Source organism: Eptatretus burgeri, chromosome 7 (assembly GCF_056783735.1).
Source record: "Eptatretus burgeri isolate ZD-2024b chromosome 7, Ebu_testis_v1, whole genome shotgun sequence".
In the NCBI taxonomy this organism is placed as follows: Eukaryota; Metazoa; Chordata; class Myxini; order Myxiniformes; family Myxinidae; genus Eptatretus; species Eptatretus burgeri.
In genome coordinates this window covers 45,502,451-45,574,332 of record NC_140967.1, presented here as the reverse complement: position 1 = coordinate 45,574,332, position 71,882 = coordinate 45,502,451, and the positions used below count along the sequence as shown (strand labels likewise).

Genomic DNA, 71,882 nt, shown 5'->3' with positions numbered 1-71,882 from the left:
ACTTCGAACCGCTGACCTCCTCGACTCGGACCGGACGCTCTAACCATTACGCCACCGAGGTCGGTAAATAATAACAATACAACAATAGCAAACTGACCTGAGCTGCGTATGCAGCTTGGATGCCTTGCTGATGAAGTCCTCCCAAACAGGGTAGCTCACCTGTAAGAAGCAACACTTGTTAAGATTTGAACCCACATGAGTAAAGGTTATAAAGTTTGAAATTAGAGAATCATCTATAAATGCATGCATGAGCTCCTCAATTTAATCGACAGACATCAATATATTATTCATTCAGTGAAATTTCATCACAATCTGGATGGATTCAAAAACTTCTTTTATTTTTCTTCCAGTTTTCTTGCAGCAACAACCATTGTGACAACCGGGATTGGTTATCATGGCATATATAATTTGAGAAGGGTGTTTGTTTGACTTTCAAGCAGTAAGCCCTCCTGAGCACCTGGAGAGGATGAGCTGAAAACTGCTGGTTGTGCTCAGGGTGATTTGTGGGGGGTAAAGAATTTCGTGTTGAGAGTTGAGAATGGGGGTCGGACCCCAATTCTGTCTCCATACATGTGTATGTCATAAGGGCCACAACGGTGGGAGGGGGTATCACAAGATATACGTCTTTCCTGGGGAAAATAAACACTCATGTGCAGCCTTGAGGCTGCTGGTTGGATCATCTGTGAGGGATGTGGCTGTGCTGCTTCTTCTTCGTCTTCTTCTTCTTCTTCTTCTTGTGTATGGCACCTTAGCTGCAGGGGTAGCTATCATTTCTTGAAACCGTGACTGTGTCGCTGATGCAGTGCCCCTCTACCAGTACACACTGGCACTCATTTCGCCAACCTTGGAAGGATGACAGGCTGAGTCAAACCCCAGGTGTTTTAATTCAGCAGCCAACGGGACTTGAGCTCAGGACCCTAGAATTCCAAGCCACCACCCTAACCACGAAGCCAACACCAGGCTCTGCTGTGCCGCTGATAGTGCCCCACCACCTGTACATCCATTGGGACCATACTCTGTGCAGAGTGTTGGTGCTGCCGAAGCAGAGTCTCCTTGACTATTGGATACAATCCTGGATGGATCGCAACTCCGACACAGTGTACCAGCAAGCTGGAACTCATTTTGCCGACCTCAGAAGGATGACGGGCAGAGTCAACCCCACCTGGTATTACTTCAACAGCCAAGTGGGATTTGAACTTGGGATCCTAGGATCCCAAGCCAAACACCCTAACCATTAAGCCAACACCAGGCATTCTACCAGTACACTAGTACTCATTTTGTCGACCTCGGAAGGATGACAGGCTGAGTCAACCCCACCTGGTGTTAATTAGGCAGCCAATGGGGCTCAAATTCAGGACCCTTGGATCCCAAGACAGCCACCCATACCACGAAGCCAACACCAGGCTTCTGGGGGGGACGGGGGGGGGGAATGATAAAAGTTAATAAAAAAGTTACTAAAAGGTAATCCAACTGAGCAGGCGGAGTAATATGCAACAGCGAACAGCCTATTCACCGCCCCAAGAGTTTACGTCTCCCCTTCAAAAGACAACAATGTCCGAAACGATAATAATTTTTTTTATTTTTTAAAGCATCGTTTTTGTAAAATACAAATCCCGTGGGTTCGAGTTGGACAATTACTTGGACTCAGCACGTTCGTCTCACAAGCTCGAAATGTTTTCATCACGTGGACCTGAACACAGCACACGGAGACTGGGAGAGGTTTCCCATGGCGGAGCATGACCGTAAAAGGTGAAACTGTCCACAAGACAAAACAATCATCGGTTACGGTGAAGGATCCCGGCGGGCGGCACCATCATCGTTATTATTATTTAAATAAAGCACGAAAACCGTACGGGGAAACGTACTGAGAGACGCCACGACGTGAAGAGCAAGGAAAACGCTCCTGATCAAATCACACAGTTACTAAGTGTTGTTACAAATCACACAGTTACTAAGTGTTGTTAACGAACCTTCGGTTATAAACAAAACGATAACATCGACAGGGAAAATTACTCCACATTACACTTCATATCTCTCCTCAGGGACTCGATATCATCTTCACGCAAATCTCCTTCAGGTCCGTTACCATCTCCGTCTCCTTCAGGTCCGTTACCATCTCCTTCTCCTTCAGGTCCGTTACCATCTCCGTCCCCTTCAGGTCCGTTACCATCTCCGTCCCCTTCAGGTCCGTTACCATCTCCGTCCCCTTCAGGTCCGTTACCATCTCCGTCCCCTTCAGGTCCGTTACCATCTCCGAACCCTTCAGGTCCGTTACCATCTCCGTCCCCTTCAGGTCCGTTACCATCTCCGTCCCCTTCAGGTCCGTTACCGTCTCCTTCCCCTTCAGGTCCGTTACCGTCTCCTTCTCCTTCAGGTCCGTTACCATCTCCTTCTCCTTCAGGTCCGTTACCATCTCCTTCCCCTTCAGGTCCTTACCGTCTCAGTCTCCTTCAGGTCCGTTACCGTCTCCTTCCCCTTCACGTCCGTCTCCGTCTCCGTCTCCTTCAGGTCCGTTTTGTTTTACTTGTGGCGCGACTCGTCTACCTTCATGTCGCTCATGACGGCCTGGAAAAGAGAACCCAGAGCTCCGCACTCCCGCTCCATCATGCCCTCCATCACCGCACCCAAGACGCTCCAAGCGGTTCACGACTCGTCCACGAGTCGCCGTTTCAAACGAGTCTGCTCTGAAACACCCTGAGGGAGTCACGAAACACCCTGAGGGAGTCACGAAACACCCTGAGGGAGTCACGAAAGGAAAGAGAGGACGCGTCGCTTCACCGGACGATCCCACCCGGTTTCGCTCCGGCCGCAGTTAAACCCGAGAGGAACCGCCCCGCCGCTACCAACCGGATCAAGGCACGAGGGGCGAAACGATGGGATGGGGCACTGCAGGATAAACGTGGAGGGGAGGGGGATTTAGTATAGAAAACGGGGAGGGGAAGTTAGTATAGAAAACGGGGAGGGGACGGGGAGTTAGTATGGAAAACGGGGAGGGGACGGGGAGTTAGTATGGAAAACGGGGAGGGGAGGGGGATTTAGTATAGAAAACGGGGAGGGGACGGGGAGTTAGTATGGAAAACGGGGAGGGGACGGGGAGTTAGTATGGAAAACGGGGAGGGGACGGGGAGTTAGTATGGAAAACGGGGAGGGGAGGGAAGTTAGTATGGAAAACGGGGAGGGGACGGGGAGTTAGTATGGAAAACGGGGAGGGGACGGGGAGTTAGTATGGAAAACGGGGAGGGGACGGGGAGTTAGTATGGAAAACGGGGAGGGGACGGGGAGTTAGTATGGAAAACGGGGAGGGGAGGGGATTTAGTATAGAAAACGGGGAGGGGAGGGGAAGTTAGTATAGAAAACGGGGAGGGGACGGGGAGTTAGTATGGAAAACGGGGAGGGGACGGGGAGTTAGTATGGAAAACGGGGAGGGAACGGGGAGTTAGTATGGAAAACGGGGAGGGGACGGGGATTTAGTATGGAAAACGGGGAGGGGACGGGGAGTTAGTATGGAAAACGGGGAGGGGAGGGGGATTTAGTATAGAAAACGGGGAGGGAGGGGGATTTAGTATAGAAAACGGGGAGGGGAGGGGATTTAGTATAGAAAACGGGGAGGGGACGGGGAGTTAGTATGGAAAATGGGGAGGGGAGGGGGAGTTAGTATGGAAAATGGGGAGGGGAGGGGGATTTAGTATAGAAAACGGGGAGGGGACGGGGAGTTGGTATGGAAAACGGGGAGGGCAAGGGGGTTAGTGTGAAACGGGGAGGACAAGGGGGGTAGTGTGGAAAACAGACAGTGGAGGAGTGGGCATGTTAGTGTAGAAAGCAGGGAGGGAGGGAGGGGAGTGTAAACAGGGAAGGAGGGGGAGTGTAAACAGGGAGGGAGGGGAGTGTAAACAGGGAAGGAGGGAGAGTGTAAACATGGATGGAGGGGAGTGTAAACAGGGAAGGAGGGGTGTAAACATGGAGAGAGGGAGTGTAAGCAGGGAAGGAGGGGTAGTGCAAACACGGAAGGAGGGGAGTGTAAACAGGGAAGGAGGGGAGTGTAAACAGGGAAGGGGGAGTGTAAACAGGGAAGGAGGAGAGTGTAAACAGTGGAGGGGTAGTGTAAACAGGGAGGGAGGGGGAGTGTAAACAGGGAGGGAGGGGAGTGTAAACAGGGAAGGAGGGAGAGTGTAAACAGTGGAGGGAGGGTAGTGTAAACAGGGAGGGAGGGGAGTGTAAACAGGGAGGGAGGGGAGTGTAAACAGGGAGGGAGGGGAGTGTAAACAGGGAGGGAGGGGAGTGTAAACAGGGAGGGAGGGGAGTGTAAACAGGGAGGGAGGGGGAGTGTAGACAGGGAAGGAGGGGGAGTGTAAACAGGAAGGAAGGGGAGCGTAGACAGGGAAGGAGGGGTGAGTGTAGCAAACAGGGAGGGAGGAGGAGTGCATAAAATAGGGAGAGGGAGGTGAGTGTAGCAAACAGGGAGGAAGTATGGAAAACGGAGGGAGGGGGTATGGAAAATGGTAAAGGATGCTGGGGGAGTGTGGAACGATTAGGGGAAAAGGAGGGAGTGAGGGATGAGCAGAGGAAGGGGATGGGGAAGTGAGGGACAAGCAGGGGCAGTGGGGAGTGAGGAACGAGCAAGGGTAGGGAGGCAGTGAGGAGCGAGCAGGGGAAGGGGGAGAGTGAGGGACGAGCAGGGGAACGGAGAGGGAGTTAGGACGAGCAGGGGTAGGGGGAGTGAGAAACGAGCAGGGGAAGGGGGAGAGTGAGGGACTAGCAAGGGAAGGGAAGTGAGGGACGAGCAGGAGAAGGGGGGAGAGAGTGTTGAAAACGGAGAGCGGAGGAGAGGGGGTGTTCGTGTAGAAAATGGGGAGGAGAGGAGAAGGGTTAGTTTGGAAAACGGGGGAAGGAAGGGGCAAGGGGGACTATGGAAAACAAGGAAGAAAGGAGGGGGAGCGCAGAAAGCAGAGAGAGCAATGGGGGTTGCAAAACGGGGAGGGAGGGAAGGGTGTATAAAAAAAAGTTAGGGAGGGGGGAATGTGGAAAACAAGAAGAGAGAGGCGGGTGTGGAACTGGTTGTGGGGAGGGGGTGGGGGGTGTAACGAGTAGGGAATGAAGTGAGAGGTGAGGGGAATGAGTATGTGAAAACCTGCTCTCAGGATGTTCGGTACACGCTTTTAGTTTTCTTCTCGGTGACCCTGGGGTTATGATCAATGCGCTGATACAGACAAGCTCGTTAACGGTTAACACAGCGCCAAACAATGTTGCTTTGTGGGCATCGAGCAGGCCAAAACCTCTAACCCTAACCCTCCAAAAATGAAACCTAATTGCACAAATCAACCTTTAAAACAAAATCCATTTTGGTTTATTTTGGTCATTCGAAAAAAATACAAGGACCCCCATCATGCCTGCCCTGCACCAATCCCAGAAATGATCACCCATCCACACAAGCTACCCTTTCCCAACCTGTGATCTCAGGATTGAACTTGAACATCCCTTTGGTTTGGGTAAAACCCCAAACCGTTGGAAGCCAAACTGCCATCTCTTCCTCTTGGATCAGGTGCAGTTGCTTTCAGGACCCAGTTCCATTTACAGCGACGTGGTCCATATATTACACATGCTAATGATGGAATTCCTGACCCCCAACCACCCCTACTCCCTCCCAACCCTTTTATTTCCTCATTTTAGTCCCACGACGTTCACAATGTACGTAATAAGTAAATGGCCCCTTCGATTCATTATCAGACTGTCTTTCCACTCCAAGCGTCATTGAAAGCATTTTACATACCATGATCGTTTTGCTTGGTCGAGGGAAAAATATTTTTTAAATCCAGGAGTAAGTTTCCCTGTAAATGCTACTCGTGAACTTCGTCCTGTGGGGGGGTGGGGGGGGGTGACAGATTTAGGCTTATTTATTTAAGTACTAAACGTTTTTGAATTATTACATCACAAGCAGCTGAGTTTCATCACAAAACAAGACCAAGTAACAGGAATGACAAATAATGACAGACAAGGTTTGGGGTATGAATGAGTGTGCAAGTAGCTTAACCCCTCTTGTCGAACGTGGCAAGTTTTGACATATGTATGTTCACGATGTCATTCGATGTCCAAGGTGGACGCAGGTTATGTTTCAACCCGTTTGTTTGTCCGTGAGTCGATATCTCAAAGAGTTGGACGGATTCTGACGAAACCTGGTGGAAGAATTGGTTCGGTGACAAGAACAAGCGGATTAGATTTTGGTTCAAGTCCAAAAACAGATCTGGCCTATCAGTGGGCTACAAAACGTAAACTGTTCAGTCATGGTGGGCAGAATCGATTCCAAAGTACTCGATTCTCGATTCCAACCTTGGAATCGGGTAGTGAGCCGGAATCGATGCCGTGTCCGAGTCCAGTGGGCTACAAAACGTAAATTGTTCAGTCGTGGTGGGCAGAATCGATTCCAAAGTACTCGATTCCAAACACCAGAGAGAAGACCTATTGGTGATGGTCGGGAAGAAACCAAAGTCTGCAACAGCAACAAGTTCTATTTCACAATCGATGATTGAAAGGACTTTTTGTAAAAGGTCCAAGTACAGCTCTGATTCCACCAGGCAAAATCACGTTGACAAGATGCTGATGGATATGATCGTTGGAAGCATGCAGCCTGTATCTGTTGTTGAAGACTCTGGCTTCAAAGACTTTGGACTGTAAATATGACCTCCCAAGTCGTGGCAAAATCATGCTTCCTAGAGTGCATCAAGAAACCAGGGCAAAGCTTGCCAGGATGATCGATGCTGCTACTTCCATTGCCCTCACAATTACAGACATCTGGACATCTTGTCAAACTCGGGCATACATCACAATCACGGCCCACTTCCTTGACAGTGATTGGAATGTCCATGCTATTGTTCTTGGCACATTGCATATGACCCAAGAGCACACAGCAAACAACATATCAAAGCAGCCGAGGATTGGAATATTACCAGAAGAATATCTGTCATAATGACACACAATGCTGCAAATATGGTAGCTGCTGTTGCGATCCTCAAATGGCGTCATCTCTTATTATGCTCATCCTCTTGTTTTTTTGTGTACCTTGTCGAGGCTCGTATGAGAGCTGACACAACACACAGCAAGAGGGGCATGAGACAAGAAGGGTGGGAGTGGGAAGGACAAAACAGTGGGGAACAGAGACATTAGGAGATCTGTGGAAGGGAGAGGGATGGGGCGGGGAACATGGAGTATACAATATGGACATTACAGGGACTTTCAGGAAGGAAAGCAGGGAATTTGAAGGTGGGTTTAGGGTGGATTAACGGGGGTAGAAAAGATCGAGGTTTTGGATGGGGGAAGATAAGAGGTGGTGATGAACAGCTGTTTTGAAGACCTGGAGAGAAGAACACGATTGAAGAGAGTGTGGGAGTTTGTTCCAAAGGCGGGAAAAAAGAGGAATGAAAGAATGAAGGTGAGCAGTGTTTCGTGATTTTGGTAGTTTTACCAGAAGGGGGTTGCTGGTGGACCTTGAGTGTACTTGAGACACAGGTGGGTGGGGGGGGGAGGGGGTGGTAAGACCAGAGAGCGGAGATGGTAGAAGACAAAGACCACCGACCTGCCTGCGGTGAGAGAGTGAGAGGCCCAAATACAGCCTCATCGCGGGAGATGCCAATGATTAGAAATGTCTTGGTTTCCACAGAGTGAAGCCAAGAAAGGTGAGAGGCAGGAGCACCAGCCCAGAGGAGGGAGCAGTACTCCATCAGGGTGCAGACGAAAACTCTGTATGTGGTCAGGAGCTCAGGTAGGCCGAGGAAGGACTTTGCATGACGGAGGATTCCCAGTCGGCAACTGGCTTTGGAGGTCAGGTTGTCAATGTGGCTTTCCCAGGAAAGATCATGGCAGATAGTGAGACCCATAAGCTTGAAAGAAAGGACTTCTTCACGAGGATTGTTGAGAAAGTGGAGGATTTTCCAGAGTCAGAGAGATCATTGATGAAAACCAGAAAAAGAACAGGGCCCAGAACACTGCCTTGAGGAACTCCAGCCTGGACAGGAAGAGGGGATGAAAGAACTCCATTTAGGGCCACACGTTGGCTGAGACAGGAAAGGACGTCTGTGAGCCATGAGTGGAGATTGCCTTGGATACCATAGGAAGAGAGTTTGGTGAGTAGGGCAGGGTGCCAGACCGTGTCAAAAGTACGCAATATGTCTAGGGATATGGCTCTGATTTTATGTCCGGCATTGAGGATCTCCATCCATTATTGGGAGAGCAGAAGCAGCATATCCAGGGTAGAGTGACCTGGTCTGAAACCAAATTGATGATCGGAAATCAAGTCATTGGAGAAGAGGAAGGACTTGATGTCTGAAGCGATGATGGATTCCATAACCTTGCTGATGATTGGGAGAAGGCCGATTGGTCTGTAGTTGCAGGGATCTATTTTTGCACCTTTTTATGCAGGGCAGTAATGTTTGTTGATTTCCAAGCAGATGGCAGATGACCTTGAGCAAATGAGAGGGTAAATAGAACAGAGAGAGGGTGAGCAAGAGCAGAGGAGCAGGTTTTTAGGACACGTGGGCTGATGCCGTCTGGACCGGTTGCAGAATCTGAGTCAAGGTTTGACAGCAATCTCTCCACCTTGTCAGGAAAAAAGGACACAGAGTCCAGGAACAGTTGGGTGCGACTGGGTAAGGTGGGTACAGAAAGCGATGGGTTTTGGACACATGAAAAGCTCTGACCTTAATTGTAAAGGATGGAATGAAGGGAAGCGAAACTCTCAAAAATCTGCAGCTAAAAGTCAGAATTCTGGTAAGCCACTTTCACCACAGCGTGAAAGCCACGCACAGATTGACTGCAATCCAACATCAAAACTCAATGGCTTCAACAAAGCTGATCCAGGACATTGAAACTCGATGGAATTCTACATAATACATGTTAAAACGTATCATCGAACAAAATATCCCTGTTTCAACAACACTTGGTCTACTTGGTAAAATGCATTTGGCCTTGAGTGATGAAGATGTGGAAATTTTGAAGGATACCATTAAAGTTCTGGAGCCTTTTGAGGCTGCAACAGTGCAAATGTCAGCAGAAAAGCACACAACTCTATCAAAGATCATATCCATGATGAAGGCAATGCATGAAATGATGTTCCACAGTCAGTTGAACAAAGTCCGTTTGCTACGGATCTTCAGAAGAAAGTGAGATGTTTCACTTCACTGGAAGACAATTTTATTATTGCAGCAGCCACACTGCTTGACCCCAGATTCAAGAGGCACGGTGGATTCTCGGATGCCGAGGCCATTGATAAGACAAAGGACAGACTAATCAATGAAATGGCACAGACAAAAGAAGCACATATTAGTGAAGAACCTCACTTTGAACAGATCCACCAACAACTACCAACAAGTAGCTGGGCCCCTGTGAGGATGAACCTTTGGGGTCGTTTTGATGACATCACACAAGCAAAAGCTTCACCATCGGTGTGAGCAGATGCCATTGTTGAAATGTGGAGATACTTGGAGGAAGACAACATCCCGTGGGCTGGTGATCCTCTGCTCTGGTGGAGAGTGAATGAATCATCATTTCCCAAGCTTCACAAACTGACCAGTAAATACCTTTGTGATCCTGCAACTTCTGTTCCTGCTGATGTTTTCCAAAGCAGGAGAGTCTATATCAGCAGAAAGGAACAGGATAAAACCCATAAATGTGGATATGGTGTTGTTCTTGAACAAGAACAATGATTTATAATCGTTTGCAAACCACTTCTGTTGCAATTCACTTTATCATTTAGATACAATTGATTTTTTTTTGAATCATTGTTTTCTGTAAAAAGAGAGATAATTCCAAATGAGCCTCAACCCGACTCTTTACTGCTCTTTCCAATTAAAAACAAAGATTGATGATTCAAAGAAAACACTCCCACCCATCCACCATCCCTTCTCAGCATCAGTCATATGTAATAGCTCCCACTCCCCAACCAAACCCTCAAAAAATAAAATAAAAAAAGGAAAAAAGTACTTGATTCCATCGATTCCGAGAAAAAAAAAGTAATCGGAATCGAATCGATTCCAAAATTTCAGGAATCGCCCATCACTACTGTTGAGCCTGGTGGAGGGATGCGAGTGCCGTTCTCACCTTTCTCCGTACGTTGGGAAGTATATTGGTAGAGTGTGAGGTTAACTCTTGTACGTATAAGATGAGATGCAAAACATATTGGTTGTTATACAATACATGACCGTAATATTTGTGGAGGTGACTCGGTGAGATGTTCATTCCAAAAATTGATTTCCACGAAAGGGAAACAAGAAAAAGAGCAATTAGAGATTGCAGACGCAGACCCTCGCAAGGACTTGTTTTGTGTGGTGTTTGTGTTGTTTGGTGTGGTGTACTTTGTGTGTTGTTTGTGTACTGGTGTTTTGTAGTTAATAAGTGACATAATAAGAACTGCCACTTTCGAACTGCTGACAGTGATGACCGGGTACCAAGACGTCCCACTTTGATCGGACACCAGACCCTGACCCATGACGTTTTTATTAATATTCAATTTAATCAATAATGGGATGAAAGCAAGTTCAATTCAAATCAAATGGAAGACCAAATCGCTACAGTCCTGTGTTGGAGTAATCAGAAGGAACCCAAACAAGGAAAAACAAAAGCTGAAGTCATCAGGAGGAACCTGGATAGGGTTTACATTTCAGCTGCTACTCCTCTACCCTCAAACCCATCCAGGCACGGCTAAGTTAGTGAGCCTTATTCAAAAAAAAAATAATAATAAAAAAGAACCCAGATCAAAAAATGAAATTATTCTGGCTACCAGACCATCTGTCCGATTAAGTTGAAATATAAAACAAGTATTCCCCATCACTACGAGATCAAAATTGTGAAGTTTAATATTGATTGATTAGGCAGTTCCAGAGTGTTTTTTTTAATCTGTCCTGCCGTTCTGGAGAAGATTTTTTTTTATCGGTTTTAGGGTACATCCAATATGGCTGCCAAACCATGTGACCTATGATGTCATGTGCGAACCTTTTGTTCCTCATGGATAGGTGGTAATGCTTGTAAAGTTTCTCCTCAATCTGTTTAACCACTTCAGAGAAGAAGATTTTTGAAGGTTAAAAAAAAAAACAATATGGCGGCCGAATCACGTGACCGATGACGTCATCAAATTTTTTTCTGCAGACCATTTTATCCTTAAATGAACCTCAAAAATTTTCATCCTGATCAAATGTAGTATTCTACATATGCAATTATGACGTCATAAAAAAATCACTTATTCCCCACGAGGAGTACTTGCTGTGTACCAAGTTTCAATTTTTTTTCCTTGGTGCGGTTTCAGAGATACAGTGGTCCAAAGTTTTTCTATTTTTCCAACATTGCTGCCACACCACGTGACCTATAACGTCATAATTATGATTAAATCATTCTACATGAGTAGTCACACCTTTGGGAAAAAAATTTCATCTCAATCTGACAAGCGGTTGCAGAGAAAAACACGAAAGTTCTGTGCGGACAAACAAACAAACGCAATACCCTCTCCTTCAGCGAGGGTAACAAGTAATGTTGTCTTTAACCTGTGTTGAAAGATCGATAGGGTGCGAGAGATTTCCGGTTACTTCCCCATGTAGAATAGTCCAGCAAGTACAAGTGGTTTGTAAAGAGAGGGGGATTTGTGAATGTTTAGTCTCCAAAGCTATATAAATAAGAAGGAGAGTTAAAGAGGGGAGGAAACAATTAATCCAGAATTACTTTGTTGCATACATTGGTGTTTTGTGTTGATGCTTTTCGTCGTCTTGGAATAAACTCAGGTTTGGAGTTAATCCAGTGACTTGGCCTCTCTGATTGAGTAAAGAACCTGGGAGTCTTGTAACACACCTTATCCGATTACAAACTTGTTGATAAATGAGAATAACTCCACTAACCAATCTACTACCCAGGAGAGGTAGAATAAGTGAAGTCTGCATCAACACATCTATAGTTGCACCTGTTTGTAAAAGTCTGACGGGATGGCACAGCGAAAGTGCACTTATCTTTGTACGATTCCCAACCCGACTATATAACTGTCGGATTGGTGCTTCGCGTCTTTAACGTTACATCAGAAAATGTGACGTCCATCCTGCGGACATTAAAGCTGGTGAATGTTACAACTCTCACAATGTCTTTCACAAAGAGGTGAGTTATCACTGGCTCCCTGAATAAATTAAACTCCAGTGCTGACCCTGTCACCAACCCACACTCAGCATGTTTGCAGAGTATGCTTAAAAAAAAAAATCCCCACCTCAAGTTCAATGAGTTATTCGTCCTGCAGTGAAATGAAAATAGGCCGATGTAAATTAATGGATGTGAATATCGGGAAATATCACACGGAAAACTGCAGTTTCAACGTGAACATGGCAATGGAGACCCTGCTGTGGTCAACCTGACCATGGCTTTCAAAAGAACATCCGGTTAGCGAAACTGAGAACAAGAATAATATGGTTTTAATGACAATCTGAAACAGTTCCCATAGCACAACCACGTGGGTGGTGGCTGAAAGGAGGAAATTAAAAACCTAATGAACACACACAATTCCAAAACCAGAGATGTTAGCATGTAGTCTGTGGCAACATCTATACATCAAGTAAGGCGAGTAGATGGAGCGTGTTCTCTGCGTACTCTTGGAGCTGTGCGGAGCCGGCAAACTTTGGCGTATTAAGGCTTTTGTGTGGGATCTTAAGGGTCTCTGGACAATAGAGATCATTCAACATTAACCACATCAGATCGGGTTCCAACTTCATGAGGTCTTGAAAAAGCCTGCCAAAGGGATAAAAACCAGATGGATCAATGAACAGAATATGGGAATACAGACCTGTGTGCCATAAATTTCATCAGGTGTTACAAATATCTATGATATGGAGATACATATTGTTGTTGTCATGCAGTCTATTCTAGTTGCCTGGTTCAAATACAGCAAGTCGCCTCAATATGACCGCAACGGTCAACCGATTCGAAACTCCCTGTCAGATCACAGGTTGAAAAGTCATGACACTGTGCAGATTGGAGCACCAAATCCGTCGAGCACTATGCTAATTAGCACCGCCATCTCATGTCCAATTATGCTGCGCAAGCCTGAGATGAGTGGCACTGTCTTTATATGCCGCTTTGACTGCCGCAGTCGATTAATCCCTCAACGGGATTTTCTTAATAACCAAAGGGAGGACCACGGCAACCAGGATTCACCCCAAGACCAGGTATCTATACTAATAAATGTCAGTGTGTGTGACAGTGTGTCTCCTCCATAACTATAAAACCATGAAACCTAGCAGCCTGAAACTGCATGCGTACTAAGGGAACTCCAAGGGAGTGCATGAATGCAAAATTGGGTGTTTGGGTTAATGTAAACACCCCTTTTGAAGATAATTTTTTTTTTTAAAAGGCCTTTTTACAGCCATTTTTCGCTTTTTGCAGGCTCCATGCAATCATGGTTCCCCTCTTGAGGCAATGCTTTTTTTATGGCCGGATGCCCTTCCTGACGCCAACCCTGGTCACCTCGTACAACACACAGGAATATGGTACACCTAATCTAACCGGGGCATACACCGGGAACAGTACACTGGTACTCATTTCATCGACCTCGGAAGGATGACAAGCTGAGTCAACCCCCTGGTGATAATTCAGTGGCAAACGGGACTCAAACTCAGGACTCTAGGATCCCAAGCCAGCTACGCAAACCACCAAGCCAACACCAGGCTCTTTTGAAGATAATTAATGGCCTTATGTAATTATCCTTGGTCAGCCCTCTGTCAGCTTCCTGGGGTCTGAATTTGCCATTTTGTCTGACCGATTCAAACATGCCTCGATTTGGAAACACGATCTACTTTCACGTACTAATTAAAGTATAGAAAGAAAATATTATATCCGATTTAAGAATAGGATCTCGTGGACTAAACAAGTGGTGAAACCTGAAAACTTTAACAAATTAGCCATTCTTTTTAGTAATTATTTAAGCAAAGCATGAATCTTTTTTTTTTCCTACTGTTTGGATTATTATATTTGATGAAGAAAAAATTAAGGAATGTGCAGAAAGAGTAACTTCACCAAGCACAACGCCATGCTCCGTAATCTGTTTTTGCAAGCCATGGTGATGCAGTCCACATGGTGTCCTTTTTTCGGCAATTACATACACAGTTTTCTTTTTCACCATTTTGTGCGATCTGCTTTCATTCCAAAATATTAATATAAATATATACTAATAGTTGCTGCAATATATTAAGTTGGCAGTTGCTGAAAACGATGTGGTACAAATGACTCCATGGGGGTGTGTGCGTGCCTGCATGCTTGGTTACATGTGTGCAGTGCACAGGTTTCGCAGGCATGCGATCCGAATTCAAACTCGCATCTGGGCTTGTGGTGTGTGGTGCTGTGGAGGAGGTTATGCAGCCGTCTCACGAATTATGTGCTTCAGCACGTGGGGAGCAGATGTGCTGCAGTGCCAAAGCCACACAGGACGTTCCAGCATACAGTGTGTGTGTGGGGAAATCTGTGCATGTGTGCAAGTGAAAGTACGAGTATATCACCGGTGCATGTGCATGGTCAGCATGGACCGAACGGAGGTTGGAGGAACACGAATTGGGGGAATGCATGCAGGCAGGCCTTTGCCAGATAGATCGTATGGGTTTTAAATATTAAATGCTCCCACCTGGTTTTATATAGAACATGGCGATTAAAAAGAAAACGCTGCTGTCGGGGGTGCATTTTATCACCACAGTAAAGCACAAGTATGCTGCCTCCCCTTCTCCCCCCCTCCCCTCACCTCACACTGCCTCCCCCCACCCTCCACTTATGCTTACCTCCTCCCAAAGCCCCTCCACCCCCCACAGATATCTCTGGGTGGTATCTGGGCGTTGTTTAGTACGACCCGTTTGAATGTGCAGTTTTAACATACCCTATTTCGTTCAATCCTGTACTCATGCCAGCAGAAGGGAACCATTCCCCCTCCTCCCCCCCCCACTTTCCCTCAAGTCTCCCTATGAAATGCATATCCAGAACACCCCCTCCCCCCTACTCCCGTCTCTCCCCCATCATCCTCGCTCCCTCCCCCTCTCGCAGTGTATAGTGATGTGTGGTGAGGCCTCACTCTCCCCCTCTCTTCCTCACCCCCCTCCCATCCTCCCCACACCCCCCTCTCCATCTCAATATTCGCGCAAGCGAAGTGACGGTCGTATTTGCTAGTGTTTAATAACAAACCGAATGGCACAGGGAGGGGAATACAAGGAAGCAATGACAATAAATAAATGAATCAAGCACAACCCCTTACTCAACTACCATATGCAGTTATGACAACAAATATTGGCACCCTTGCACTGTTTTAAAATAATGCACAATTTCTTTAAGAAAATTGTTGAAATAAAAAAATATTTTGGTATCCACAAATGTATTTCTTTGGTTTGCAGTGGAACAAAACAAAACAAAACAAAAAAAGCTGAAAAATTACTAAATCTTAGCTTATTCCACACAGCAATCCTAAAATTGTCTGGACGATATTATTGGCACCTTTTAGAAGTTGTTAGAAATGATTAGATTTCAAACGGGTGATTCTCCTTTACTTTGGAATTGAACTCACTTGTGGTGAGTTGCAGGTGCCTGCAATATAAAATCACTCATTCAACCAGTTTGAATAGAGAAAAGGAGTCATTCTGCTGTTTTGTGTCATTGTGTGTACTGCAATGAGCATGGAGAAAAGAAAGAAAACCAGAGAATTGTCTGAGGAGGTCAGACACAAGATTGTAGCCAAGCATGCACAATCTCAGGGCTACAAGTCCATCTCCAGAGACCTTGATGTTCCTGTGTCCACCTTCAAAGAAAAGAACACCTTCCCTGCAGTCAAACATGGAGGAGGTTCAGTGATGGTTAGAGGTTGCTGTGCTGCCTCTGGCACTGGGTGCCTCGAATGTGTGCATGACATCATGAAATCAGGAGATTACCAAGGCATATTGGAGCGCAATGTTCAACCCGGTGTCAGAAAGCTGGGTCTCTGTCGAAGGACGTGGGTCTTGCAGCAGCAGGACAATGACCCCAAATACACTTCAAAAAGCACCCAGGAATGGTTCAAGACAAAACGCTGGACTGTTCTGAAGTGGCCAGCAATGAGTCCAGATCTAAATCCTATTGAACACCTGTGGGGAGATCTGAAAACAGCAGTTGGGAGAAGGTATCCTTCAAATCTGGGAGAACTGGAGCAGTTTGAAGAAGAGCATTTGGCCAAACTGTCAGGAGAAGTGCAGGAAGCTCGTACATGGCTATAGGAAGCGCTTGACTGCAGTTATTTTGTCCAGAGGATGTGCTACCAAATATTAATTCTCGAGGGTGTCAATAATTTTGTCAATGCCATATATTTTTATTCTCTGATTTAAAAGCATGTGTTAAGTTTTGAATCAAAAACAAAGGTTCTGTAATATTAACAGTGAAATAAAAAATTGTGGAGACCAAATACTTTTGTCAATTTCATCTTATTTTTCGAGAAAATTGTGAGTTATTTGAAAAAAGTGCAAGGATGCCAATATTTTTGGTCACGACTGCACGTGCCCACAAAACCAACGACCGATCAGGAGATTCTTTAATTATATAAGCACCATCTGGGCCCTCAGACATTCCAAAGGAGGAAGACCAGATAAATTGACAAGGCTGATATACCACAGCTTGACCCAAGCAGGGAAGTCACAGATTGAGCCGCAGATCAATCTTGGCACGGAGTGGAGAGTGGGCACGAATTGCGGGGTGCGGCATGGCGAAGACTGCAGTGGCAAAAAGGTGCCGTTTCAAGGGGAAATCCCATGGCAGCTCGCGTGTAGGCTCCCGGGCATCTGCTACTCCCCCTCCACCCCAGCTATAACGTCCCACACCTATCCCCTAACCATTGGTCTGAAGGTCCATTTGATGGGTGGAGTACTGCCCATCTAGTTGTTACCCGGGTAGTCCACCCCCCCCCCCCCAATCACCGAGGTGCCCAAAGCACCGCTTTTCTGTCTATACTGAAGAGTGAAGGCTGATGGCCCACCCAGCCACTAAAAAGGACATTGAAGGAGAGGAGATTGCGACCATACTCTGTGCAGAGTGTTGGTGTTGCTTAAGCAGTCTCCTTGGCTATTGGGCACAATCCTGGACGGGTCACCACTCCGATACAGTATACCAGCATGCTGGCGCTCATTTTGCCGACCTTGGAAGGATGACAGGTCGAGTTAACCCCACCTGGTATTAATTCAACAGCTGAGCGGGATTTCAACTCAGGACCCTCGGATCCAAAGCCCGCCACCCTAACCATCAAGCCAAACCAGGCATAAGCCATAATTAAGCCAACACATTGAAGGGCAGAGTCCAAAGGGTAGAAAATTAAATACAAAGTTCAAAGGGATGGTGGTTTTTAGACTCAGACACTGGGAAGGGTTGAAATCGTCTGTCTACATATTTAATATCACGCATTAATTACCTCACGCTTACCCAAAGACATTCATTAAGGAAATAACTGAACTATACTAAGCAATGTTACCCTCTAAGAGTCATTTCGGCAATATGTACAATTAACACAAAGGCAAGATGAAGTGTTTGTGACAAGAGAGACAGCTAATTTAATTACAACAAAACAATACAGCGAGTTAGAACCTTTGCAGTATAAAAATGCATATCCATACCCGATCGCAGACTCCTGTAGATGTTCTGGCTGCCGATTGCTCAGGTAGGGAAGTGCTGCTGCAGCTACTTTTTCAATATCCTCTGTAGCTGAGTAGAAACACATCAGTGGAACTCAAAAAAATACGATACAGACCTTTCTCTATGAAAATAAACAAATTACCTCATGCTCACCCAACTACTCCACACACCTCCTTAAAAAGCCTCAATTTGTAAAAAGTTAATTGTTCAAAATAAACCTTAAGCGATTATAATAAGACCAAAAAGAAGGTAGAAACCATACCTAGACCGAGGGCGAGGCACATTGGACCAACGCTCTTCAATGCAGCATACTGCAGGCGTGAGGCTTGAGTGTACGAATACAGGGCACCTGCACGGGCACTGATCATTGCCTGATTCAACAAGGAGCTCGATAGACGAGGTAGCACTTCCGAGACGACACGGTGGCGGAGAAAATCACCGCAACACTGCGCCAATATACCCAACAGCTGCAGCACAAAATGATCAGAAAATGAGCATCACTGTATGAATGTCAACTCATCAAAATAATTGACATGTGGACAAATAATCTTGTATAGAAAGGAAAGACGGCTTAAAATGGCCACCAATGACAAGCGTACGCCCCACAGTTTTGTCCCATGAAGGTTAGAGCAGCTGATTCAAAAAAGACCCACAACAATCAATTACTGTCCAAAAACTTTGCTCCATTAAGGAAACTGGCCTCGAAGGCAGCAAGAACCACACGTGGATCATCTCCAAGTAGACGAGGAACCAGTGCAAACCAGAGCTGGTGAGCTGCGGGGAGCAAGTCCTCCTTGTGGGAACGCAGCACTCGCACGCAACAACCTGCCACTTCGAGCATCTGCACCGTTCAGAGAACATAAATGCAAAGCGACAAGAATGAGCCATATGGGATGAAGGCCAATTCGCAGTTGAGTTACCACAGAATTCTCCTTACAACATGACATGTGTGCTCGTTTCCAAGTTCCCACCTGAAGTCTAATGGTCAGATTGTGGTGTGCTAAAAGGTGTGTACTTCTCTCCAGTAGTTCTTTGCACAAACACACGTGCAGCGGGAGTTTCGAGCACCCTTCTGGACCGGAATCTGATAACTCACCAATACCCGAGCCCAGGTCCCCTGCCATTGGTGTTGCTACACCTTGCACCCCACCCTCTGCTTCTGCCACACAGCAGGAATAAGTTACTCACATCATGCAAACATCTCTCTCCTTGCAACAAAACGGTGCAAGACAAAGAAAGGTCATTATGGCAGCAAAGTGTGAAGAACTTGCAGTACAGGAATAAGATAAGTTAGACATTGGATGGAACTTGGCATTGTGGAAAACATTCAATTAGCAAGTGTCTGTTAGGACCTGCAATGGTTGATGGACCTCCTGACTCAGGTTCTCCTTGAGCTAGCCAACGATCCCGATGATACTGCAGGAAGAAACGCTCCACATCCTCCGCCGAAACAGGCACAGTTGACCTATAATCCTCCATGCATCCAGTGACGTCGTCAATTGGACTGGATAGTACGGGAGAAACGCTTTGATCTGAGCAACTGGTGGAAGGATTCTGTGAAGCTTCTGAAGCCTCTGCTGGAGCTGAAAACCACCTCTCTGGCAGAAGGAATGAGGAATGTGAAGATGAAATCGAAATGATCTGTCAATTTAACTACGCTAATATCAACTTAATATTGTTGCGGTTCTGCAAAACCACATGTCGCTAAGGCAATGGCACCCAACATAGTGATCCCCAGACAGTTATTTCATTAGTCTTCATGCAGTCAGACCTTCCCCTCATGTCTAATGGGTTAATGGGACGCAGTGCGTTGCGTGGGTCTAATGATTATATCTCTATCTTCTTTTCAATCCTGATTTCCATTTCAACCCTTTCCTTTTATCCATGATACAAACCCAACCAAGCAATCAAGCACATATACACAATGTGAATAACAGACACCCACGCAGCCCTGTGAGGGACTCACCACCAACACTGGACAGGGAGTGCACGGCACGCCCTTTCATTCAAGTCTGCATGCCAATTTACAACGGCATCTCACCTCGCTCATCACCTCAACCACGGGAAAGGTCATCCCGCACTTCCTCACACCTTCGCATCAATACAGTTCGCCACCAAGCAGAGGCGTGCTGCACGGCCCAGGCCACTTAAGCCGCGTGGACGGGCCAGACGCGTTGACAGCACTGGCTGTGTTTCGCCGGGATGCCCCGGATAAGCACGTGGGACTGACGTGACCCTCGTCCAGTCACCAAAACATGACAGGACGAGTGGCGAGGGACGGGGGTCACCGGGAGGGGAGGGGGGGGCAGCGCCGGAGTTCGGTGCGAGGCTCCGGGCCGTGTCGTGACGGATGTGCGAATGAGACCGCTTCCGGCCCCAGGAGCCTGGCAGGGCAGGGCCAGGACCGCCGTGACCCAAGAAGGAAGCGTGATTCGGGTCATGGTGCATCGCTTCGGATAGTCACCCCACCCTTCACCCGGGGTTTATAAAAGGCAGATCGTGAAGCTGTCCACTCTCTCTCTGCTTTTCTCCACCTGCTTGCTTCGCCTCTCTGCTCCACCCTCTCTTCACTACACCTCGTCTGCTGTCGCTGCATCGACACTCGGGGTTGGTCTGAGTGAATCTGAATGTAAATTGGTGTATTGCCATAGGGAATGTCGGAAACCCATTGTTAACAAGAGCATGATCGAATGACTCCGGGGTAAGCGCGAACAGTCGGATTCCCCTGCATGCCCTGTGCGAGGGCCTGGTCGCCCTTCCACTGCCATTGACTCTTCCCGGCCTAAAAGGACAAAAACCATCCCAAAAGCAGAGGTATGTTTGTTCTCAACCTGCAGCTTCTGTCCTAACGACACTACAGTACCTCTCCACTGTGTTTTTAGATCCTCGTGGAGGATCTCTAAGTCTTACTCACGTTGTTGTTCTTATTGACTTTTTTGTTTCACAGCCTACAGTTTTCATCGAAGCTTCCTGAAACTTGGCGTATATATGTAAAAATACCCTGCGCAAACAGTAACCATCTCCGAATTTGAAAATTCCTCCGAGAAAAAAAAAGTTATGACGTCAAAATATCTCCGCTAATGGAAATCGCCTAAAAAATTATCTCCGAAACTAGGCAAGCTTTTTGAAATCTGTTTGCGGGAATCGAACAGGGCATATGATACATCACCATGACGTCATATCAATTTTTATGATGTCATTCCTATTTTTTCGACATTTTTTGTTTCACAACCCAGAGTTTTCATCGGATCTTCGTGAAACTTGCCATGTATATGCAGAAAGCCCACGCGCAGGCAGTAACCATCTCCGATTTTGGAAATTCTTCCTAGAAAAAAAGTTGACGTCATAATATCGCCGCTAATGGAAATCGCCAATACCATTATCTCCGAAACTAGGCAAGCTGTTTGAATTTTGTTTGTGGGAATCAAGCCGGGCATTAACACAGATAATTTATCGCAAACCTGATACATTACAATGACGTCATATTCGTTTTTATAACGTCATCATTAAGAGGACGAGGATCTTAGCTCATTCGAGCTTGTTTCTGACAGGATGGGTGACAATTTCCTCGAGATGAAGCTCAAGACTCAGGATGACCATGTCCGAACTTGCCTGTCAGAGCTTGAGGACGCTGGGGATGCTTCTGCTTTTGAAAAGTACTATCATAGACAATGCTTGCGGTCTGCTCAGCGCACCTTTACTCCTGTAGAGCATAGTAATGTTGAGCTCATCCACTCTGCATGTGATGAACAGTTGCTTCTCTCCGTTCAAAACACACTTACTGATGATGAGGTTACCCTCAGTATGGCTGAGATGAACTATGCATACTTGTCAATTTTGAAAATATATCAGGTGGAAGTAAATGAGACGGGGAAACTACCACAAGCACCTGAAAAAGCTTATTTCTGAGGGCCTTCCAAATGTTCAGTTTTTTAAGTCTTTGCGGAAAAATGAGCCTGACAACCTCATCTTCCCAACAGCAGTTAGCAAGGCGATGGACCTTCGGTCTGCACTGCTCGATGATGGCGAAGCAATTGGCTACTTGAGGAAAATGGCTAATATGTTACGAGAAGAAATGATGCAGCACCGAAAATGGTCATTCAATGGCAGCTTTGAAAATCCTCCACTATTTCAGTTCTTCTTAACCCATCTCCTCTTTGACCCTCATGTTCTCAAAGTTTCCAGAATGCACAATGATGAAGTGGCCAAATCTGTTGATGCTGCTTGCCAGTTTCTAATCCAAAATACTCGGAGCGATCGACAGATGAAGCATCAATCAAAGAAGAATGATGGGTTTCAGCAGACCGTCCAGACGCCCCTCTCAATCGGCATACCTCTCACCATTCATTCCAGAGTACATGACAAGAGCCTCGTCAATAACCTCACAGAAGTGTACATTGGGAGTGACTACCGGAGGATCCTTGACTTTGAAATTCACGTGCAACAAGGTGTTCTTCAGCAGATGAATGAAAATGGTGGATTTTGTCCCCCAGATTTTGTGAAGAAAGGAGTGAACATCTGGTTTGCTGTGGATAACATTGACCTCTTAGAAGTCACACCAACTGGACAGAACACATTCCATGGTACAGTGGTCGTGACTAACCAGCGAGCAGAAGATGGAGAACCCGTCAACCAACCACTTGTGCTCCCAGAAAAGCTCGTTTCTCCTGCACCACCAGCCTTTAAAGTCAAATACCTGCAAGAGCCAATCATCAAAACCAAGCCGATACGTTTTGCGGTCAACTAACTGGGAAACGAAAGTCTCATTTCAACAGAATTCACTCACACCTGGGCCCTTGCTAATTACTTCGGTACAGATGACCAACACGTAGAGCCTGAAAACCAACAGGAAACAGATAAACAGTAAAATCAAGCCGAGACTCAAAATGTCCGAAATACTGCTGATTCTATTATTTCGCTGAAAGAACATACACCGAAGAGTGAGAAGTTGGCAAAGGACAGAGTGATGCCAACTTGGGCTGCTACTATCCAGCTCCTCACAGAATCATGGACTGACTAACACAGAGGTTATTGCTCCACTATTCAGGACCTCGCCCACGGACTATGGAACCCTATTTTACTGTTCTGATGTTGACTCAGGGCATATCTGCTTTTGTGCTCGATCCTGAGAGAAGAGTCCTCATAACGCTCGATCTGGATCTTTACAGCCGTGCCCTCAAGATTCAGCAGTCAGTTGGTAACAAACACTGGCTCCTCCTACCAGGTGTTCTGCATATTGGATTTATTTGCCTGCATACTCTTGGCAAAACGATTGACGGAAGTGGAATAGATAGATACGTGTGCCATTGAAAGTGGCGCATACACTTCTGAAGCTCTTCGTGGAATCTATGGCAGCAAGGCATACAAGCGAGGCGTTGAGTATCACATCACAACCAGCCTGGCGATCATGATGATTAGGTTTGAAGCCATTTCTGCCGCCCTTTCACCTGGACCTCTCCGTGTCCAATGCAGCGCTCTCAAGAAGGCTCTCCACGAGCGCAGTCCAGATATGGTTGAGATCTACACAATCTCCAGTCCTCATACTCAGAGAATGTCAAGCCGCTTGAAGACAAAAAAGACATAGGAGAGCTCACACAGTTTTCATGCAGTACCTCGAGCAGGTAGAGAGCCTTCTGCATCTTATCGGTGCATGTCGCTCGGGTGACTGGGAAGGTTATTTGGCTGCACTAGAGAACGTCAAATATTTATTCGCACACGATCACCTGAATTATGCACGCCTCATGCCTGCCCATCTTGCTCAAATGAACACTCTGGAACAGGATGACCCTGCTGCATGGGAAGCACTGAAGTCAGGTGACTTCGTTGTGACAAAATCAGAGGTTCCCTTCACTCACCTTTTTACTGACCAAACTCTGGAGCAAGAAATCAAGTTGTTGAAGCGTCATGGCCGGATGGTTGGATTGAGTCAAGATGAAGCCGCTCTGGACAGACTTCTTACCATCACACTCATATAGTAAAGCAGTTCCTCCACAGCTTCCCTCGAGCCTCCAGGTCATCTGAACGAAGTGAACACTACCATCTTTCCAGTGCTGTTGCTGTCAGGTCAAGAGAAAATGCTCTGAAGCTCCGTCACTCCATCGAGCTGCATTGTGGTGGCAATCCATTCACAGAAAAGTCTCCTCTGAAGAGCCTGGTATCCTCCGCTCTTGTACCAGATGTTGCAAAAAATGACATTCTGCACTTTGCAGAGAAGGGACAGCAGCGCTTTGAGGAGTTAGTCCATGACATTGTTGCCCACATCAATACTCTCAGTTTGGGACCCAATGAAGAAGTTCAAGCTAAAGACCTTCTCAAACTGTATGGAGAAAACTCGAGTCCACGTGGGTGACAAGGTCATCAAGTTGCGTGAACTTCTGGGCAGATTCCTTATTATTCAAGAAAGTCACCCTGAGCTGGTACCAAAACTGGAGGAGACTGTTGGGGAATACGAGATGTCTGTGGTGCCACGCTCTCTTTGCTCTGTTGACGGCTCTCTTTATATCCCAGCTGACAAGGCCAGTCTGATGCACGCCGTTGAAGGAGCTAAGGCTCAACCACTTCAATCTACCACTCTTCTCAATACAGCACCAACGAGTCCACCACCTAAAGTTCTCATTGTTGATGCCATGGCTGTGCTTCAGAGCATGAAGAAAACGCCGACCATGCAGAAGCTCTCTGACCTTCAAGTGGCATTCATCAAGCGCAATGAGTTCATGATGGTCGGCTACAACGAGGGTCGAGTGGTCTTTGACCGTTACCAGGATCAGTCTCTGAAAAACAAGACTCGCCAAAAGAGAGCCATGACGTCCACAGAATTACAAATTAATCCAGAAATGAAACTTACCATGTCTCTCAAGGAGATTTTATCTGCTTCAAGGACCAAAAGTAGCCTCACATGTATGTTCGCTGAGGGTTTGATGCAACATTTCTCCAGCAGCAACAACGTCAAGTTGATCGTCGTGTACGACACCAAGATCAAGGGCTGTGATTTTGAGGAAGATCATTCACACGAAGAGGCTGATACAGTGATTCCTCATAAAGTCCTTGCCTCTGTAGCTGAGAGTGATTGGCGGGAAGTATGTGTTTGGTCACCTGACACTGATGTCCTTACGCTTCTCCTCGACCCGGTCTCTTGTGGTCGTCTTGGAACTCACACTCGTCTCAAGTTTTTAACTGGCAAGGGCACGAAATAGAGAAATTGAAGTGGTGGAGCGAGTTCAAGTGATTGGACGTCATAAGTGTCAAGACCTGATTGAACTCCACAACTTCTCTGGTGCTGACTAGGGTGGGAAATTTGTGGGTATCACCAATAAAACCTGGGTTGGTGCATACATAAAGCTTGATGAAGATGACTCAGCTACCAACTGCTTCCGGGAGCTCCTTAAAGGTCCTATTCAAACTGAGCTGGTCAATGGGGAACTGCCACCACAAGTCAAGGGTTTGGAGAATAGTCAAAGCAATCTAGCCCATTTTTCCACTTGATCGGGAAAAATTTGCAACAAAATTTTTTTTAGCGCAATGCATTTCTATGAGGTCCCCATAACACCATACTAAAAGTCCTAAGAAATCCCTGTTGCGGAAATACGTCTAATTTGCATAAATCCAATATGGCGGCCAATTATAATCAATATTGTGCCATATCTTTGCTCACAGATGACATATTTGAGTGATTTCAACTTCTCGAATGGGTATTTTGTATACAAGGATGCATTTTGCATACTTTTAAACTTCCCTGGAACAAAATCTCATTTGCATAAATCCAATATGGCCACCAAATATCAATATCTTGCCAAATCTTTGCTCTCAGATGATGTATTTCAGTGATTTAAATTTCTATAATGAGATCTTTGGATCCACGGATGCATTTGTAATACTTAATTTCATTGGATGCATCTGGGACACATGTTATATGCAAAGTCTGCATATGTATACCTGCAAATGATGCTTAATCTGCCGGAAAGTCATCCAGATGTCCATCAGCAATTTAAGAAAGGATACCATGTGGTGAGGCGCAATGATAGGTACTGGGCAGGACTATCCACGGATATCACAATTGAGCAAGTGCTGATGAGAAGTATAAAGACACATGGAGGCCTGACAAGAGGAAAAGGAATGACAGAAACTCAGCGTTTGGCGTGGGTCCTTTCCATGCCAGCATGTGCAAATATCAACGAGGCCATGCAGAAGCTCGGTGGCATCTCATTTGAAACCAGTGACCAGCACAAAGACCTGTCAAAAGCTAGACAAGCTAGAGATGTCAATGACACCCTTGATCTTATCAGCTATCTCAGGGAGAGAGATCCATTCGCACGGGATCAGTCCCCGTTTAACATTGCAAATGGCATGACAGCCCAGGAAGGAGTCAATGTTGAAAGATCAAGAACAGTTGGAGAAAAGATTCTAGCATCCATGGTTGGGAAATCTGTAGAAGAGTTCACCTTCCGGAAATGTGATCGAGCAGTGACACTTAATTCAAGATCAACTGTCAAGATCAAAGGAGAATCTGTGAAGGTAGATCCACAGTTGATCTTCCAGAGACTGTTAACCATTGGGGAGCGCTGTGAAGATCCACAGTCACTCTTCAAATATGAACTGTCTCGTTACCCCCCAGCATTGTTTGAATCTTCCTTCCTTCACCTGCAGGCCAATAAGGCTGTCCTTGCCGATGTTCTCTGGAAGACCATGCAAGGGGAGCAACGAGAACCAATTGGAAATGTCCAGTATATTCTCGATGGTGGTGCGCTACTTCATCGTCTTTCATGGCCAAGAGGTTCCACATATGAGAGTGTCAGTCAGCTTTATGTCACATATGTTACACATAAATATGGGGCTGCTACCATTATCTTTGATGGATACCAAGACGGTCCAACAACAAAAGATGCCACGCACATGAGAAGGACAGGGGCTTGTTCAGGCATGACAGTAAACTTCACTGGTGGAATGGTTATAACAGTCTAAGAAGGAGGAATTCTTGAAAAATGTGACAAACAAACAGCGATTTATTGTTTATCTTGGTAACAAACTAGAGCGGGCTGGGTGTAATATAGATCATGCAAAGCATGATGCCGATTTGCTTTTTGTCCAAACAGCTGTTGCATCTGCTAGAATCAATGACACTGTCCTGATGGGGGATGACACGGACTTGCTCATCCTCCTACTGCATCATGCTGAACTGGATGCACATGACTTGTTCCTGGCCCCAGAGCCCAGGCAATCAGCAAAAAAGACCAGGATATGGTGCATAAAGCAGTCAAAGGAATTTATTGGTCCTGATGTTTGTGACCATGTGTTATTTATCCATGCAATCATTGGCTGCGATACAACTTCTCGCCTGTTTGGATTGGGAAAGAGTTTAGCAGTAAGGAAGATCAAGAGTGTTGCCCTGTTCCGTCAGCAAGCTAAGGTGTTCAGCCAAGAAGGACATGTGGCAAAACAGGACATTATTGCAGCAGGAGAAAAAGCACTTGTGTCATTATATGGTGGTGCCAAAGAACAAGAACAAGGACTGGACACTTTACGATACAGGCGATTTTGTGAGAAGGTTTCCAAGAGCACATCTCATGTAGAACCTCAAACTCTACCCCCAACCTCAGCAGCAGCAAAGTATCACAGCCTCCATGTATATTATCAGATGATGGAGTGGAAAGGAAGAAGCATCAATATGAGGCCGGAAGAGTGGGGATGGCACATGGTGGATGGACAATGTTTGCCAATACAAACTGACCAGCTTGCAGCCCCATCAAAACTACTGGATGTCATCTGCTGTAGCTGTAAAACAGACTGTAATACAAAGAGGTGAACATGCAGAAAGTATAATCTGCATTGCAGTGCTGTTTGTGGAGAATGCCGTGGGACAAGTTGTGCCAACTCACAGCTACCAGATTTCACTGATGACTATAATGATGACCTTGATGGGCATCTTCAGTAGGGTATTGATATGCCTGCAATGAAACACTAGCCAAAGAAGTGACTGTCATAAATTTGATCACAAAATATCGATATTTGGTGGACATATTGGATTTTATTAAATTCATCCATGATTTTATTTAAACCCATCCAATCAAAATATTAAACTATCCCAAATTTAGCCTTTGATCCCCTCAAATATTCGAGAAATATAAACCGCTCAAACCTGTTGTCTGAGAGTAAATATATGGCAAAATATTGATATTTGGCAGCCATATTGGATTTATGCAAATGAGATGTGCATCAAAATACATCCAAGAAAGTTGTTAAATACTCTAAATGCATTCTTGTATGCAAAAGATATATACTAGAAGTTGAAATGGCTCAAATATATCATCCAAGAGCAAAGATGTGGCAAAATATTGATATTTGGAGGCCATATTGGATTTGTTTGAGGAGGCCAAAAAATGAGATTTTGTTCCAGGGAAGTTTAAAAGTATTCTAAATGCATCCTTGTATACAAAATACCCATTCTAGAAGTTGAAATCACCCAAATATGTCATCTGTGAGCAAAGATATGGCACAATATTGATAATTGGCCACCATATTGGATTTATGCAAATTAGACATATTTCCGCAACAGGGATTTCTTAGGGCTTTTAGTTTGGTGTTGTGGGGACCTCATAGAAATGCATTGTGCTAAAAAAAATTCTGTTGCAATTTGTTCCCGATCAAACCTTATTTTGCCTGGACTCATAAGTCTGCTCAGTGTCTGCTTTTGTATATTGCTTGCCTTTTGTCGCACTCCACAAATTCCTTGCTATCTCTGCTGTACATACCAACAAACCCGATTCACTGTGCCACATACCTTTCCTCGCTTGATTGTAATTAAATGCTTTGTATAGAAATGTTCCCAGCTCGTTTTCGTCTTTTCCTTCATTGGTCCTGCATGGTCCATATCCTAGATTAACCAGGACGTTATCCCCCAACGATCTGTTTTCTAGCCGGTACGTCCTTGGTAGTTATGCTCAGCTGCATCTGATCCGGTATGAACAAGGCGTAACGAAGGCGTTCCCTTGTAATTAGATCACGTGACTATTAGGTAACCAGCATCCAGCCGACGGAGGACCCTAAGTCACGTGGTTGAGTTATTGGCGTTTGTGGTTGTTATTGGCGTTAACGGTCGACTAGCGACCCGCCGCGTCACGGAGTTGCCCGTGTGCGACGGCCTACGATTCCGGAGAGTCTGGTGGGAACCTGAGGTAGCTTCCCCCCCCTCCCTCGTGGTCTTCTCGCCCCGACCCCAGGTGCGCAACAATATTAACCAGAGTTGGTGTCAAAGCCACTCAATGCTCGCCTGTTTATACATTTATCGTTTTTAAAAGACAAGTCCAATAATATTTTTTATAAAGCATTGCAGTGAAGTCTGATCCAAATAATTTTAAAGCAATATATGTATTTGTATATTGTAATCAGTAAAAAATAGTGTGGTAGATAAAAACATTAGAAAGGAAATAACTTGCACCAAAAACTTTAACATTTTCACGCTCACGCTGACGCTGATGCTCACACCGGGGGTATCGCTATAGCCTGTATCTCACTGGGCTGCGACAGCTCGCGACTAGTTAGACACAAAATTGCGATAATTTTCACTTGGAATCACACTGAATTTATTTTTGCGTATGTCTCACATCATTGAGAACAAATTGCGATATAATTACGAAACTCTGAGGGGTCCCAGGACAGATTATCATTTTTTTCTCCAATCAGTCACAATTTAGTTTCATAGGTCACCAATCCCTCACAAAGTTGTCTCACATTTGTCGCACCTTCTGACTCACGGAAACTAAATTGAGAAGGGTTCGAGACCAGGTCGAGACAACCGTGACGACTCTGCGACTATTTTGACGCACGAATTTTTTGAACATGTTCAAAATTTAAGCGACACCGGAGCGACGTCCTGCGACTCGCGCGAGGAAATTGAGAACCACCGCGAACATTGAGACATTTTGGAGAATCCCGTTCACATTTTGTCGTGAGCTGTCGCAGCCCAGTGAGATACAGGCTTATAGCTCTCTGTTCTTCGAACAGGCGAGCTAAAAACCTTCCTTTTACAAAGTCTGCCACCATTCGACAAGTTATCTTCATGCAAATTTTAATAGACAAGAACAGGGCTGTTCTTCCATCAATTTCTTATCAGAAAAAAAAAAAGCAAATGAGTCCTTTCAGAGCACATTGAGAGCAAAACAATCATTTCAAGTGCTGAATGTCAAATGTGTGTTTTCTGCATCACTATGAGAAACATTCTATAAACAATGACAAGGACTTGTGGTGAAACAAAAAACTTTTACTTTTAGAGTGACTTTTCTTACGTTTAATATAGAATGATGTGCAGCAAATGGGTGTGATTACCAAGTGCTTGGGCTAGAGCATGAAGTGCAGAACAATAGAGAGCAGCTCGAGTCGAGTGGTGCACATCAAGTGCAGAGAGTAGGTCGAGTGCTGCATGTCGCAGAATGGGCAGGGACTTGCGGTTGCTGCGCTGCAAAGTGGCACGTAGAACTCTCAGGGCTGCCTGGCCTTGAACCCCTGTTCCTCCAAAGCGCAGTCCCGTGGAGACAGCATCGAGCAAATAGTCCACATTGTCCGAAACCAGATGCCGCGGTGAGGGCAGCCCGAGAGCACGGGCAATGGCTCGAAGGGCGAGTCTTGCTGTGTGGCTGATTGCTAGGCTACTCTCACCAGCTTTTTCTATCAGAGGGAAAAGACAAGGCTGCAGCAGTGGTTGGAATTGTGGGCCAAGTACACCTGCGAGTGCAGCCAAACCCTCGATCTGAACTCTTAACCGCCAGGCTACAGTATGAAGCACTTGGCTGAAATGTCCTTTGCACAAAACACACACACACACACACACACACACACACAAAATAAAGTTTTACTCATGTTGCCCCTCACCCCCCCCACCCACCCCAAAAAAGAAAACATTCAAGCACCAAATTTGTCACGTGGAAAGGTTCAGTTCTGATGTTCGCACTACAGAGTTGTCTTTAACTTGGGCTATACATGACATTCACCAAGCCTCAACATGCTACCTCTCTCCTTGCAGTCCTCCTTGTGTGTACCAAAAGGGGAAAGAAGGGTAGAGGATGAGAGACAGAAGATAGGTGAGGAGTGTGAGGAGGGAGAGGGAATTCAAAATGGAGAAAGGAAGTGAGGGGGAGGGGTCTGAGGGAAGTGTGTACAGCTGAGGCAAGTTTTCTGATTTGAAGAACCACATACAGTATTGCCAGGCGCTATAGCAATTTAAACCAAAATCCTGGGGGCAGAGATCTCAAGGCTTTGATTACCTACTGAACCCAAATGCTTTGCTGGCTTGGCAGCGATGGCATTTAATCTTCGTCCATTCCATGCATGATCATCACATTTCAGATGTCCCATCTCTCGGTCAACATCCAGCTGCCAGTGCTGAGGACTGGTGAACTCTTCAACAAGAGCTTTGGACAATTGTTTGAGCTCTTCTTCAGATATTCTTGTCTCATGACGATTCCATAGAACATGGCTTAAACCATACCCTGCTGCACCCACCACAACCTCCACAAGCACCATTGTAGCTGCCACTCTACAAAGAAAAATTGCAATCAATTGAACAACCACATTCTTCCAATGCCAAATTCAGCACAATTACACAAATAATAAAAAAACAATAATAATTTTTATCTCAACATAATTAAATAATATAACCTATTCAACATCAGACTTACTAAATGATGCCAATAATAATAATTATCAATCCAGTCAATTGGGACCATACTCTGTGCAGAACATCAGTGCTGCCCAAGCAATCTCCTGGGATATTGGGCACAATTTTTTCCTGTACATTATCGAGGCTCGTATGAGAGCCAACACACAACGCACAGCAAGGGGGGCATGAGACAAGAGGAGCGGGAGAGAGAAGGACAAAACAGTGGGGAACAGAGACATTCGGAGATCTGTGGAAGGGAGAGGGATGGGGGCAGGGAACACGGGGTATAAAAGATGGACATTTCAGAGACTTTCAGGAAAGAGAGCAGGGAGTTTGAAGGAGGTGGGTTTGGCGTGGATTAACGGGGTAGAAAAGATCGAGGTTTTGCATGGAGGAAGATAAGAGGTGGTGGTGAACAGCTGTTTTGAAGGCCTGGAGGTAAGAATGGGATTGAAGAGAGCATGGGAGTTTATTCGAAAGGCAAGAAAAAAAGAGGAATGAAAGCGTGAAGGTGAGCAGTGATTTTGGTAGTTTTATCAGAAGGGGGTTGTTGGCGGACGTTGAGCACCCTGCGGCAATATGGTAGGACAGAGCAGGGGGGGGGGTGGGGGGCGAGACCAGAGAGGAGACGGAAGAAGACAGAAAGACCACCGACCTACCTGTGGTGAGAGAGTGAGAGACCCAAAGACTCAGCCTCATCACGAGAAATACCAATGATCCCAAATGCCTTGGTTTCCACAGCATGAAACCAAGAAATGTGAGGCAGAAGCACGAGCCCAGAGAGAAGAGCAGTACTCCATCAGGCTGCGGACGAAAGCTTTGTAAGTGGTCAGAAGCTTAGGTGGGCCGAGGAAGTACTTTGCACGACTGAGGATTCCCAGTCGGCGACTGGCTTTGGAAGCCAGGTTGGACATGTGTCTTCCCCAGGAAAGATCATGGCAGATAGTGAGACCCAGAAGCTTCAATGAAAGAACTTCTTCCAGAAGATTGTTGAGAAAGTGGATGGGGTGGGGGGGGGGGGGTTCCAAACGGTCCTTTCGAAGAGACAGTGAAAGTGTGAGATTTGTCAGGATTGAAAGACATGTTCCACGTGTTGGACTAGTTTGAGATTTTATCCAGATCTACATAGAGTGAAGAAGCTGCGGCTTACCGGTCTGAGGGATGACTGATGGTACGACAGAGGGTGGAGTCGTCAGCAAAGAGATAAAGAGGATTTTTCAGAGAGTCGGAGAGATCATTGATGAAAAACAGAAAAAGAACAGGGCCCAGAATGCTACCATGAGGAACTCCAGCCTGGACAGGAGGAGGGGATGAGAGAACTCCATTTCGGGCCACACGTTGGCTGTGACAGGAGAGGAAGTCTGTGAGCCATGAGTGGAGATTGTCTTCGATATTGTTGTAGATTCTCGCCTGCCGGCGTGTGAGCGACCGCGTTTAGCCAATGGCGGCCGCCTCGCCCACCGAACGGACAATCCAGTCGCGGCTTTCCGGATCAACGCCGAAAACCAGTCACGGGTGTGTTTCAAGCACACCACAGCCTCGTCAACACTCTACCCACGCGCTACAGGGTCAATCGCCGAATTGTCGATATACCTAATTAATCGCGCGGACAGACTACCGAGAGACTGTACCTCAACGGGGCCGCTTTGAAACGAGCCGCTTGAGCAGCTCGCTTCGTTCAGGGATAACCGAGCGGGGTATTTATCGCGCAGCCCCGTTGGACCCGATCACTTTATTGGCTATTTAAAAACCAACAATATTCCGAACGCAGAACGGCAGTTCAATTATGGAAAAGGACGCAACGAGTGGGTTAACATTTAAACAAGCACATTTATTGAATAAGCGGCACATATGCAGTCAAGCAGTCATGTATCAAGCAAGGCAAGACACGCATGCAGTTTGCAATCGATAAAGGCAAAACAAAAGCACGCATGCAATTATACAACCAACAAAAGCAATGCAAAAGAGCGACCGTCTATCTATTATGTACACACTTAACAGTCCTACTTAAAGACATGGCACCACAACGTTCATGCAAAGAAAAACAAGGAAAAACCCCAGGACAGACGAGGGGGAGACTGGACCCCTTGGGGTCTTTATAAACACGGAGCCGTGTAGACCGCAAAGGCTCCGAGAGACCGAGCTGGCTACCTTGTCCCTCATGGTGACTTGCTAGGGCGCACTCGATGTCCCCTCTCCAGTGACCCACGGTTAGGCATGGTCCGGCAGGCCGCGCACCTTAGCTCCGCTGCGCTCCTCTCTCTCCAGCTCCTCACCGACTGCAGAGACTCCCGACTCCAGGCTGATTCAGCTCACAGCGCGGCTCCACACAACTGCCCACAACTCCGACACGACACTCTTTCCTCTCCTCCTCACACCTCTACAGCCTCCAGCAGCTCAGACCTTGCGTCCAGCGCGCCCTTTTATCTCCATGGCGCCTCACCCCTCGCTTCTGCCCCCCTCTTCCAGCAGAAGGGCGTTTTCCTCGCCGAATCGGGGCCTTTCTCATTCTTCTTCTTTTTTATAGTTAGTGTCGCTTTATAATCCTTGGTGTTGGGTTATTCTCCTGCTGCGTTGGCCAGCGCAGATGTTATTCGTTGGGGGGTGGGGCCGTCTGCTTTCCCCCGATGAATGCCAGGCTTCTCGCAAACGTGTGCCGAGGTGGAAATGCGGTTGTGGTTGTGGTGAAGGCGGTTACGGTGGTTGTCGTAATGGTGGCGTGGCTGGCATTTTGTGGTGGTCGTGAGGGTGGTGTGGTTGGGCGGTGGTGGTTAAGGCGGTTGTTGTAGTTGGTGGCGCTTTGTGGTGGTAGCAATGGCGGTTGGTCCAAAATAACGATAGTAAAAGTAAAACGGCTAACTCAAAGATCACAGCCCTGCACACGAATAATTGCCCGTTAAACATCGGTGGGGAAATCTACCTGAACACAGACTTGTCGACATAACTGATCTAAGGACCTATATGGTGCTCTGCGAATTTCCACAGCCGTAACAATATTAAAAAAAATTTAAGAACTTATAAAATCATTTATTTAATGTGTTTCAATTTAACACAGTTATCTGAGTTGTGACCATATGTTGTCCTCCTTGTCAAACAGACCAGAATACACAACTTTGATTGGAGATTAGTGACATATTGTTACGGATTTGGAAACGTTTTGCACACAAACAGCCAGAGTCCCCGTAGTTGAGTTATTTTGATAAGTATGTGTATAGTTAGAATCCATCCCCTATGTCTAATGGGAATTTTGTTGTTTCCGCTGCAAGTTATTTTATAGTCAGGTTTTATACATCTACTACAACAACAACATGAGCGGCACCGTCCCTCACTCAACCCGGTCGCCATTGCCCACGTGTTTTTGGCTGAAGGCGTGGGTGGAGCTTCCATCACCTCAGATCGAGGCTCCGCCCTGAGGAAGGGCATGGAACGTTTCCTCCAGCCAATGAGTGAAGGGGGAGCATCGCACACGCGCCACAGCCAATGGGAGGCCAGCGTGCTGAAAGCTACTACGGAGCCTCTTCAGGGAGTGGGCCTCCAAGACACCTCGACACACCCCCCGAGATGCCTCGTCCAATCAGGAGGCTGACCACCTCAGGGGCGGCCCCGCCCAGCCAGATGGGATGTTCGCCCCTCATCCAATCTGGAGGTGAGTCCCTCAGAGCGGTTCCCTCGACCCGTGGGGGAGGGGATAGATAAGAGTAGGTGGCGAGCCGTCAAGGAAGAAAGAAGGAGAAAGAGAAGAAGCCTCGTCTTGCCTGCTGGCGTTCTCGTCAACCCGCGGGTGCTCGTCTTGTCTGGTCCATTCCCGTGCTGGCTGGCGTCCGTTACGTCATTCCTGGTCCTTGGTGCTGCGTTGTTGGCGGTGGGTTCGAGTCCCACCATCGGACAAGCTTGACCAGACCGCACGAGGCGGGCAGGTGCAAGAATAGGCCCCTGCCCTCAGCTCGCCTTTCCCTCCCGAGCTGAAGAGCCACCATTTCTTTGGGTGTGCGTGTGTGTGTGGCACCAGTCTGTTAAGTAGAACCGTTAAGTGCTTTTCGCTCACTGTACATTGCCTGCATTTCTTTTATTCGGATAACTCTGCTCTTTGTGTGCTCCCCTCCCCATTGTTTATAAATAACCCCCCCCCCCCACCCCCGTGTTAAATGTTCCAGTTCATTGTCCGTGTTTCCTTCCATTGGCCTAGCATGGTTCGGGCTTGAGAAATAGTAAGGCCGTTGGTGCCGTAAGTCGTTATTGGGACTGGCGCGGCTCTGGTAACTCCGCTCGGTTATGCCGGATCCGAGGCGGTACCTGCGACTCGGTTCGAACAGAGTCGGCCGAGGGTGTGACTACCCCGGTAATTTGACGACGTGGGTACTTAGGTATATTGAAATTTGTCTACGACCCTACCCCACGCCGTCAGAGAATTGGCGATCATGGTCTTTAAGTGACCAGTGACTTTTCGGAGTTGTCCGAGAGTCACGACCTAAATTCCGGGTGTTCGGTGGGAGACAACTCTACTGCTCCACCTAGTGGTCATTCATCGCCACCGAACCCCGATCCACAACAATATATCGTACCTGGGTCAAGTAGGTTGATAAAATGAGTGTGACTTTTGGTGGCCAATTTGGAAGTGGCTGCCATAGCAGCTGTGTAATGATGATGACAAATGATAAATATTTAAATATGCCCAGCAAACCTTCCAGCAAGAGACAGAACATGAGCTACCATGCATAAAATATTACAGACCAACTACATATTACGTATGCAAAAATGATTGAATAATCGGCTCTGTAGAATTTAAGGTTCGATTCCCGGTTCCGATGGAGGGAATAGATTCTAACCGGGTAATCGATTCTTTCGCCCAAGCCAAGGGCATATAATGTTTTTCCTTTTGCCAAGAACTCCAAATTGTAGTTAATGACAGCACGTGACAAAGTGCATCGAGATTGACACGAGCCTTCACCAGCAAGACGAGTTCTTCAATCTGCATCGAGATCCCCACACATATTTATCAACTATAATTATACTCAAATTATTAATGAGTCTCAAAAATGCCTGTTAAATGCATTAGGCAATATATACATAAATGTATATTTCTTTTTCAACCAACATATAACTTGTACATTATATTAGACAAGAGGGCCGACAGAGGTGCCACCTTCACGACGGTCTTCTTCCCCCATTGGACTGTATTTTATATGCAGTCAGAGATGCCCCAACGACAGTGCTACGTGTTGTAAAATCATTGCAAGCGTTACATCGCCCATGGATACTATAACTACAAGTCTGGTCATTAAACCTTGGAGTCACTGACATTAGAAACTGCATGGACTGCACTTTGTTAACTTCTTCAATATTCGTATATATATATATATATATATATATATATATATATATATATATATATATATATATATATATATACATATATAAATATATATATATATATATATATATATACATATATACATATATATATAAATATATATATACATATATATATACATATATACATATATATATATATATATATATATATATATATATATATATATATATATATATATATATATATATATATATATATATATATATGCGAAAAAAAGATTAAAATTGTTTCTTTTAGGTCAAAATGTTGCTCTATCACAAAATTATTCTTTAGCAACAGAGAAGCGAATTTTCTTTATTATCCCCACGCTTTTGGAAAAAATATATATATGGGGGATATTGTAATCGGCTGTGTCTGTTGGGTAGTCAATATAGTTTACCCTTATCAGTATTTCCGTCGATATGTTTGTCTGTCTGTCTGTCTGTCTGTTGGGTAGTCGATCTAGTCGAAAAAAAAAATTCCAAAAATGTTTTTTTTCAGATTTGTTCTACCCTTATTATCAGTATTTAAAATGGCGATTTCAGTTAATACAATGGCAATTTTGATGAAACTTGGTTGGTAGGTTCATACCATGACCAAGTTGTGTGCAAATGAGAACCGTTGCTATGGACACCACCGTTGCCGAGCAACGGGACTTTGAGATTTTTGAGAAATCATAAAAAAAATATTTTTTCGAAAATCAAAAATCGCGCCCTGAGCGACTGTGGGCAGTACATTCAGCCATATTGTCAAAAATTTCCAGCCGGATCCTATGAAAACTGTCGGAGAAGATAGACTTTGAATGAACCCTGGTCGAAAACAATAAAAAAAAACGAAGTTCGTTATATCTCAGAGACTATGAGTCAGATATACATGAAACTGGTATGGTAGGATTATGGTATGTCCTAGTTATGTGTGAGAGAACCGTTGCTATGGACCCCTCCGTTGCCGAGCAACGGCCGAAAAACCTCTAAATGTGGGGGTATTTTCACGAAAAAACAATCTGCAGCATTAACCCTTGAAGCTCGCATCATTAATTTTCTTGTGTTTAATCCTCAGGTCATTCCCCATCGAACGGGCCCATCGCGTCAGGTTCTATTGGGTAGGTGACTACCCATGTCCGCCTACCGGCTTGTCTGTATGTATGTCTGTTCGGTCCAGTGCTCCGTTAATACAATGGTGATTTCGATGAAACTTGGTTGGTAGGTTCATACCATGACCTAGTTGTGTGCAAATGAGAACTGTTGCTATGGACCCATCCATTGCCGAGCAACGGACCTTTGAAATTTTCAAAAAAAAATCTCAAAAATTAATTTTTTCGAAAATCAAAAATCGGGCCACGAGTGACTGTGGGCAGTACATTTAGTCATATTGTCAAAATTTTCCAGCCAGATCCTATGAAAACTGTCAGAGAAGATAGACTTTGAATGAACCCTGGTCGAAAACAATAAAAAAACGAAGTTCGTTATATCTCAGAGACTACGAGTCAGATATACATGAAACTGGTATGGTAGGTTCATGGTATGTCCTAGTTATGTGCGAGAAAGAACAGTTGCTATGGACGCTTTTGTTGGCTAGTAACGGCTGAAAAACGACTAAATTCGACATGATCGACTACCCATGTCCGCCTATTTGTCTGTCTGTCTGTCACGCCATCTCATCCTAAACGGTCAGGCAGAAATTTACCAAACTTGGTAGTTAAGATCACCATGTGGCACGAAGGTGCGAGAGCATTATCATTTTTGCCCAGCCCTCTGGGGTGGGGTCAAAAAAACAAAAAATACAATTACGGGAATGTTTAAAAAAAAAATACAATTACGGGAATGTTCATTGTTTCATGAAACTTTGTAAAAAGAATCAACATGAAGGATGCCGCATAAAATTTGCAACGATTTTTTTTGTATTTGACCCTCGGTTCATTCCGCAGGTGGAGACTTTGCGTCATGGGGGTCAAAATGGGGGCGGGGGGGGGGAATTGAAACTCAAAAGGTGATATTGGATCATTCCTGGTGGAACTTTTTGCCATCTTTCAATTTTGCTTCAAGTGGGAAGCGTGGGGATTCGCAATGACACGATAACGACTTCACTCTAATCATCTGTTTGTTGACCAATAAATCTCTGCTAAGCTTCTGTTTTGTGCTCTAAATGCAATCAAATCAGTCACAGATAAGTTTACTTTTCTTCTTTCCCATTTTCTCAATGCCCTCGTAACTGTGCCCCTTTTTGGTCCTCTACCTCGAGAAGTTGCCCTTATCACATCAGAAATGCAGCTTCTGATTAATTTGGTCTTTTCTGTGGATACATGGCCCGAAAGAAAATACTGTATCAATTTTTAATCTGAAAAAGACAAAAAATATAATGTTGATCAGTGAATCAATGATGAAATGTTTTTGAAATTGCGATCGCATGTCACAGTTGCCAATGACGGGGTGAACAGTGCTTAAAAATCGTATCGGCACGGCATAATGTTCACGTGACTAGCACGATAAAAAGTAGTGCGATAGCATTTTAGTTATACGACGTGAAAAATTTAGCACCTGAACCCTCTTGCATTCCAGAAACTCATCTATTCGTGTTTTCTTGCATCCAAGCAAAATATTTGAACAGTCAATCGAATGGGGCCTGTCAAAGCCCATCATCATGTGTCACATCTCTAGCAGGAAGGGACATCAGGATGAATTGGGGACGAGGGAGCAAAGGGAGGAAGGGGGGGGGGTGGGGTGAGCAGAACGTGAGAATGGGGAGGGGGGTTGGTGGGGAGGGGTTAAAGCACTCTATGCACAGGTAAATTTGTCTTCCTTTCTCCTTCTCGCCAAAAATGGAGGGGCCTGTAAAAAGTGGGGAAATAACCAGCAGGAGCCGGGGCATCGTGTGAGGGAAACATTTCTTGCAGCAAGGGACGTGCGGGCCAGGGTGAGGGGTGGGTAAGGAGGTGAAAGCTACAAACTCTGAGCTCAGGGTGGAGATACAGCTTTGTGAGGGAAGTAACATGGGCTATGTGACCACGTCCCCAGAAGCTGTTTTGAGTCTGCATAGTGACCAATATAGAAATTTTTTTGCAAACAGGATGCCTAATTGAAGGTCAGATAAGCGACAGGTAGGCTCTGCTCGTAGATTATTATTCATTGAAAAAATAGCTCCCAATGCTTCTTTGAAATAGGGAATTTTGACCAATCAGTTTTCATTCACCATGTTGTAGCTCTTTACCATAATCATTCTCCGACCTTTAACCTACCCAACAACAACAACAACAAAAATAAAGCAATGACATCAAAAGCAACAATAACACACCTGTGTTGTTCAGAGTCATGGAATTCTTCTAGAATTTCACAAGTAAGAAGTTGAAGGTCACCATAGTAACCAAGGAGACGGCAAACCTGTTGGATTGCACGGTATACACAAACCTCAGAAAACGAAGCAAACTGTTTATGCGGGGCTCCAGGCATTGGCCAGTCACTGACCCGACAGTCCACGTTAGGCCAGTCTGTAGAATAGTTGGGTTCATCAGTCTCCATGGAAACATCAAGAAGCTGACCATGCACTGGATCTGGTGCAAGGAGAAGGAAAAGTGATCGAAGTAGCTGCTTAAGATGTGGTAAAGAATTAAGAGCAACCGATACATGTTCGCGAAGCACTAACAGGCAACCCTGCAGCCTCCCAACCACCATCAGTTTCTCGGTGTCTGTTCCAAATGGCACCAGATGGACAAGGTGAGTGGCGGTCTTGTACAACTGGTCTCGTAAAGTATCCTCAAATTGAAACCTCTGATTAGTTTCATCGAAAAGCTTTGCCAGCTCACTTCGGCCTCGAGCGCATACCCGAGGATGGTCATCTCGTATAGTACTGAGCAGTAGATCCAAAAGAAAACCCTGAGAAACCGATCCAAGAGACGTGGCACTGGTAGTTAGGAGGCGTCCAGCAAAAGTTGCCGCTTCGAGACGAACCTGCCAGGCCTGATGAACTTCCAGAAAGGTGCAGACACTTTGCAGCCGCAAAGAAAGCTTCTCCATAACAGACTTTTGCACCCAATCAGATGACCGCCAGACCCTTAGATCCGCTAGACGAGGATCTTTCAGTCCAGCATCTTGCTTGAAAATACCCGGAGGTACCTCTTGAGTGTTCTTGAGAAATTCATCATCTAGGACCAACAGCACCACCTGCATCCAGGCCCGAACAGCCAAAACCGTCACCTTGTGTCCCTGTTTGATGTCTCCTGTAATTATGCGGCTAAGGGAATTAACGATTCCAGGAAGCAAAGAAGCAAGTGCATCTCCAACAATAAAAAGATCTGTTCCACGCAGGCAGGACGATTGATAACTGCAGTGTATGGAATTCGATTTATCACCATTCACTTTTGGTCCTGTCCTTCGTGGTGAGGTCAACTCGGACCTATCTGCGCTCACAGAGGCATGCAGGTCTGTAGAGGTTTCCGGAACATGCGTGGAGGTTGCCCGATCATCAGCAGGAACATGCGTGGAGGTTGCCCGATCATCAGCAGGAACATGCGTGGAGGTTGCCCGATCATCAGCAGGAACATGCGTGGAGGTTGCCCGATCATCAGCAGGAACATGCGTGGAGGTTGCCCGATCATCAGCAGGAACATGCGTGGAGGTTGCCCGATCATCAGCAGGAACATGCGTGGAGGTTGCCCAATCATCAGGAACATGCGTGGAGGTTGCCCGATCATCAGGAACATGCGTGGAGGTTGCCCGATCATCAGGAACATGCGTGGAGGTTTCCCGATCATCAGGAACATGCGTGGAGGTTTCCCGATCATCAGGAACATGCGTGGAGGTTTCCCGATCATCATCAGGAACATGCGTGGAGGTTGCCCGATCATCATCAGGAACATGCGTGGAGGTTGCCCGATCATCAGCAGGAACATGCGTGGAGGTTGCCCGATCATCAGCAGGAACATGCGTGGAGGTTGCCCGATCATCAGCAGGAACATGCGTGGAGGTTGCCCGATCATCAGCAGGAACATGCGTGGAGGTTGCCCGATCATCAGCAGGAACATGCGTGGAGGTTGCCCGATCATCAGCAGGAACATGCGTGGAGGTTGCCCGATCATCAGGAACATGCGTGGAGGTTGCCCGATCATCAGGAACATGCGTGGAGGTTGCCCGATCATCAGGAACATGCGTGGAGGTTGCCCGATCATCATCAGGAACATGCGTGGAGGTTGCCCGATCATCATCAGGAACATGCGTGGAGGTTACCCGATCATCATCAGGAACATGCGTGGAGGTTGCCCGATCATCAGCAGGAACATGCGTGGAGGTTGCCCGATCATCAGCAGGAACATGCGTGGAGGTTGCCCGATCATCAGCAGGAACATGCGTGGAGGTTGCCCGATCATCAGGAACATGCGTGGAGGTTGCCCGATCATCAGGAACATGCGTGGAGGTTGCCCGATCATCAGGAACATGCGTGGAGGTTTCCCGATCATCAGGAACATGCGTGGAGGTTTCCCGATCATCAGGAACATGCGTGGAGGTTGCCCGATCATCATCAGGAACATGCGTGGAGGTTGCCCGATCATCATCAGGAACATGCGTGGAGGTTGCCCGATCATCAGCAGGAACATGCGTGGAGGTTGCCCGATCATCAGCAGGAACATGCGTGGAGGTTGCCCGATCATCAGCAGGAACATGCGTGGAGGTTGCCCGATCATCAGCAGGAACATGCGTGGAGGTTGCCCGATCATCAGGAACATGCGTGGAGGTTGCCCGATCATCAGGAACATGCGTGGAGGTTGCCCGATCATCAGGAACATGCGTGGAGGTTTCCCGATCATCAGGAACATGCGTGGAGGTTGCCCGATCATCATCAGGAACATGCGTGGAGGTTGCCCGATCATCATCAGGAACATGCGTGGAGGTTGCCCGATCATCAGCAGGAACATGCGTGGAGGTTGCCCGATCATCAGCAGGAACATGCGTGGAGGTTGCCCGATCATCAGTCTGTAAGAGGAGCAGTAAACAGTCGAGAGCATCAAGTCGCAGATGTCGAGCCGTTTCTCGCTCTGCCAGCGACAGCAGCGTCACCACGGCATGGCCGAGAGACGGCAGGAAGAAGAAATCAAAAATGCTTTTGAGCGAGTCATCCAACGCCGATGTGAGGAGCGCTTTCAGGGACTTCACCACGGACACTTTCAAGTCCTCAGAGACCTTCGACTCCTCCGTGGGAGGTCCAAGTACCATGCACAACTCGCCGAATAGTTCCTGCATGAACACACAGTTCGAGACCCGGGTCCGCACGAGCACTTGTACCAAGCAGTGAAGAGATTTCTCAAACACGGACGTTCGTCTGCGACACGCGGGCATTGACGGAAGATGGTGGATAATGAAGCGCAGAGGGAAGACCACGTACTCCTGCAGCTCCTGAAGCTCAACATTTCCCAAGGACGCGATCGTCTGAGAGAGCCAGAGCAGACCTTCTGTAGTCGCGTCCTCCGTAAGCTGCAGGCAGATCGGCCGTAAAAGATGAAATGCTTTCTGCATCCGTCTTTTATGACCGTCGTCTGCGTCCGCTTCTCGCCTTGCATTTCCACCTGGCCACCTCTCTTCTTTCGCACCCAAAGCTACATCAACCATGATGGGATCTCCAGGCTTTCTAACATCCGGTGTAAACATCGATAACGATGAGATTTTTTCATGAGATTTCTAATATCTAGTGATAAAAACATTACCAAGCCTAAATCCATACGTAAATTTAATTTTAGATTCGTTCTACACGACAAATGGCTCATAAAAGTACGTCATAAGGAAGAACGCTATTCAGGCTAACGAAGATTTTAATACACCTCAAGATATATTATTGCTGAATGCTCTACAGGTGTACCTATAGGCTATACGCATATTGTGTATACACTGCACAAGAAAAAGAGAAAGGAAATAGAAAGTAAAAGAAAAGTTTCATTTTAAACAAGTATTTAATATTCCCAACACGTTATCTCGAACATTCAAAATAAATATGGCGGCGAGTCGTCGAGGTGAGACAGAACAGTAAGATTTACCTCAGATTTTGATTCAAGTTAAAATAATGTTTAGTTAATTTTATTAAAACATATTACAAGTCGAGAGTTTGTATAATGCAATAAAATATGTCAAAACGTCTAAGTTATTTAATTTGAGGTCCTGACGTCATTTCCGGTTTGAGGTACCTTCCAAGTTATTTAATTTGTAATTTTTGATCAACAAGTGGATATCGAGCACTGTGGCGTGTTCCGTTAACAAGCGGCTTAATATAGCTTGCCAACCTCTCCGTTCCGCCTGACGAATTAAAAACGATTGGTGGCATAATCCTCAATTTTACCATCATAGAGGACGATATTCAAACGTGAATTACATATTGTTGTGGTTACCAAATTCGCAAACCACCATTCAGGTCCCTTAGGTGAGGTATCTCGGTAAGTACATGTGTAGTTAGGTCCAAACCCGTTGTCTAGTGGGAATACATGTCATTTATGCGAGCTGCGACTCTTCAGGATAGCCGTTTTTCTTTCACTATCTTTATTTTGGACCAACCGCCATGATGACCACCACAACTACAACATCAACCACCAACCACAACGCCGCTTCACCACAACCGCCACGACCTTCACGTCACACCTCGCAACCGTAGCATCGCCACCGTTCTTGCCCCGCTGTGGGTACCGGTGTTGGACTCGTGCAGGGCGCACGTTGAACAGCGTGTACAAAATCACGGATTTTGTGCTTCAAACACGGATCAAAAACGACACACGCCCACTTTTTGCCGTCCAATCGGTGAGCGAGGGGCGATTTGGCCCCGCCTCCAGAACGATCGATATATGCAAATTTGTGGATCGAAAAGCCTTCACGCCCACTTTTTCTCGGGCCAATGGGGAGCGAGGTGAAAGGTCAAAGGGAGGGGGTCAAAGGCGAAGCTACGGGGGGGATAAAAGGACTGTGTTCGTCAGTCAGAGCAGTGTGGAAGTCTGGAGCCCGAAGCCTGCAGTAGCTGCAGTAGCTGCAGTAGCTGCAGTAGCTGCAGTAGCTGCAGTAGCTGCAGTAGCTGCAGTAGCTGCAGTAGCTGCAGTAGCTGGAGAAGCTGAAGAGAGTCGAACGAGGAGAGCCCAAAGAAGAGTCCAGGGTGGAGAGTCCAGAGGCGGAGAGGCGGCAGCGGCGAAGGCAGACGAGGGGGTGCTCGCGACGGTGCCGGGAGCTGCACGCCCGAGGAAGGCCGGCAGCGCGACCTGGCCGAGGTGGAGACGCACACCAGGGATAATAAAGATCCTCTATACCCCGAGCATCAGCAACCCCCTCCTGTTTTCCCCCGCGCTGAGATAGTGCGACCAAGGGGGCCCCTTTTCCCACCCCCTGCCTGACACTGTCCGCGAGGCCCGCGGAGTGAGGCGCCATCGCCGCTCCGCGTCTCATCACCAGACGGGTAGGCGCGACCCGGTCTCGGCCTCAGGCCCGCCTCATCCTTGAGGGTATTCTTTTCCTTGGTTTTGGGTATGTGTTGTCGGCGCCGTCTGTGAAGTAGAATTGTATAAGTGTTGCCGTGTGCTCGGTAGTCGGTATTAGCTCTGCACTGTGTTTTCACTTTTATATTTGCTTTTTGTGTAAATGGAATTGTGTTTTCTTTTTTTTTTTGTGTGCATTTGGTGGAATTGTATTTGTGTGCTTCCCGTGTGCCGCGAATAAATGTGCTTTATTGTTGAACTGTTCTCCCGCTTCGCTTCGTCTTTTCTCCCATTGAACCCTCATCTTGCTTCACGTAAAGGGTTGGTAGTGGGCTGAATACGCCCGATAATTAATCGAACCGTCGAGGTCGACGATAACACCGCTCGGTTATTCTGATAGTACGGAACGGGTCGCTTAAGTGGCCCGTGTCCGAAGTCGACCTGCGGCGAGGTGCGATCGCCCGGTCTACCCTCCGCGTGGGTACTTAGGTAGGTCGAATTTGGCGAGCAACCCTATCCCACGCGGGGGCTGATTGGCTCGATCGCGGTGAGACCGAAAGGTCCACCCGTGACTGGTTCCCGGCGTTAGTCCGAGAGGGTCACGACTGGATTGTCCGTCCGGTGGGCGACGTGCCGCGATTCGAGTTACGTGGCCGTCCGCACGCCGGAGGGCGCGAAGACCGCAACAATATTTTCATTGTTACTTCTACTTTTTATCCTAATTATTTAAAATCTACAAACATGCAAAACAACTCCACCCCGTCCTCGTCCTCCTCGTCCTCCTCGTCCTCCTCGTCCTCCTCGTCCTCCTCGTCCTCCTCGTCCTCCTCCTCCTCCTCCTCCTCAAAATGAACATTGCAAGGTCTATAGATAAGCTTGGCGGAGGATTCCCCCTTCTAACCCAAACATTTTCTCTCTTTCTTTGTTTTTTTCTTTGCAATAATCTCTGCGGCCGCTGTTAAAACAACAAATTAATTTGGGGAAGCTCTCACAAGGTGATTAAGTAACACTGATTGAAGTTGAAGTGCGCTCCGTTGCATTGAAGTGCTTGCTCGAGCGCTTGAAATCAAGCAAGCCGCTTGGCGAGCAGGAAGCAAGCCGCTTGCCGACGGAACACGCCCAGCGATGTGCTCCATTACCGATCAGCTTGTAGAGTGCTCGCCAAGTAGCTTAAACATTCAACGAAACGGTTGATAAGGAACGACTGGCTTTGCAAGCGATAGCAAGCTTGTTGGTCATGGGACACACCGCTGATCACTCCACGACGAACTGGATTGGCTGTCACAGCTGGATGTTGAAGTCAAGGTGCCGCCATCTTGGAATTCCCAAAAGAAGCGACTGCAGTACAGACACACTCATAATAATATTTTACTAAGTATCTTTTACAAACGATCCGCGGTCAAAGTGTTTTTGTCCAGCTGTTATTACAAATGGTATGCTAATTACCTCCGCCACCGAAGTGGATGGAGGGTGTTTTCACCCCTGTTTGTCTGTCTGTCTGTCCACGAACAGGATATCTCAAAAGGTTATGGACGAATTCGGATGGAATTTGCTGGACAGGTTTTGGTGTATGACAAGGAAGAATTGATTCCATAATGATAATTATGATGTCACAGGTCACGTGATGTGGCAGCCATGTTGGAAAAAAGGAGAAAGTTGAACCTCTGTATCTGCAAAACCGCTCCGTGGGAAAAAATTGAAACTTGGCACATGTCAAGAACTCCCCATGTGGAAGACGTGACATTTTTTATGATGTCATCAGTGAAGTGCCATATCTTGAGACCATATCTCGTCATCAGAGCCGTATCCCTGGACATATCATGTGCTTTTGACACAGTCTGGCACTCTGCCATGCTCACCAAACTCTCTTCCTATGGTATCCAAGGCCATCTCCACTCATGGCTCACAGACTTCCTCTCCTGTCATAGTCAACGTGTGGCCCTAAATGGAGTTCTTTCATCCCCTCTTTCTGTCCAGACTGAATTATATCAAGGTAGCGTTCTGGGCCCTGTTCTTTTTCTGTTTTTCATCAATGATCTCTCCAACTCTCTTTAAAATCCTCTTTATCTCTTTGCTGATAACTCCACCCTCTGCCGTACCATCTGTCATCCCTCAAACCGGCAAGCAGCAGCTTCTTCTCTCACTGCAGATCTGGATAAAATCACAAACTGGTCCAACACGTGGAACATGTCTTTCAATCCAGACAAATCTCACACTCTCACTATGTCTCTTCGAAAGGACCGTTTAGAAAAACCCCCCATCCACTTTCTCAACAATCCTCTGGAAGAAGTCTTTTCTTTCAAGCTTCTGGGTCTCACTATCTGCCATGACCTTTCCTGGGAAAGTCACATTTCCAACCTCGCCTCAAAAGCCAGTCGCCGACTGGGAATCCTCCGTCGTGCAAAGTCCTACCTCGGCCCTCTTGAGCTCCTGATCACTTACAAAGCTTTTGTCCGTAGCCTGATGGAGTACTGCTCTCCCCTCTGGGCTGGTGCTCCTGCCTCCCACCTTTCTCGGCTTCACACTGTCGAAACCAGGGCATTTAAGATCATCAGCATCTCCCGCAATGAAGCTGAGTCTTTGGACCTCTCACTCAATCACCACAGGTTGGTCGGTGGTCTTTCTGTCTTCTACCGACTCCTCTCCAGCCTTGCCCCCCCTGCTCTCTCTGCGATTTGTCCCCACCACATTTCCACAGGGCGCTCAAGGTCCGCCAACAAACCCCTTCTGGTAAAAATACCAAAATCACGAATCACTGCTCATCTTCACTCTTTCATTCCTCTTTTTTCCTGCCTTTAGAATAAACTTCCTCACTCTATTCTTTCCCATTCTTCCCTCCAGGCTTTCAAAACAGCTGTTCACCACCACCTCTTATCTTCCCCCATCCAAATCCTCGATCTTTTCTACCCCCGATAATCCACCCAAGCCCACTTCCTTCAATTCCCCTGCTTTCCTTCCTGAAAGTCCCTGTAATGTCCATCTTCTCTTCGCCATGTTCCCCGTCCCATCCCCGTCCCTCTCCCTTCCACAGTTCACCTAATGTGTCTGTTCCCCACTGTTTTGTCCCTTCCACTCTCGCCCCTCTTGTCTCATGCCCCCTTGCTGTGCGTTATGTGTTAGCTCTCACACGAGCCTCGACAAGGTATACAAAAAAAAAATCAAACAAATCTGTGCATACCTCCTTTCTGCAGGACTTAGCGTGTGGGATGCAAAAGAGACAGGTCTCAATTACCCATTGGACTGCTACAGTAGTAAGACAGCTCCGATGTCATAGCTGCAAGCATCCTCACTCACGGTTGTCTCTTTGTTTGTATCAAAAAATGTGAGGACCCTTGAAGAGGATAACAGTTCTTCCACTGTCTTCAAGGCCTGAATTTGGGTTTGAAAACACTGCCTGGCACCCGTGATAAACCTATACTTGTCCAGGTTCTTATGAAGCTTATGGATCCAGAAAAGCCGAGGAATACAAAGATTTACCTCTTTACATTTCATACTGAAATTGTTAACTAAAACTTCCTGATGCTGAAAGATAATATCTTGGAGCGACTTATGACAAGGAACATATGTGCTATTTCCTATACTAGTGAAAGTAACTGTATCAATGCCTAACTTCCTTAATAAAACCTTGACATAAAACCTTTTACAAAACATAAAACTGTGTAGCTATCACGGAGATCCTGAATGTCTTTACGAACACTCGGTTTGTTCAACACTGGTTTTGACCGACCCAGTGAAAGCAAGCCCTGACAATTAAAAAACTTCATCCTATTATCCAGGACTTTGAGAACTCTGTTAAACCATGTATTAAAACTGTTTACAGATAATGTAAACTTGGTGCACATTTTGTTAACAAAATTATAAACAGAATCCAAATATTGAAGACCTAATGCAGCTCCAAGGTTGAGTTACTGGTTCCCTATACAGATAATGTAAACTTGGTGCACATTTTGTTAACAAAATTAGAAACAGAATCCACAATTGAAGACCTAATGCAGCTCCAAGGTTGAGTTACTGGTTCCCTATACAGATAATGTAAACTTGGTGCACATTTTGTTAACAAAATTAAAAACAGAATCCACAATTGAAGACCTAATGCAGCTCCTAGGTTGAGTTACTGGTTCCCTATACAGATAATGTAAACTTGGTGCACATTTTGTTAACAAAATTAGAAACAGAATCCACAATTGAAGACCTAATGCAGCTCCAACATTGAGTTACTGGTTCCCTATACAGTGGGGAGAACAAATATTTGATACACTGCTGATTTTGCAGGTTTTCCCACTAACAAAGCACATAGAGGTCTGTAATTTTTATCAGAGGTACACTTCAACTGTGAAAGACAGAATCTCAAACAAAAATCCTGAAAATCACATTGTATGATTTTTAAATAATTAATTTGCATTTTATTGCATGAAATAAGTATTTGATCACCTACCAACCAGTCAGAATTCCGGCTCTCACAGACCTGGTAGTTTTGTCTTTAAAAAGCCCTCCCATTCTCCACTCATTACCTGTATTAACTGCACCTGTTTGAACTCGTTATCTGCAAAAAAGACAGCTATCTACACTCAATCAATCAGACTCCAACCTCTCCACAATGGGAAAGACCAGAGAGCTGTCTCAGGATATCAGGGACAAAATTGGAGACTTGCACAAGGCTGGGATGGGCTAGAGGACAATAGGCAAGCAGCTTGGTGAGAAGTCAACAACTGTTGGGGCAATTATTAGAAAATGTAAGAAGTTCAAGATAACAGTCAATCTCCCTCGGTCTGGGGCTCCATGCAAGATCTCACCTCGTGGAGCCTCAATGATCATGAGAAACGTGAGGGATCAGCCCAGAACTACACGGCAGGACCTGGTCAATGACTGGAAGAGAGCTGGGACCACAGCATCAAAGAAAACCATAAGTAACACACTACGCCGTCATGGCTTAAAATCCTGCAGCGCACGTAAGGTCCCTCTGCTCAAGCCAGCGCATGTCCAGGCCCGTCTGAAGTTTGCCAATGACCATCTGGATGATCCAGAGGAGGAATGGGAGAAGGTCATGTGGTCTGATGAGACCAAAATAAAGGTTTTTGGTTTAAACTCCACTCGCCGTGCTTGGAGGAAGAAGAAGGGTGAGTACAACCCCAAGAACACCATCCCAACCCTGAAGCATGGAGGTGGAAATATCATTCTTTGGGGATGCTTTTCTGCAAAGGGGACAGGAAGACTGCACCGTATTGAGGGGAGGATGGATGGGGCCATGTATCACGAGATCTTGGCCAACAACCTCCTTCCCTCAACAAGAGCATTGAAGATGGGGCGTAGCTGGGTCTTCCAGCATGAAAACGACCCGAAACACACAGCCAGAGCAACTAAGGAGTGGCTCCTTAAGAAGCATCTCAAGGTCCTGGAGTGGCCGAGCCAGTCTCCAGACCTGAACACAATAGAAAATCTTTGGAGGGAGCTGAAAGTCTGTTTCCCAACGACAGCCCCGAAACCTGAAGGATCTGGAGAAGATCTGTATGGAGGAGTGGGCCAAAATCCCTGCTGCAGTCTGTGCAAACCTGGTTAAGAACTATAGGAAACGTCTGATCTCTGTAATTTCAAAGGTTTCTGTACCAAATATTAAGTTCTGTTTTTCTGATGTATCAAATACTAATTTCATGCAATAAAATGCAAATTAATTATTTAAAAATCATACAATGTGATTTTCAGGATTTTTTGTTTTAGATTCCGTCTTTCACAGTTGAAGTGTACCGATGATAAAAATTACAGACCTCTATGTGCTTTGTTAGTGGGAAAACCTGCAAAATCGGCAGTGTATCAAATACTTGTTCTCCTCACTGTATTTAGTTCCCATTTTCATCAGATCCCTAATCTTACAATAACTAATGATATTCAAATCCCCAGAAATTACGCGTCCACAAGGACCATATAAAAAGGGGGAAGACAAACATGTACAGTCAGTTTCCAAAATGTCCTTCACTATATCTACACTAAGAGTTTTAAGAAATTTACCATAATTGAATAAGGATTGTCCGATGGTCTTAGTGAAAGTGAAATAAACCTTCAACTCATCCAGCAAGTTTTGTCATATTCCGTCCACAACGTTTCTGAGATCGTGCTCGACTGGATATCGTTTTTGCCCCCATCTCTAAATGGTGAAGAATCACTTTAAAAATCCTCGTATCCAGATCCGTATCTTCACCAAAATCGAATCAATCCATCCTCGTCACACACTCAACCTGCCTACCAAGTTTCATCCGAATCCATCCATAACTTTTTTGAGATATCCTGCTCACAGACAGGCAGACAGACAGACAGGGGTGAAAATATAACCTTGATCCACCTTGGATGGTGAAGGTAACAAAAGCACAAAAATTACAAAATTATGGTTTAATGGCAAGATGGGTTATAATGTAGAAACAAGAGATACAGTATCATAGTACATGATATAACAAGTACTCATGGAATATTGAGAAGGAGTTGTGATGTCAGATGTACCAAATTCAGCACATTCTCCCCATCTCGAATGTTCAACTTGTCCCTTCACATTTCACAGGCTTAATCTATGAGGGGACCGAATGACACGAGAAGATTGGCATAATGGGGTTTCAGCCTCAGTAGGTGATTGTTCGTTCGTACTGTGTACTATTAGTCACGATTGCAGACTCCGCAGCAGAGATTCCGCAGTCCTCCCCAGCAGGGATTCTGCAGTCCTCCGTAGCAGGGATTCCGCAGTCCTCTGCAGCAGGTATTCCACAGTTCTTCGCAGCAGAGATTCCGCAGTCCTCCAAGGCAGGGAATTTAGAGTCCTCCGCAGCAGGTAAACCGCAGTCCTCCCCAACAGGGATTCCACAGTCCTCCCCAGCAGGGATTCTGCAGTCCTACCCAGCAGGGAATCTGCAGTCCTCCCCAACAGGGATTCCGCAGTCCTCCATAGCAGGGATTCCGCAGTCCTACCCAGCAGGGAATCTGCAGTTTTCCAGAGCAGGGATTCCGCAGTCCTACCAAGCAGGGAATCTGCAGTCCTCCACAGCAAGGATTCCACAGTCCTCACCAGCAGGAATTCCACAGTCCTCTAAAGCAGGGATTCTGCAGTCCTCTGTGGCAGGTATCCCGCAGTCATCTGCAGCAGGTATTCCACAGTTCTGCACAGCAGGGATTCTGCAGTTCTCCGCAGCAGGGATTCCGCAGTCCTCCGCAGCAGGTAAACCACAGTACTCCCCAGCAGGGATTCCACAGTCCTCCATAGCAGGGATTCTGCAGTCGTCTGTAGCAGGTATTCCGCAGTCCTCCGCAGCAGGGATTCCACAGTCCTCCATAGCAGGGATTCCACAGTCCTCTGTAGCAGGTATTCCGCAGTCCTCTGCAGCAGGTATTCCGTAGTCCTCCACAGCAGGGATTCGACAGTCCTCTGCAGCATCGATTCTGCAGACCTCCACAGCAGGGATTCCACAGTCCTCCGTAGCAGGGATTCTGCAGTCCTCTGTAGCTGGTATTCTGCAGTCCTCTGCAGCAGGTATTCCGCAGTCCTCCACAGCAGGGATTCCGCAATCCTCGGCAGCAGGGATTCCGCAGTCCTCCCCAGCAGATAAACTGCAGTCCTCCCCAGTAGATAAACAGCAGTCCTCTGTAGCAGGTATTTCGCAGTTCTCCCCAGCAGGTAGATCGTAGTCCTCCCCAGCAGGGATTCTGCAGTCCTCCGCAGCAGGGATTCCACAGTCCTCCCCAGCAGATAAACCGCAGTCCTTTGTAGCAGGTATTTTGCAGTCCTCCCCAGCAGGTAGATCGCAGTCCTCCCCAGCAGGTATTTCACAGTCCTCTCCAGCAGGGACTCCACAGTCCTCCCCAGCAGGGATTCCACAGTCCTCCTCAGCAGGGATTCCACAATCCTCCCCAGCAGGGACTCCACAGTCCTCCCCAGCAGGGACTCCACAGTCCTCCCCAGCAGGGATTCCACAATCCTACCGAGCAGAGACTCCGCAGTCCTCCCCAGCAGGGATTCCATAATCCTCCCCAGCAGGGACTCCGCAGTCCTCCCCAGCAGGGATTCCACAATCCTCCCCAGCAGGGACTTCGCAGTCCTCCCCAGCAGGGATTCCACAATCCTCCCCAGCAGGGACTTCGCAGTCCTCCCCAGCAGGAATTCTACAGTCCTCCAAAGCAGGGATTCTGCAGTCCTCTGTGGCAGGTATCCCGCAGTCATCTGCAGCAGGTATTCCACAGTTCTGCGCAGCAGGGATTCTGCAGTTCTCCGCAGCAGGGATTCCGCAGTCCTCCGCAGCAGGTAAACCACAGTCCTCTGCAGCAGGGATTCTGCAGTTCTCCGCAGCAGGGATTCCGCAGTCCTCCGCAGCAGGTAAACCACAGTCCTCTGCAGCAAGGATTCTGCAGTTCTCCGCAGCAGGGATTCCGCAGTCCTCCGCAGCAGGTAAACCACAGTCCTCCCCAGCAGGGATTCCGCAGTCCTCCCCAACAGGGATTCCACAGTCCTCCCCAGCAGGGATTCTGCAGTCCTACCCAGCAGGGAATCTGCAGTCCTCCCCAACAGGGATTCCGCAGTCCTCCATAGCAGGGATTCCGCAGTCCTACCCAGCAGGGAATCTGCAGTTTTCCAGAGCAGGGATTCCGCAGTCCTACCAAGCAGGGAATCTGCAGTCCTCCACAGCAAGGATTCCACAGTCCTCACCAGCAGGAATTCCACAGTTCTCCGCAGCAGGGATTCCGCAGTCCTCCGCAGCAGGTAAACCACAGTCCTCCCCAGCAGGGATTCCACAGTCCTCCCCAACAGGGATTCCACAGTCCTCCCCAGCAGGGATTCTGCAGTCCTACCCAGCAGGGATTCCGCAGTCCTCCCCAGCAGGGATTCCACAGTCCTCCCCAGCAGGGATTCCACAGTCCTCCCCAGCAGGGATTCCGCAGTCCTCCCCACCTAGGATTCTACTGTCCTCCCCAGCAGGTGAAAAGTTATGAGTGGGTATTTCCTCGGCCTCGCCAGAAGTTGATCGAGAGTCTATGCGTTCCGTAGGCGTTGTGTTACTGGCTTCGTCAAGACCCAGGAAGTCACCTTCAGGTGCCAGGTGCCATCCGGACACTGTGGTCTCCCTACCTTCAGGGAGCCTAACGTGAGCCTACTCAGGGTTGAGCAGCGACATTTACTCACATAAATACCCAGGCCAACACATTTCAAGGTCCTTACGTCCGCCACTTAAAGTGGCAGAGGTTTTGTTTTCACCTCTGTCTGTCTGTCTGTCTGTCTGCAAGATATATGAAAATATTTGTGAAAGTTATGGACGGATTCGGACAAAACGAAGTGGATGAGTTGGTCAGGTGATGAGAACAAGGTGATTAAATTTTAGTTCAGGTCCGAATCCAGATCCAGTCTATCTTTGGGATACAAAACGTAAACTGTTCCAGCCAGGAGGAGGTATACCCTATACCGAGTGCCGTTCTCGTTATCTCAGATTTTCCCACCAGTTCCCATTGGTCTCTTGATTCTGGAGGCAGTGGGCCGCCATGTTATTGGCATTTCGCGACAGGAGGTTAACTCCCCCGGTTGAGTGTCAGGGTCTGATTCTTCATGCCCACCCCAGGCAGGTTGTCTGGGTTGGCACTATCACCACATCCTTCCTTGATACCCCCTCATCACCATGCTTGAATCCGGCTCCTCCAGGTTGAACGTGTTCCCTCCCACAACCGGACAACCCCCACATTGTCGCCATGTCCTTCTTCTCTGCTTTAACGGCCACAATTATCCCCACGTTATTGTGGGGTTGGTCTGCAGAAGCTTGGTGCGAGTCTTTCACGAACCGGCTGGCCAGGTGTGACGACCGACTAAAGGTTTGTATAGGGCAGGAATGTGTAATTTGTTTTAGGGTGCCGGCGATAGCTTGCCTACTCTTTGCGAACGACATCGTGTAGTGGTATCTTCAACGTCCAAACTAACAGCGGCCAGACAGGATGTCAATTTAACGTTCATTATATTTGAACAATTCCCCCCCCCCCCACAAGTCTGTGTCACGTGGAGGGAGGAGAGGGAGGGGAGGGAGGAGAGGGAGGAGAGGGGGGAGAGGGAGGAGAGGGAGGAGAGGGAGGAGCTAAATTAAGAAACGACAGACTGAGAATAAGGACAGGAAATTGGGATAATGGGAGAGAAAGTAGTTTACAGTAAGTGTGGGAAAATAAGTTTTGTTTTGGAGACAAAAGTAAGAGTAAGGGACTAAAGGGGAGGGAAAGGGGGAGGAATTCGGTTGAGGGGAGGGGGGTGGAAGATCCTGAAGCCTGCCTGGATTTTCAACTTCAATGGGAGGACGACGGACGCAATAAATCTGCCATATTTGTGTCCATAAAAAAAACAAAGAAGTCTCATTTCGTCAGAAGTTTCGTGTATAACATTTTCCTTCCATTTGGACGACAAGGAAAAAACGTGACACGAGCCGAAACGGGGCGTGGTCCTGCGGACATTTCTTATGCGTCATTCGACAAGACAACTCCATATTTGGGCATTTCCGGAGCGGCGGGAGTTCCCCCCTCCCCCCCCCGGCCCGTTCAGAGCCGACACGTTGGCGCGTTTACTTTCCTCGTTGTTTGTTTTTTCGGTAGTTTTGTTGTTTACTCGGTGTATATCTGTTAACATAACTTTTTAAGCGTAGTGTATATTATAATGCCGAGAGTAGTTCCCGATCAGCGGCACAAGTTTGAAAATGAGGAGTTCTTCAGGAAGTTAAGCCGAGAGTGCGAGGTGAGCATCGCGACGGTTTCCGCGGGAAATACGTGCCGTGTTTATAATATGAGTCATGCGTCCCGCGGTCCAAAACGTGTCCGTCCTTTGGTTTATAATCATGGATCCCAGCTGTCAAACGTGTCGGTGCACAACTCGAGCACACACACACACACACACACACACACACACACACACACACACACACACACACACACACACACACACACACACACACACACACACACACACACACACACACACACACACACACACACACACACACACACACACACACACACACACACAAACACACAAAAACACACACACACACACACTACACACACAAACACACTACACACACACAAACACACACACACAAACACACACACACACACACACACACACACAAAAACACACACACAAACAAACACACTAAACACACACTAAACACACACACACAAACACACTACACACACACAAACACACACACACAAACACACACACACACACACACACACACACAAAAACACACACACAAACAAACACACAAACACACAAACACACACACACAAACACACACAAACACACACACACACACACACACACACACACACACACACACACACACACACACACACACACACACAAAAACACACACACAAACAAACACACTAAACACACACACACACACACATTACACACACAAAAACACACACACAAACAAACACACTAAACACACACACACACACACACACTACACACACAAACACACTACACACACAAACAAACACAGTAAACACACAAACACACAGCACACACAAACACACACGCACAAACACACTACACACACACAAACACACACACAAACAAACACACTAAACACACACACAAACACACCACACACACTACACACACAAACAAACACACTAAACACACACACAAACACACTACACACACAAACACACGCAAACACACACAAACACACGCACGCACGCACGCACGCACGCACGCACACACACTTGGGGGTTCCCACGCTGTTTTAAACTCGGTGTATTGTCCGTCGACGTGCTGATGCTGTCGCTATTTAAGCGACTCGAGTGCGGAGAATTACCGTCGGTTTCGGAAGCCCCTCCCCCCTCCCTTTGCTCCAATTTGTGTGCGCACCGGTGGCAGGTAAAATACACGGGTTATCGTGACCGGCCACCCGAAGAGCGTCAGATGCACTTTCAAACAGCGTGTCGGGACGGCCATTCGGACGTGGTGAGTTTATGTGCACCTCTGACGGCCCTCCTGGGCTGCGCTACGCGGTAGTTGTGCTTCGAACTTTCTTGCAAACTTGAAGGGTTCATCTACATTTTACGTACGCAAACTAGCTGAAACTTCGGTTTCCGTGCGTACGTAATATGTGAATAATCCGTATCGTCCCGTAATCTATCTTCGTGTAACTTCAAGTGTTAACTTTGACTTTGCTCGTTTCCCTGCTGTGTTCGTTCCAGGCATTCGTGGCGACAGGCACCAACCTCTCGCTGCAGTTCCTGCCAGCCGGCACGCTCGCCGATGGGCAGAGACCCTTGCCCGGCCGGGAATTTGTGGATTTTGAACGAGAGCCTGGCATGGTGGGCGAGGGTGCAGAAGATGTTACACTGTCATAGGAGAGTTGTGATGTTATGCTTCTGCTTGTGAGTTTTATGGTGTTGTTGCACTTGGCTGCAGGAGAAGTAAAGAAAATAAACAGTTGCACAATCCCACGTAAGATAAGTCTACAGGCTGGTGTTCGTTAAGGTGGGTGACCGACGTAACGTGATAAAGCTGTGACTTAAACATATAATGGCCTTTCAGAACGTTGCTAAGTCATGCCGTGACGGACCCCTTAAGGCCTTCAAAGCCGTGTTTTGCTGTTTGAGCACAGCAGAACATTAATCTGTCGGTGCACATGACCAAAATCAAGGCACGAACTCAGGGGTAGGTCTTGAAACAACTTGCAGGTCGAGATTCTTTGAAAAGTTTGTAATGGTCATCAGATGAACCCTTAACTTTGATTTGACCTACTTAACATTCCCATCTGAGCACTTGTATCAGCATGTTTGGATATCACATTCAAATGCCGCAGACAGGACTGTATTATGTTGCTTTGTCCTTTTCCAACCAACGTCCTTACAATTCATGCGAGCCCACATTATTGTCTCTTAATGTTTTTGTACATCTCACATATACACACAAAAAAATATAAATATTTGGGAAGTGTGACAAAGACGTTGTCATAAAGAGTGATGTGCTGTGATGAGAAAATACATTACCTGGACCTCCTGCTTGGAGATTGCAGCGTACATACATCCACCATTTTGTCAACAAAAAGCAATGTGGGTAGAATAATGAAAGTACAATTTGTGTTCTTTTGTTGCAGGTACACCTGAAGGCACCGATGATTCTAAATGGTGTGTGCGTCATTTGGAAGGGCTATATAAATCTACAGCGGTTAGATGGAATGGCCTGTTTGGAATATGATGAGGAGAGAGCCAGGGTAAGGCTGCTAACTGGATGACACCTGTGATCGTCGGGCGAGTAACACGATGAAATGGTTGGAGTTATCCGCCGTCAAGGATCACAGGGTGCGTCGGAGCAAAAGAGTCCCATCACTCCCGTCTCTTTTGCTCTGACGAAGGGTAAAGCCTGAAACGTCAGCACCTTGTAAATCCATCCTTCATGTTGGATAACTCGAACCATGTTGTTATTGTTTTATTCTCTTGTGCTGCTCACATCAACCCATAGTTTTGTGCTTGAATTAGCAACTACGTATTTACACGAGTACCACGACAGCCAATTAGCAATGTAGTATGACCAATGCCAGCTTAGAGATGTGTCAACAGGCTTGTTGAGGCTGAAACGAATGCCAGAAGTCAAATTACAGGTCTGAGCTTGAGGCTTGTTTCAGTTCCATCCATCCATTGGGACCATACTCTGTACAGAGCGTTGGTGCTGCTTAAGCAGTCTTCTTGGCTATTGGGTACAATCCTGGATGGGTCGCCACTCAGACACAGGATATCAGCAAGCTGGCACTCATTTTGCCAACCTCAGAAGGATGACAGGTCAAGTTAACCCCACTTGGTATTAATTCAACAGCTGAGCGGGATTTGAACTCAGGACCCTAGGATCCCAAGCCCGCCACCCTAACCATTAAGCCAACACCAATCATTTGTTTCAGTTGTGGAGTCTGAAATATGGATGGTGTTTTTTTTTTTTAAATGTAGATGTTAAAAATTATATGTTGCCTTACAAAAGAGCAGGCCAATGTGTGTTGGTATCCCAGCCAAATTCTTACTCTGGCTGAAAGTTGCTTCAGCAGCAGCCCGCAATGTAGTCGGGATGGGTCAAAGGTTCATTCTCAACTGTGATGGTATTAATGACTGGAATGTGATTGGGTTCTTTCTACACTTCTTGGTGTGATAATAATAATATAATAGAAATAATAATCCATACCATAAAAGTGAAATTGTATGTTTGTTTATATATTTATATATGCTTGAAAAACTTTAAAAACTACTGAACCAAGTTCAACCAAGTTTTGCATGTTCCCTAAGGATACCCCTATGGTCAGTTTCTGTCTGGGAGGGGAGGAGGTTCAGGGTGGGGGAAAGACTCCAAAATCTCTCCATGTAAATGTGCATCGTATCGCACCACCCGGTGGTAGCCGGTACTACAAATCATCTTCTTATAAAAAGAAAGTTTAAACAACTTCATATGCATTACGGTGATGTTGAAATCTGAGTGAGAATAATTCCAAATTTTCAAAAACTTCACTCATTTTAAGCAGAGGTTCAAACCAAAACATCCAGTGACAAACATCAAAACAAAAAAGAAGTGATTTTTGCTCATGCCATAGATAAGCAGCAAGGATGGTTGATGTAGGTGATGTTAGCTGACTTCAAAGCAGATGGAAGATGATCTCGAACAAATGATAGGGTGACTTGAGCAGAATGTTTGTGAAGTACATGTTGTCTTAATTAAATCCATCGGCGAGGTGACAGGTAAGAATGCCTAGCTTACACTGTAATTCCTAGTGTCTTTGTGTTTGACTCGCACATTTGTTGTGCACCTACCAGTTGGCATACAATGGGGCAGAGTAGGGTGACACAAGCTGTGATTCTTGTAACATATTGACAGACAAGTGTTGTAGAATTTTGTTTTTAACGTTTTTTTAACCGACTCGATGTAAATCCTGTTACTCAAATGAAAGCCACAATTAATTCACTGTCCACAATGGAAAGTACATTACATCAGATAATTTTATTAACATTGTACTATGGAGTCAAACCACTGAGATGGTATACATCCAGTTCAATGATTTGCACTAAACTAAGATTACATTTCCTGGCATTTATATGCTTTCATGGGGAGTGGAGGGGGCTGATAAGCATTAGGCAAAAGAACTCCAACTGTAATACGTGTCTACTCGGTGAAAGAATTATGGCAAAAGTTGCAGTGTTATCAACTGGGTCACTTTGTTCCATAGCAAGACATTCCTTTTATCAACATTTAGGTCAAAAGACTCTTGGGTAAAAGGAAGCATAACTGACATCCAATTTGACTTGTAGCATAAAAATTAAATTTATAAAACACCAGCAACAATTATAATTGAGAGTACATTAATATAATTATCTTCTCCCACACAAGAACGAGAGTGATAATGTTCTTAGTTATTAGAATGACGATGATCATAAAGTATCTACTTTACCGTCCACGTTCGTTCATGTAGGATTTGGAAGCAAATGTTAATACGCATTTATTCCACATCAGACTGTTTGTGATTGGCGAACTAAAAGTGACCGCATGAAGAGTAGCTTTGTTGGCACAAACTGTTGTCACCATAATCATGGTTTTGAACAACACATTGCAAGAAGAGTACATGTATGGCCCTCATCTCCATTGTCAGACTACACTTGATCTAAGTACAATATTCTTTTTTTTTAAAGTCTTCAGCAAAACATACGACACACAAAGTGCAATACATTTGGTTGAAAGTATGGCTTCTAAGTAGAATGTTTCCAGATAATTTAAAATAATTATTTTACAAACTCAGTTTATATCATGTGCCACAAGTAGGACTGTAGTGCTGTGTGACATTTTGAAAACTTTAAAGAGATGTGGACCATTGTAAGAGTACATGTAACACGACTGACTGAAATGAGGCCCAGTGAGCATGGACAATCAGATTGAACAAGTCGAGGGAAGTGAAGGGATATGTGTGGTGTATTTTCGAGTGGGGATAGCTTGATCTGCTTCAGAGTGGTGACCCATCCAGGATTGTGCCCAATAGACTACTTAAGCAGCACCAACGCTCTGCACAGAGTATGACCCAATGGAAATGAATGGATAGCTTGATGCTTGGTATTACATGATGTATGGTTTATCCTGTAATGCTCATTTATGTTCACCAGCAGGAGGACGTGTTGGCCCAACAGGAATATGAAGAGGTGCGGCGCCGCACGCGGGAGTTCGATGAACGTGACCGCTCACATCGCGAGAACTTGGAGGTTCATATGTGAAAAATAATATACTCTCTGCCATAAAAAACTGAACATGTAGAATTGATAATGTAATTGTTGAAGGAATGTTCCAGAATTTATTCCAAGGGCCTTTTTTGTATGAGGGATGGGCCAAACACCTGATTACAAGTTTCCACATCACATAATTGCCTCATGCAATCATCATTCTGAACATGCAACTCATGTACCCTTAGGGTTTAGACGTGACGCGGGGCATTCTGAGCATATTTGAAACAGTCTTTCCGAGTCACCAGCGTGTGGATCATCGAAAAAAAAACACAATGATTACATTTTTTTAACAATCCATTACAATGCCATGTCTGTCAGAAAATGAGAGGAATCAAATAATTGAACACCTTCAAGCAGGTTCTTCCATTAGCCATGATACAAGGCTCTTTCATGTAAGGAGAGGAACTGTTTACGACCTCAGAAGACATTATCAAGCCACTGGATCAACAAGAGATATGCCAAGAAGTGGATGTCCCAGGAGACCGACTACTGTTCAGGACAGAGACATTCACACGACTGATCTGTGCAAGCGATTTCAAACTGCCCAGAGTACTGCAAACACACTTCCTGGACCTCACAGGATAAATGTCAACACTGTCTTGAGGCATCTCCACGATGCAGAGATCTGTACTCATCCTCCTGTTCAGCAACCAAAACTTGAACCACGACACATCCAAGCATGCTTGCATTGGTCAAATAAGCACAGCTAATAGATATGGAGGCAATTGGCATGTTCAGTGACGACTCCATGTTTCTGCTTGAAAGGCACGATGGCCGTGCACAGGTCTACAAAAGATGTAATGAGCGATATGCTGCAATCTGTTTCCGCATATTTTTAATGTGGATATGTCATGATGTGGGGTGGTATTGCTGAAATCTTTCCACACCAACTTGATCCGTATCCTTGATCATCTGACAGCAGATCAATACATTAATGAGATCTTATAGCAAAATGTGTTGCCTCGCCTTCAACAACATGGTCCAGGAATCATCCTTATGCATGATAATACTTCTGTTCACAGGACCATTCAACAAGGAACATTTTGTCAATGCCATTGTTAATGTCATGACACCCTGGCCTGCTCACTCGCCAGATTTAAATCCAATTTAACATCTCTGGGATACAATTGATTGTCATGGTTGAATCTTACCAAGACAGCCACAGACCCTCGATGAGTTGGAATAGGAGCTACTTTGATCATGGAATGCCATTCCTCAGACTCAGATTTGAATGCCCATGTGGTCAATGCGATGACAGTACAAGGCAGTGATTGCTGCCAGAGGTGGACATACCTGCAATCGAGATTGGTACTTCCATGTTGGATCCATATGTGAAAACATTTGCCACAAGGCAGCATCACGTGATTGGGTCACAATGAAATGGACATGTAATTATTCAGCATTTATCTCTGCATCTCACTCAGCACCTCGTATGTGTCCCATGATGTCAAATAAATAAATGGCATCAACAACAATCACGTGTTCGGTCTTTTATGGCTCAGAGTATATAAATACTATAACACCAGGCAGCAATCATTCTGTGAGGAACTTCTTCCTCTTAAAGTTGTCCTTTTGAATTTTGGAGAATAAGTTGGTGTTTCCATCGGAACTGCTTGCTCATGTTGCTTAGATACAAAGTTCAAATCCCATCCTGTATATTGTGCTTTTTATACTGTCTTGACTCATGGAGGACTTTTTTTTTAGAACGGAATGAAAACAAACAAAAAGAGAGAGATAGAGATATAGATAGATTGATTGATTTGTTGGGGTTGAATGACATGTTCCTGGTGTTTGACCAGTTCATGATTCTATCAAGGTCTGCAGAAAGGAAAGAAGCTGTTGCTTGCTTATTTGAAGGATGAAGGAAGTTATGGCAGAGGTTGGAATTGTCAGCAAAGAGATAAAGAGGATTTTCCAGAGTCAGAAAAATCATTGATGAAGATAAGGAACAAGGCTCGGCCCAAGACATGCCTTTGCCTTGGGGCACTTCAGCCTTGCCAGGGAGAGGAGATGAGAGGAGAGGATCCCTTTAAGAGCTATGTGTTGGCTCTGAGAGTAGAGGAAGTCAGTAAGCCATGTGTGGAGCTGGCCTTGGATGCTTGAGGCAGAAAATTTGGAGAGCAATGCGGGGTACCAGATTGTATCAAATTATTGAAGTATATCCAGAGAGATGGCCCTGATCTCATTTCTGGGATTGAGTGCCTTCAACCATTGTTGGGAGAGCAATGCTGCTTGTCTATGGTAGAGTGAAGTGGTCTGAATCTGAACTGATGGTTTGAGATGAGGCCATTGGAGAAAAGGAATGATTTGATGTCAAATGCGTTGATGGATTCCATGACCTTGCTGATGATTGGAAGTAGGCGAATAGGTCTGTGGTTAAGAGGATCTGTTTTTGCACTATGTTTGTGTAATCCAGTGATGTTGTCTGACTTCCAGGAGGATGGAATATGACTGAGGGCAAATGATATGATGAGCAGAACAGAAAAATGATGTGCAAGAGTAACAGAGCAGGTTTTTAAACACACGTGTGTTGATGCCATCCAATCTAGTTACAGAATCAGAGTCGAGGGTTGCCAGAAAAATCCCCATCTTCTCAAGTGCAAAAGGCAGAGTTAAGTCGCAGTTAGGTATGACTGGGTAGGGTGGGTTCAACAAGTGAGGGGTTGGGGACACAAGATTTGGAAACACACAGAATTGAGGCGTTTGGCCTTCTCATGAGCAGAGTCAGCTGTGGTGCCATTTGAAGAGAAGGAAAGGTGGAAGGGGGAGCATACTCCAGAAACGGACTTAACAAGGCACCAACATGTCTTTGAAGATGGAGACAAGTTTGAAAGTTCAATCTTGAAGTTGTCCAGATATTGTTTTCTGGCCCTCCTGAGAGTGGACACATACTTGTTGCTGGCTTTGTGGAATGATCCGAGGTTGCTTTCAGTCGGATTTACTTTTCAGGAAGAGAAGGCAAGCTGTTCCAAGACAACTGCCTCATCACAGGATTCAGTGTACCATGGGTAGGAAGAACAGTAGGATAACTGAAGACAAGATGGGATGAATCTGTGCGTAATAGAGAGCAGGTTTCTGTGGAAGAATTCTCAGTCTGAGCTGATATCAGAGGCAGTAGATATTTGAGATCAGTCCTAAAGAGAGCTTGCAGTCCCTGCCAGTCAGCCTGAGTGAACTTCCAGACTTGTCAGCATTGAGGTGGCTCTCTGAGAATAGCTTGAGAGATGTTTACTCTCACAAGCACGTGATGTTGATCTGTCCATTGCATACTAAGATCCTAAAAGTATATTGGTGCTTTCTGAGATCCTTGTCCAGCATGTGATTTATTCCAAGCTCCTCCATGAGCCTTAGGTCACTGTTAAAATTTGTGTACTTCAGATTTATAGCCATTTTTCTAATTGCAGAATGAGTGAAAATTTCAGATTGATGTTGCTGACAAGATAGTGCAAGCAAATAGAAGAAGAGATGTACCAATATGACCTCTTTATACATGCATGCTATCATTCATGGTTGTCATATGGTTGGGTGGTTTTTCTCAGTGTTTATCCTCCTTTTGACAGAGCCGAAGACATCTTGATCCAAGCCCCAACTCTGGAGGGTTGAACAGTGCTGATGAACTGAAGTTACGCTAAGCTCTCTCATTGTTTGGCTTCTTTACAATCCCGACCACTTCCCCCTCTCCCCCCTCACCCAGCCCTGTCGCCTTCCCATCCCCAACTTTTAAACTTTTATTCATTTCTGCCTCACACCTTAAACAATGCATCTTGCAGATTCTATAACATCGACTTTGTTCTAGCTTTCCTTCTCTCCACAACATTTCATCGCATCATGTAGCAGTGCTTGCTGGAGAAGTGTGGCCTGGAATTAACCCAGCAGCTATCTTTAAGAGTTTATTTACAAAACTAGAGAGAAGGAAAGAAGGAAATGGGATTGATTCGCTCATCTGCTTTACACCTTTGACAAATACTTTTTTTTTTTTTATTCCTGCGAGTTTTAATCAAAGTTAACTTTCAAACTTGAATGTGAAGTCCTTAATCATTCCCATTGGTGATGTTTTTAAGTTGAAACAGTAACTATTTTTTTTTGAATCTGACATAATAATTAAACATTAACTATTTCAACCTCAAAATGTACCAATGGAAACGTCTGCGAATGAAATAATATTCATAACAGTGCAAATCATTCATGATGCTGCACTTATGATCTTGTGGCTCAAATTCAGTTGTGTTAGATGCAAAAGTCCTCTTTTTAAAAATATGATCTCTGGACAAGAAGTTGAATTCGCCCCAGTTTGTTGATCCTCTGACGTGGAGATCCATAGAGGTTTTCCAAAGGCTGTCCCTCGTTGGTGAACAGATGTTTTGAAGACCTGGAGGAAAGAATGAGATTGAAGAGGATGTGGAAGTTGATTCCACAGACGGGGGAGAAAAGAGCAACCAATGAGTGGAGGTGAGCAGTGATCCAGGATTTAGGTAGGTTTGAGAGTTCATTCTTGAGGTTGGACAGATGTTGTTTTCTGGCTCTCCTGAGGGTAGACAAACAAGTTGTATGGTGATAATTGAAAGTCATTCAGCCTTCTCATGAGCGTAGTCTGATGTGGTGCCATTTGAAGTATGGGAAGGAATGAAAGGGTGGCATACACCAGAGACAGACTTAACAAGGTACCACTAGGTTTTAATGGATGGAGACAGGTTTGATAGTTCATTCTTGAGGTTGGACCGATGTTGTTTTCTGACTCTCCTGAGAGTGGACAAACTTGTTTCGGGCTTTTTGGAATGCACTTAGATTGCCTTTGGTCAGATTTGCCTTCCACGAAGAGAAGGCAAGTTGTTTCAGAGCAACTGCCTCACCACAGGATTCAGTGTACCATGGGTAGGAAGAAGGGAAAGATAACTGAAGATGAGATGGGATTAATCTGTGCATGACAGAGCAGGTTGCTGTGGAAGAATTCCCAGGCAAAGTTAATATCAGGGGCAGTAGATGTGGAAGACCAGTCCTGAAGAGAGATGGCTGCTTGCAGTACCTGCCAATTTGTTTGATTGAAATGCCAGACTTGCCGGCACTGAGGCAGTTCTCCGAGAATAGCGAGAGAGATGTTGACTTTCACAAGCATCTGATCAGATGAAACAATTTGAGCAGAGGAAGAGCAGGAGACATTTGCAGGGTTGTTTGTCATCATCAAGTCCAGAAGGGAGGATTTTCCATTGGGAGAAATCCGGGTTGGAAAGTTCACAGATTTAATCAGTCACATGTAGTCACAGAAGTCCTTTGTTGAAGTCCCATGGCTGGTGAGAGAGGGTATCAACACAGAGCCAAGTGGCACAGTAACAATTGAAATGTTGAACAGTATATTGTTCGTTTTTGAACAGATTTCTGAAACCCAATGTATGTAGGTGAACTCTAAGAAAGTCCTTTATAATTGAGAGAACCGTGATATAGAAGTCCCCAACCCCCCACCTCTATCTAATGCGCATTGCTTATGATTACAACAAGTTGGGTCACCTGATCAAGATTGGGTTATTTAGACGATAGTAAACTATCAAGAAGATAGATGTTTAAAGTTGTTGCAAAAATTAACCCGGGAGTGCACCACGGCAATATTGGGCCATTTCCTTGTTTGAGGTTCGTTTTGCCTCAAACTCATGTTGTCATTTTTTTAATCGTATGATTTTCATACATACAGATAATTGCTTTGCAGGGGGAGGGATTTTTATTTTTACCCATGGTCTGACCCTGGTGAACCGGCAAGGTTCAAAGTTGAAACTCCCAGCACATATGAAAAATGTAGTGGAGATTGGGCCAGCCGTTTTTTTTATATGATTTCCAGATGTACACACACCAACAGAGAATTTCCTTGGGGTGGGGGAGGGGGGTTGTGCCCATGACTTGGCCCTGGGTACCCCCAGCACATATGTTAAATTTGGTGAAGATTGGTCTGGGGATGTGGAGTTGGATCAAAATGAAACGCACGCACGCACGCGCGCGCTCGCACTCACAGACACACTTCGATATATATATATATATATATATATATATATATATATATATATATATATATATATATATATATATATATATATATGTATAATTTCCTTTTGTAAGAGAAACAGATAATGTATTGCCAGCTGGATTAAAGCCATAACTGTTAGGAGTTACAAAACCAGAGTTGGAGAGTGACTGTGTAGGTCTAATCTAAAATTAGTTATGATACACATTGATGTTTAAAGTTCCACATTCAGTTTGCTGATTACTGAGAAGTTAATCAGCAGACGGGGAGAGTGAGATTTGTCTGAATTCAAGGATTCTTTTTCTCTTGAGTTTATCTTATAACATGAATTCAGACATATTTCTGTAAGTCCCAAGAAATAATAAAAACTAAACATACTTCAAGTGAATTTTACCCAAATTATAATTCCTTCTTGTTTCATTTGCAAGCACTTTTTTCATATATATATATATATATATATATATATATATATATATATATATATATATATATATATATATATATATATATATATATATATATATATATATATATATATAAAAATAAATACAGTATATATTTTTTTGTTTAGGGGTGTTTTGGGTTGTGCTGCCTTTTCATCAGTAGTACTTAAGTGCCCATCCAAAATGACCTTGAGGACATCAAGAATCAATCATGAGGTGTGGACCAACATAATATACAGTACAGTGACCTGAAAAAGTTTTCAACCCCCACCAATAATGCCACATTTCGATGAATTACGAAGGATGTATAAACAATTTTTCCAAATGAACCTTTTTATTCATAACTGAAGAGATCAAACCAAACACTGTTATAGTTGAAGGAGGTTACATGTCAAGAATACCTGCAAAAAACATGTACTCATCAAAATTCACTGGTTGCAAAAGTATTCAGCTCCTCAGGTCAGTACCTGGTGGAAGCACCTTTTGCAGCATTAACTGCTATGAGTCTTTTTGGGAAGGTCTGTACCAGCTTTGTACAGTGAGATGGTGAAATCTTTGTCCATTCTTCACTTGAAAATTCTTCTAGTTCTGCCAAGTTTGATTGAGATCATCGATGGACTGCAATCTTCAAGTCTCGCTATGAATGTTCAATTGGGTTCAAGTCAGGATTTTGACTGGACCACTAAAGAATGTTTATTTTCTTATTATTCAGCCACTCCAGTGTGGATTTAGCTTTGTGCTTCAGATTATTGTCCTGCTGAAATGTGAATCTCCTACCCATTTTCAGATTAATGCCTGACTCAAGCAGGTTTTCATCAAGGATTCTTCTGTATGTTGCTCTGTCCATTGTCCCTTCTATCCTGACAAGCTTGCCAGTCTCTGCTGATGAAAAGCAGCCCCATGACATGATGTTACCACCACCATGCTTGATAGTAGGGATGATGCTGATGGGGGTTATGTGTAGTGTTAGGCTTGAACCAGACATAACGCTTTGAATTTAGAAGAAAAATTTCAATTTTGTCTCGTCTGACTACAAAACTTTTCTCCAAGTGCCTACAGTATCCTTAAGATGCTTTTTCGCAAACTCCATATGAGCTTTTAGATACGTCGTTTTTAGTAATAGCTTCTTTCTTGCCAACTGTCCATAGAGGCCAGCTTTGTGACGGGAACGGGATATTGTTGATTGATGAACACGAACCCCATCTTAGATATGGAGCCTTGAAGATCTTTCAAAGTCATTTTTTGATTTTCATTGACATCCCGAACCAGTTTTCTGGTTGCACGGCTACTCAGTTTGGATGGGTGACCTGATCTGGGTAGAGTCTGGGTGGTATGATATGTCTTCCACTTCTTCATGATGGATTTCACCATACTCAAAGGGATAATGAGTGACTTTGAGATATTCTTGTAACCCTCTCCTGAACGCTGCTTCTCCACCACTTAATGTCTGACTTCTTTGGAAAGTTCCTTCATCTTCATGTTTGCCTTGTTGGTTGACCAAGTGAGTTGCACCTTAAAACTCCTTAGATAAGTGGGGGAGCTCAATTCTAAGTTAAACCACCGATTACATACAGGAAAAACCTATTACACTAAGTTTGTAACCTTTCAAACAAATAATTTTCTCTTGAAGTGATTTTGGGTTAATTAGGCAAAGGGTTTGAATACTTATGCAAATGAGAATAATCTGATTTTCTCTGTTCATCAAACTTATTCTGCAGGTTGTTTTTCATCTTTATCACTTTGGAATCATTTGTGAAGATGCTATATATTAAGTTTGATTTGAAAGCATCATGAAATAAGCACAGGTAGCATCAAAAGGTGAAAACTTTGGGGGGAGGGGGTGGGGGGGGTGAATACTTTTGCTGGTCACTCTAAATAATATAATTGACAGGTCATTAAAGAGCCAGCTGGATTTTTTAAAAACTGACAGAAATTAAAAAAAATTAAAAACAGACACATTCATTTTCCCAAAGCTTCAAATCCAAATACTTTAAACCACCTTCTGCTTTATTTGGACCCACAACCTCATCATCTATACCACAACCTCACTATTCGGCCACCACCATATTTGGCTGCAAGTGTGTGAGTGAGGGTATAATCATAATTGATAATATTCACTTACTTTTCAGAATGTTGATCATTTTCATGACTCTGGAAAGTGTGGCACTTCCGAAAAGAGTTTTGTTACATGACAAGTTATGAATGGAAACCCAACCCCATTACATTATTATGCCATGATAATTCCAACTGTTACAGCAAGCAGCTTGTCGGTGCTGCAACATTGCACTATTTAACCTCGTCACTTTTATATTTTCTTAAAATTTATGGGCCTCATTCATGCCTCGACATGTTTGTTAAAATGTTTCAAGATTACTTTAATCCCATGTGGCTTTAAGGTGTTGCCACAGCATCTTCTGCACTTGTGGACTCTTATTGCACGATAATGGTACAGCTAATAATTTTGAAATTGGCTCTTGAACACAAAGTATGCAAATTGAAACTGACACACCACCACAGAAATGTTATTAGCAATTGCAGAATGGGGGAACAGCAGTACTTTTATTCCCATTCACTATCAAATCCTGCCTCGGCATTATCGTCAAACGTTTAAAGCTGAGTTTTATTATTATTGATAAGTCTGTGGGAAGCTGTTAAAACTTCGGCACGTATCCCACAATAAAGCACAAACTCCGAAAAGAGCGCAGTGGTGTGTGTGTGTGTGTGTGTGTGTGTGTGTGTGTGTGTGTGTGTGTGTGTGTGTGTGTGTGTGTGTGTGTGTGTGTCAAAGTGCCTAAGGTGGTGGTCTTGTTTGTCTTGAAGGTTGCATCTCATTTCAAAATAAGCAAATGCAATTCGTTTTTGTTCCAATATTTTATGCTGCATCATGTCTGTTTCAGATGCATGTACGAGGATAATGTAGTTTTTCCCAATTGCATATAAATGATGTTTGTCGTACAATGTTACTGCTCAAAAAGGTAACCATTTGAAGTTTGTAGATGCTGCACCGGTGTTTACGTTTTCGCAATCTGCCTTTGTATTTGATTATGAAATGCATGTTTTTTTTATTTTTCACTTTTTGATACGTAATAAAGCATTCTTTATAATTGTACTTTGTTGTACAAATTAAGGTTACATATTGTTGAACAGAGCGATCTGGCAAGTTCAATGTCAGGCCTGGCCAACCGGTTCGTGAATGACTTTGTCCAAAATCTTTCCTTGGCCGACCCCACAACAAAGTGGCAATAATTGGAGCAGTTAAAGAATTAGTAGTCGTGAGGAGAGGATTCTGTATTAGAGGCCATCTCTTTATTACATACACAAAATGGCTGACACTTTGAAAGCCCCTCCATCCTGTACACTTCATGCTCATATATGCATCCTCTCTTTTTTTTATTCTTTCATCCTGTCCCAACTTTACCTTTTCTCCATGCTTAACTCACCCCCCCCCCTTTCCTCAATGTTTCTTTTTTTTCTTTTTCTCCATTACCCCACCCCTTTGTTTATGTTATAATAGATGGATGATGTGCCCTTATTGAAAGATGTTGTAACCACAACAACTATAGCCTATGTCAAGCTGATTGCTGCCATGGTTTACTCTTGTGTGTGATGAAGAGTTCTGGTATTTTTGCATTACTATTTGCTTTGCAGTGAGCTCTGGCAAGTTTTCCATCACAACCATAATGATGCATTAACAGCTCAGTCTTAAGAAGGCCTTGGCTATTCCGTCATTGTCCTTGGGCCTGTAAAACAAAAATTTGTTTCTTGCCACCGAACAATCTCTCGTCTTCCTTGGAGAGATTAGCACTGCATTTCTCTTGTATGCTTGTAAAAAGGTTCATGGTCATTTTTTTCAAATCATGTAAGACCTATATTGCACTTCAGCTCAAGATTTCAGTTGGCTTTACGTCTTTGCAAAAGTTTCTGCATTATCTTTGCACCACGGCTTACCCGTGCCTCCGTGACTCCATTGATGCCAGCTGAGTGAGGAATTGACTTATTCATTGCATTTAAGTGAGAAATTGTGACATCTTTCACGTCAGTTGAGTGAGATAAAAGGGGTACAATGTGAGAGGGAGAATTAATAGCATCAGGCAGGAGTATCA

General features: G+C 45.4%; 3 protein-coding genes across 7 annotated transcripts in view; 1 reads left to right on the top strand and 2 right to left on the bottom strand.

Annotated features, from left to right (window-relative positions):
- LOC147023159 (protein MTSS 2-like) overlaps positions 1-2,907 on the bottom strand; it is a 71,001-nt gene extending 68,094 nt beyond the window's left edge. The window contains exons 1-2 of the mRNA XM_085888300.1: positions 2,545-2,907; positions 98-159 (exon numbers count right to left, since the gene is read on the bottom strand). Of these exons, the coding sequence (XP_085744426.1) occupies positions 98-159; positions 2,545-2,616 (134 nt within the window). The 5' untranslated portion in view covers positions 2,617-2,907. The remainder of the gene's footprint in view (positions 1-97; positions 160-2,544) is intronic.
- A 9,499-nt stretch (positions 2,908-12,406) lies between these two features.
- TTI1 (TELO2 interacting protein 1) lies at positions 12,407-43,266 on the bottom strand. Of its 3 annotated transcripts, none has more exons than XM_085888298.1 (9): positions 39,927-43,266; positions 30,888-31,159; positions 29,953-30,423; positions 18,987-19,232; positions 18,606-18,790; positions 18,335-18,475; positions 17,897-18,101; positions 17,616-17,703; positions 12,407-12,741 (listed from the first exon to the last, which is right to left on the bottom strand). In XM_085888298.1, exons 1-9 carry the CDS (start codon positions 43,229-43,231, stop codon positions 12,558-12,560), a joined length of 5,097 nt encoding a protein of 1,698 aa, XP_085744424.1. In that variant the 5' UTR covers positions 43,232-43,266; the 3' UTR covers positions 12,407-12,557. The 3 variants fall into 3 exon arrangements, with proteins under 3 accessions (XP_085744424.1, XP_085744423.1, XP_085744425.1); XM_085888297.1 differs by having other exon boundaries at positions 18,606-18,793; positions 39,927-43,265; XM_085888299.1 differs by having other exon boundaries at positions 18,606-18,787; positions 39,927-43,265.
- A 12,312-nt stretch (positions 43,267-55,578) lies between these two features.
- CBFB (core-binding factor subunit beta) lies at positions 55,579-70,888 on the top strand. Of its 3 annotated transcripts, none has more exons than XM_085888294.1 (6): positions 55,579-55,795; positions 56,951-57,037; positions 57,274-57,393; positions 58,182-58,298; positions 61,216-61,308; positions 64,890-70,888. In XM_085888294.1, the coding sequence occupies exons 1-6, from the start codon at positions 55,718-55,720 to the stop codon at positions 64,959-64,961; spliced, it is 567 nt and encodes a 188-aa protein (XP_085744420.1). In that variant the 5' UTR covers positions 55,579-55,717; the 3' UTR covers positions 64,962-70,888. The 3 variants fall into 3 exon arrangements, with proteins under 3 accessions (XP_085744420.1, XP_085744422.1, XP_085744419.1); XM_085888293.1 differs by having other exon boundaries at positions 55,580-55,795; positions 61,213-61,308; XM_085888296.1 differs by lacking the exon at positions 56,951-57,037 and having other exon boundaries at positions 61,213-61,308.
- Positions 70,889-71,882: the final 994 nt, after the last annotated feature.

Bases quoted from the DNA above. Each gene is read 5' to 3' on its own strand.
- TTI1 (XM_085888297.1), bottom strand. From the start codon at position 43,231: ATGGTTGATGTAGCTTTGGGTGCGAAAGAAGAGAGGTGGCCAGGTGGA. The intron at 30,424-30,887 runs GTAATCAAAGCC...TTTTGTGCAAAG, and splicing joins AAAGCATTTGGGTTCAGTAG to GACATTTCAGCCAAGTGCTT. The intron at 17,704-17,896 runs GTATGGTTTCTA...GTTTCTACTCAG, and splicing joins GTGCCTCGCCCTCGGTCTAG to CTACAGAGGATATTGAAAAA.
- CBFB (XM_085888293.1), top strand. From the start codon at position 55,718: ATGCCGAGAGTAGTTCCCGATCAGCGGCACAAGTTTGAAAATGAGGAG. The intron at 55,796-56,950 runs GTGAGCATCGCG...CACCGGTGGCAG, and splicing joins AGTTAAGCCGAGAGTGCGAG to GTAAAATACACGGGTTATCG. The intron at 57,394-58,181 runs GTGGGCGAGGGT...CTTTTGTTGCAG, and splicing joins TTGAACGAGAGCCTGGCATG to GTACACCTGAAGGCACCGAT.